At 35.4% G+C, this 72,089-nt stretch overlaps 1 long non-coding RNA gene across 2 annotated transcripts; it reads right to left on the bottom strand.

The window, feature by feature from the left end:
• Nucleotides 1-34,413: 34,413 nt before the first annotated feature.
• Nucleotides 34,414-53,899, bottom strand: LOC101724410 (uncharacterized). 2 transcript variants are annotated; one of them, XR_002395159.2, is made up of 4 exons: nucleotides 53,828-53,899; nucleotides 39,820-39,977; nucleotides 38,585-38,688; nucleotides 34,414-35,698 (listed from the first exon to the last, which is right to left on the bottom strand). It is a non-coding gene; the product is annotated as an uncharacterized LOC101724410 (long non-coding RNA). The 2 variants fall into 2 exon arrangements; XR_002395160.2 differs by having other exon boundaries at nucleotides 53,759-53,889.
• Between the last annotated feature and the right edge of the window lie 18,190 nt (nucleotides 53,900-72,089).

Below are 72,089 nucleotides of genomic sequence, written 5' to 3' on the forward strand. Positions count from 1 at the left end.
TCTAGTCACCAATCTGAGTCTGTGTTGGAAGGCCAAAAAGTCTGTACTGGAAGGCTGAGGAGTTTGTGTGGAAAGCTAAAGAAACTGGAGACCAAATCCAAAGGCAATGGCAGACCAGAAGTCCTCCACAAAGGGCAGACTTCCTTCTTCCCCTTTTTATTCTATCCAGGCTAGAAGCCTATTGGTTGGTCCCACTCATAAGTGGGGTGGTTCTCCTCCTCTCAGTTTGCTAGCTACATGTCAATTATCCCACAGACACACTCAGAATTTTACGAGTCTGCTAGGTGGTCCTTACATCCTTATTCAAATCAAGTTGACATATCACAATTTTAATGATAACAGGGCTCAAACATATATTTTTAGAATACAGTTCAACATATAAAATGTCACAGGTAATTTCTCCCTGTCTACCTTTTCTTTGGTGCAGCCATACCATTTTGGGGGCCTACCTCATCCTCTTATAATCTACAACATTGATGTCAACCTTTTGGCTTGCCTGGCTAAAAGAGGAATTGTCTTGGATCACATATTAAATATATAATAGAGTTAATGTATATTAATAGCAAAACTTCCTTTTTAAAACATTTTTATTATAACATTAAAAAAGAAGGCAACGTAAACATAAAAGCAGTGGGATATTAGACCTTGTTTTTATAAAACTACCGCACAAATGTCTGGTTCAAGGGAAGTAATTACAATTCTTAGTGAGTTTTCAAGATACTTACTAGACATTTTTGACCTAGTTTTACTCGGTGTGCTCCATCTTTGAAAATAATGTTCAATGTACATGATACGACAAAGCAATGATGTGAATTAGGATTGATTGTGAAGCGAGGGGAATTTTCCTCTGGGAAGGTAGATTTTATAAAAATGTAGTAAAGAGATGAGATGCGATCAAATTTTTCTTGGGGATGAATGTCAGATTATAACCCTGTACATTCCGCTTGAAAATTTACAGGTAATGTATTTATGTTGACTGAAAATGGGGTCAAAATATACCAAAAACTGGTGATTTTTTTTGGAAATCTTGAAACCTATTTTTGAATTTCTCTATCAAAATGGGAAGCAAGGCTGCATATTTTTTAGTGTTCATTGGACTGTATTTATCCAATGTATCAAATGCATAATATTGTTAAAACTTGAGCTTGCCAAGTCACATGGGTGGATGTGAGACAGTGAGAGCTTCCATACAACTACCTGAGTGTGGTGAACACGGGAGGCAGTTAGCACTGCACCGAGCCCCCTCCTACCAGCATTTTGTTATCCCCTACACATCTGCCTTGGAGCACTGCACAGTAGAATTATGAAAAATATTACTAAAAATCACATAATAACGTTAAAAGTTTTCAGTTTTGTGGAGCTGGAGCTGCATTACTAGCTGTTCAAGGCTGCATCCAGCCCATTGCTGTGGGTTGAACCTGTTCTAAGCAGACTCCCTCTTAAGATCTAGCCCTACAATCCCCAGTTCTCTGTCTGGACTTCCACAATGGGTGATTTCATCCAGGGGTAAATGAGTGTAAGTATGTGTTATTCTTGTTACTGCTGAAAACCTTTTAAAAAATATTTACGACCAATAAAGATTTAGTAAATTCCCATTTCTCTCTTCTCTAGTTCCTCCACTTCACCAGTATGTTCAGATTACTACATTTTTTTGCTATTCTTTTTACCTTGAGGTATACCTATGCCTCTATTACTTGATTTATTAGCCCTAATGAAGTCTTCTGATGCCTGGTTACAAAAGATGAGACAGCATACTTATACTACTTTTCCATTTCCTCTCTGCTCTTCCTAAATGTTGTTAATCATATCTGCATTGATAAGTTTCATAAATTTAACAATATATTTTATTATAATTCCCATACATTTATTTTAGATTTAATCGTACATATAATCACCTTCACAAATAACTACCAGGCATTTTGCAGTAGTTTCTTCATTTTTTGGCACCCATGGCTTGTCAGTACTTCTGCGATATTTTGTTAAATTATTATTATTTTCCATAATGACTTCTCTGTTCTCTTCCTGAGAGACACTAATTATATATTTGTGGTAACCTCCTTATCCATGTTTCCTGTCTTTTATTTCTGTAGTCACTTTTAAAATTTGTTCATTCACATTTCATCAACTTCTGAAATCCATGCCCCACGCTGTGGCTTCAGGAATGAGTATTCTCTTTTCTACTACTTCTGATATGACCTTCATTTCTGATTGGTTGTTTTATTTTTTTTCTTAATTCTGCCACCTCATGTTTAATTTACTTTTATACCTTGTTCTGCTTTTCCCTTGTTTTCTGCTTTGAGATCTAGTCCCATAGAAATGATTTGCTGTAATAGGGATTTAAAAATATTTATATAACAGAGTTTAATCATAATTTCCACAGCAAGTATTTCTGATGAAAATTATTTTATTCCTTTTCTTCCCTATTCTTTTTCATCTATTATACTGGCAGTATCTTTATATAGATTTTGTGCGATCATTTTACATAAGATTCAGCTTTGAACAAGATGCAGTTTTCCTCAACTGAGTGAAGTTTGTGTTGGGGATTGAGGGTAGTCATGGCCATACTCCAAGTTCTTGGAGCCCTTCTAATGATATAGAGCTATGTATGTGAGCAGGCTGCTTCTGCCTTTTCTTCTCTTAACCCGTCAAGATCAGGAGTTGTAGTGCAACTATAATTCCAAGCCTCTCTCCTTTGACCTGTCTCCCCAACAGACAGCTGCCTGTAAGCAAAAGACAAGCTTGGGTGATTCTTCTATAGATCCACCTCCTTGTTTTTCCTTGGTACCAGACTGGGTATTCAGAAACAACTAAAGACCCAGTTCCTATTTTTCCAATCAAAATAATGTCACTTTCTCTTCTCTAAGAAGGCTGATTTTTAAAAGAATTGTGATCATTGCCAACATTTCAAGATATGCACCCATGGGCCTCATTTCTTAGCAGGATCTGCACCTCTGTTTGACTTTCTCTGTACCTGGCAGCCATTCCATATGCACCATGACTCTGTTTACAGAGGTCTTTTAATTGAATCAAAGATGAAGGGCTTTTTCTTTTTTCCTTTCAAGTCTTGTCATCCTTACTGCTTGGGGTTATTACCAAGAGGTAAGGGGATGAGTACTATTTTTGTGCCACTATTATTTAAATCCCCAAATGAAAGTTGTTCTCTTATTTTTGTGTTTTAAATTTCCTTTAAACTTTATTTTTTAAAAGAAAAACCACAGAGATGAGAAAACTGAGAATCTATATTTAAAGAAGTTATTATCTATGGTTATGATATACCACATATAGGACAAAAATTCTCTTGCTCCACTACTCAGGCTCAAAAAGCTTGACACTATATCATACCTTGACATAGTATTAATGGTGGATTTGACCTTATTTCTAAGAAAATAAACATTAAATCTGGACTTTCCATGAACTAAGAACCTCACATTTAATTTCATGCTTGAAAATACAGTTTCTATGAGATATCAAAAGTTTGGAAATGCTTTTCCAGTGATACTTTTATACATATTCTATCTACTGTCAGACATAGATATTGATAAAGGATAATTAATATAAAAATTTGAATTGTTACTATATTTGCTTGAATCTGTTTTATTTAAAGATGATTTATTCCTCTATCATCTATACATCTGCATTTGTGACCACCAGACTTTTTAAAGCTATTAAACTAGAGCGAGATGTCACTTTCATAGCATATCTAGTTATCTTTTCTTCATTTAGGTGAATACTAGAAGGTAAATGTGGTGCCCACATTTAGATAGATTTAGATATAATACAATTTCTGACACCTATAAAGAAATCTAGACTTTTTCCCTTAAAATTAATAGAAACTTACCTTGGTTAATTTTCTCATTCCTGAGACAAAGTACCCAACACCCAAAGTTAAAGGAGGAAAGGTTTATTTAGGTCACAGTTTGTAGAGGTTTCCGTCCACAATCATCTGGCTCCAAGGCAGGGTGTCATGGTATTCAGGCATTACAGAGGAGAAACAGTTAATGGAGGGCAGAAGGTAGCAATTCAAGTAAGGGCTGATCACAGCTCTCTGTATCCTTCCTATCTTACCCAGGCAATTTAAGCCATAGCACTCACACCCTTAATCCTAGTGCCCTTGATCCTAGCTTTGCACAGCGAATCAATTCCAGCATCACACACTCTAGATGCAGCCACCTCTGAAAAAACCCCACCTATGACTACTTCATAAGACTTAGGGTGGTGGGGAATCTCAACACAAGCCACAACAGAAGTGAAAAAAAAAACAAAACTGTACATTCAGGTATGAATGTCTAGGGTTTCTTCACATATGTGTCACAAAATCAGCACAAATCAGTAGAAATTAACCTAGCTAAACCTTTCAGGCACTTGAAGAGTTTGGGCAAAAGCATTGTGGATAGATTGCTCAACATGTCCTAACTTCTCTTTCACAGTTATACCTATGCTGCCAGTTGTGGGTGGGAAAATATCTTTTAGCTTCTGAAAACTCCTTTGTTTAAGAGCAGAGAGAATAGTGCTTGGCCTACTACAATTGTTTTGTTGTTTGACACAGAGTTTTAATTATTCTCTGATACATCACAAGATATAATCGATCACACAGTAACCACATTGTTCTTTCCCTAGGGTCCTTCTGTGTCTACTCTAGTTTCTGCTTAGGCTGGGTGCTCCAGTTTTTCCATGAATCTTTGAGCTATTCTCCATGAGTTCTACTAATGTTTTCCTTAAAACATTCTGACAATGAATAAAAGGAATATGAGGGTGATTAGATATTTCTATTAAAAATAAAAATAGGGGTCGGGGGACATAGCTCAGTGGCGCCACACCTGCCTGGCAAGCACAAGGCCCAGAATTTGATTCCCAGCACTGAAAAATAAACCAAAAAACAAAAAGCCTCTTCTTGTTGAAAAATAAAAACAAAGAGTATATATCTTTGAGGAAGATCAGTTATGATATAAGGAGCAAATAATTGTCACCTAGGTACATTGTCCAGACTACGTACATTTCAGTCCATCTGAATAAAAGCAGTGGTGTTTGGAAAGTTTTTTGTTAAAAGTCTTTTTGGCCCATTCATTGATGTTATGTATAGCATTATATGTGATATTAGCTACATAGGTAACAAATTTAAATGAATGTACTTTGTTTTAAAAATAGAGCATAAATTGGGTACTTAAAGGTTAAGAATCACAAGAAAGTAACAGTCATTATATCTTTACTAAGAATTTATAATTTGGAAATAAGTTGTCCACTGCTATGGATGATAGGGATCCAAGCAAGTAATCATCTTTCAGGAATTTCAAGCACATTTCTGGAAGTTATGTAGAAATGAAGAGAAATATAGACCAGGCCAGAAAGAAATGATTTTCACAATTATTAAATGGTTAAATTCTAAGGCTAATACGTTGAGAAGAGCTTGTTCAAGTCAGGGCCACACAGGGGAATGGTTGGGGCTAATTAGGGATTAAAAGAAAAAATTGGGTAAATAGAGCTAAAGAGGAGGTATTTTAAGAGTAAGAGAAAAATTTAAAATTTTGGAGGTAGAGAACCTCTGAAAGTCATTGGTTAGAGGAGATGGTTTATATGAGTGAGTCAGAGGAAACAAATGTAGAAAGAAAAATTAGAACCAATCTCAAACTCTTTAGTGCAAAAGATGATCTCAAAGAGTTATTTATTCTATTGCCCCTAAATCAAGATACTACTGTTAAAAGCTGAATTTAGATGAAGACTTCTTTTCTTTGTGATTTTTTTATAGAATTGGTGATTTTGTTAATTGCCACTTCAGAAATTCTTTCACTTTCATTTGAACTTATACTTTCCTTAGTGTTGGAAAGAACTCTCTGGACTGCTTTATATTGGTCAAAATGGGCTAATTAATGCTGTGACAAAAAGATAACACCCAACATGTCAGAGGCTAAATACAACAAATGTATTTCTCATGAGTCCACTAGAGACTGCTCCACATGAAGACACAGAGATTCAGGCCAGCTGGGGCAACCTTATTGTTTGGCTGCACTGTCTGGAGCACTTTGGCTTTCAGATTGCTTTGGCAAGGGACGACCCAGCTGTGTAGTCACATCCTGACCCTTCACGCACTGGCACATCACTTCTCTGCATCCTACTTGTCAACCCACTTAGCCTTCCAACCTGCAGAGGATGTGAAATGGGAACAGGTGGATATTTGGTGAATTGCTTCATCTATGCTACAACCTTCAATGTGGGACATACAACAACTGAAGGCACATTCCAAATTTCCCCATATTTTGCTTCTTTAAATATCTCTTTTATTCACATCTTACATTTGGAGATTTTATTTTTAAGCTTTTCAATCATTGTATCCATGCTGATTCTAAGAGTTTGCTCTCATTTTCTTTTTTACCTTCTTGGCCTACTCCACTCTGTTAAAAATGTGTCCTTTCTTCAAAGTTCTCAGCTAGTCTCACCTTCTCTAAACATCTTCCTCAGTGTCTCCTTATCAAAATTAACTCCTCCTTTCCAAACCACTGGAGTACATTTTTTGAACATCTAATGCTTGTTCTGGCACACTCTGTATTTTCATCTTTATAAAGCAGGCAACAACTTTGCCCTCTACATACCGGCAATGTTTAGAGATAGTTTTGTTTGTCAAAATTTGGACAGTCAAGACTACTACTGGCATCCTGTGGGAAGAATCTGGGATACTGTTAAATATCCTTTGATGCACATGACAACTTCCACAATTAATAATTACCCAGCCCTTGGAAAAACTGATTATCCACACACAGAAGATGGAATCTAGACCCAAATCTCTCACCATGTCCTCAACTAAAATCAAAATGGATCAAAGATCCAAATGTTAAAACAGAAACACTTATTCTACTGGAAGATAAAATAGGTAAAACTCCTGAAGACATAGGTGTTGGTAAGAAATTTCTGAACAGAACTCCAATTTCACAAGAAATATACCAAGAATCAACAAATGGGATCATGCCAAAGTGTAAAGTCTCTGCACAGTGAAGAAAACGATCCGTAGGGTGAAGAGACAACCTGTAGAATGGAAAAAATTTTTGCCGGCTATTCCTTGGACACAGGACTAAAATCTAGAACTCAAAAAAATTAGACCCCCAAAATAAAAGACCCAATCAAAAAATTGGCAAACAAAATAAATAGGCACTTCTAAGAAGCAGTACAACTAACCAATCAATACATGAAAAAAATGTTCAACATCTCTGGCCATAAGACAAACGCAAATTAAAAAAACACTGGGATTCCATCTTACTCCAGAAAGAATGGCTATCATCAAGAAATCAAATAATAACAAATGCTGGCAAGGCTGCAGAATAAAAGGAACTTTTCTTCCTTGTTGGTTGGAATGTAAACTACCACAACCACTATGGAAATCAATATGGAGATTTCTAAAAAAACTCCAACCAGGAATTCTACTCAACCCAGCTACTGTCCTTCTAGTTATCTTCCCCAAAGAATTAAAGACATTTTATTACAGTGATACATGCATACTCATGTTTACAGAAGCACAATTCATGATAGCTCAATCTTGGATGCTGCCTATATGTCCATCAACAGATGAATGGATAAAGAAAATGAGGTACTGACACAATGGAGTACTACTCTTCCATAAAAAAGGATAAATTTGAGTTATTTGTAAGAAAATGGATGCATCTTTAGACAATAATGTTAAGTGAAATGACTCATACACATAAGCTTAAATATAGTGTGGTTTCTCTTATGAGAAACCTAAAATATAAATAAAAAACAAAGTAAAAGATAGGTCATAGGAAATAGTGAGACAGATCTTTTGCAAATGAGACAGAGACCAAGAGACGAAGGAAGAAAAGAAGAGGAGGGAATATGTTTGGTGTACATGGACCAATTCCCCATGAGGAATGTGGTCATTATGTACTGTGAACAGGTACTTACTACTAATAAAATAAAAATTGAAAAAAAATTATCCAGCCAAAAATGTCAGGAATGAAAAACCATTCTACAGAGTATGAATGCCAGGGTGAGAATCATTTTTAACATGTTTCCTTCCTTCAGAATGTCATAATACTCTGTATTCAACATTTGGTAATGAATAGGGGCCAGAAATCTCTAAGAGTTGTCAGGTAGTATTGAATGGAAGGAGAAATTAATACTTGAAGAAAATACTTGAAGAAATTAATACTTAAAAGATTCAGTACTTGAATCTTCTAATGTTAGCTCATGATTTTCTCTTTTTCAGGCTAATAAGAACATTATAACTCCCCACTTCCCTTGCAGTTAAGTATGACTATTCCTTCTGGCCCCTATTATGTTATAGGTAGAAATGACTGGAGACATTTCTGGACCCAAACATTAATTGCTGCTATGAAATACTACAGTTCATTCTTCTTCATGTGGCTGAAATTATTGTGGATCCAAAGTAAGTTCTGCCCAAATGTGGGAAAGATATATGTTTAATCTGAATGTTACATGCCAATTCTTCAGTGTCATGTACATATGAATATTTAAATCTCAAGTTAAATTCAGCTCACTACTAAAATGTTAACTTGGTATGATTTCTTGTATGACTTCAATTTTTTCACTGTAGCTTGTATACATATTTATATTAACCAACCATTCTCTGACATAAATCTGTATCTTGAATTCATTTTGCTAATAACTCAACAAAATTTCAATAATTTTTAAATCAACAGTTTTCAAAAGCTTTCTTAATCAGTCATTTTTCTGCTTTTGAATTTTGACTAAAGACCCTTTTGGATAGGATAAGATATTATTGACTTTACCTTTCCAAAACATATGTATTTGATATATATTTTTCAATCTGCAACATGAATTCTAATTTTATTGACTTCTTTTGGTGTGTAAAATATACTCTGTTATCATAACAACACTCATGGGATAGAGAACCAGCAAGAAGTCATAGAGAGAGCCCTGGATTGAAGGCATGAGAAAGTACAAGGGGCTTTGTACCTAAAGATAGAAAGACTGGGTCCCAATATAACCCCACTGGTTTATTGCTGTACGATCCATGAAGTTTTCATACGCCCTTTGTCAACCTTTGTGCAGGATGTAAAAGGAAGTTATTAATAGTGTGCTGATAGTCTCTTGCTGTTTTTGTTGCCACTGAATTGCATAACTATGAATTAGTAACGTGAATCATTGTTTTTCAGTTTCTTATATACCAGATCATGCAATAGTTGCTTTTTGTCTTTTTCCCCACAGATATTAATAGTCCAACTTTCTATACACCATTATTCTTAATTCAAATGTTTCACAAAATTCTACTCTCTTGAAAAGGAAATGGAAAGTATTCCTTCATTTTTCAAATTATTGTGGTATCTTTGAGATAATTTCTATATACACTTCTCATTTTCACCACTTTACATAACACAGCATATAACCCGATGTATGATCTCAATAAAAACTGAGATGAAGGACTATTTGTTATCATATGAAATCATTTATATAAAAAATAATTCAACTGTAGCATAGATTTATAGAACTAAATACTAGTAGTAATGATAGCGGCTTTTGTCTGGGCAGTGTTTCATGGACAGTATATTCATTATTTTATTTAATTTCACAGCAATGGTGCAAGGTAAATAAAAATAATGATAAGGTGAAAGTGAAGATAATATTATTTTTTAGATTGGGATAGATGATATCCTTATTCATTTTAAATTTCCCAAAGCATTTGTGTTCACTCTGTGGATTCAGTGTACAAACTATAATCTGAAAGAAATTGGTGGTATTTTTACAGTACGTGAACACAACCATCTGATTTATAGTTCAATCTGTTAATGCACTCTGTTATTAGGCCACCTGGCAGTTTTATGCATTGTGAATTTAAAGAGGAGCTCAATGTAACATAAGCTTTACAAGCTGGGGAAATATTATTGAAATGAAACATGAATGAGGGCTATTTAAACAATAAAATAACGTGTATAGACTATATTTTTTTAGTTTTAGCTAATACGTGCCTTAGGTATAAATTCTGAAATAAGTTGAGGTTCTTTACGAGACTATAAAAAAGAAATTCAAAATAAACTTATTATTGTACTACTGTTAATCATGTAGTATTCATGTGCTTATAGAGAAGCAAAACTACAACCACAAATTACCTCTGAGGAATTAAGATCACATATCAACTACATTTTCTTTTAGTACTCACAGAAGTGTACTTGGGGAAATACTGTCAGAATGAAAAACCAGAATTGGGAGATGAAAGAAAAAACTATAACTTATTGACCATCTCTTTTATGACTCTGTTTTATTGTCATTTAAGGAATTTGATCCACTATTGTTGAAGTACAATATAAGGCCTGTAGAAAGATAATCCTAGAAAATATGTCATTGAGATTAAGCAGTGGCATACCAGTGAACCTGTACTAGGCTTGAAAAAAGTACATCTAGTGAAATGTGATGGTATTCATATTATATTTTCCTAAATACTATACCTATGGAAATATTTATGAAAAGTATTATATTCATCATTGTAATCCATGAAATTTGGGCTCTCTATATTTAATGTCACTGATGTAGCCATCTTTAACTTTATGAGTGGAAGTTATAAAATAGTTGTTATATTTATACAGACACTACACTATAATAAAAAACATTTTTAGTATGTATTTGCTTTTAAAAACACACACACAGCTTAAGGGAAACTATATTTTTGTCTATATTAACATCTATTTTTTCTCATTTTTAAAATTAGGAAAATGTGAAAGATTAATAAAAATGTTACAAATTCTGTATTTGAGTAATGAGATATTTCTTAAAGGATTATGGAAAACAATGGCTTTTCAGATAGGTACTTCTCTAAAACTTATGAAGAAACATCAAAACTACTTCTCATAGTTTCAATGTTTTTCAAATATTAAACTGTCATGTGAAAAATGAAATATACTTGCTTATACATTGGAAAACAAAACAAATATTTGAAATATATCCTGTAGCTCATACATTATTATACTTTTAACCTTAACACTTACTTAATCATTGGATATTTGGATTCTATACCTTTATTCTGATGTTTCTATTTCATCTTTTAGTTTTAACATTTCAGTTCAGAAACTTTGATGATACAATAGCCAAACTTATGGACAAGAAAAACTATGAAAGTAAAGGATCAAATAACAAATTAAATTCTTCTTAGTTTTAATTACAGCTTGTCATTTGGATTAGTTTATTAAGTGTTGGTATTTGCATACTTCTTCTTTTGCCATTTACTGAGGTTACTGTGTATTATTTAGCCAGTCTAATGTGCCCTGAAGACTTCTGATTTGGAAACTTGAGGAGGTCACAGGATATGATAAAATTCATTTTACTGAAGTGTACTGGTTATGAAAATTGCTTGTTCCAGTGGACGATTTCACTACTTCATTTACAGCATAAGTGCTCATTGTGTTTCCACTGGCTGAGATCTGACCCCTATATTTCTCATTTTCCTTCTGAAATGTGGGTCAGCACTGTTGTCAGATTCCTTCTCTCCCGTAAAACATTTTATTTTTAAATATTTGACACTGGAATCTTCTAAAAGAACAGGTTAAAAAAAAAAAGACCTGCTGGATGGCATTTATGACTCGGAGAAGTATCATTGCCATTGACCTCACAACTCTTCTTAAATAGTCAAGAGAAGGGCAACAAAATTGTCAATTAGGCTTCTAGGGAACAGCATTCAGCCTAACTCAACTCGTGCTTGGCAGCATAATCATGCAGATCTTGCTTCTCTATGAGAAGCTGTTCAAGCCTATAATAACCAGGGTTCAACAAATGTGAGCTTTCTTTCTCAGTTGCAGATTTAGGAGCCGTTGATTTGTTATACATTTATTAAAAGGTTTTATAGTATTGAAATGAAGCACTTAAATGTTACATCGGATATTCATCCTAATTCTCTGATACACAATCTAGAGGTCAGACTTCTAGAAACACTTAAGAAGTTCTCTATTTATCTATCTCTAAAATAATATTTTCTATAATATTTTTATATCTGTGTCCCTTCCTCTGTCTTTTTTTTTTTTTTTTTTTTTGGTAATGCATTCCGCACTATTATTTTTGGAGAGAGTATTAGCCCAAGGAGAATTGGTCAATATTCAGCAATTATTTACTAAGAAAAGCTGATGCTCGTACTCAAAAGCCAAATTTCAGAATTTGGTGTTCAGTGTATTCTTCAGTAATAGTATGAGAGAAAAGAAATTAAATTATAAATTATAACTTGGAAGTTTTATTTTGTTAATTACTACAAAATTCTGAAGACTTAGAAAAGTGCCAGTTGCTCTTAGGATAAAAAAGAATGTAATAAAAAGAAAAAAATGAATGTAAAATTCAAAGTAGAAGGAATATAATCAATATACTCTGATAGAAAGTAATAGCCCCATAGATATGCTCTTATTTTCTGCCAAGTCACCATCTTAAAACCATAGTGCAGCACTTCAACTGCTAAGGTAATAACCATTAAAAATATTTTCTTTCATGGGGAAATTGTGTCTGGTCTTACCCAATAACAACCTGACCTATTTGCTTCATTTGTAAATGAACTTTTACCAGGCCTAGACTTGTTTCTCAAAGAGAGAGACAGAAAGAGAGATGGGACCAAGGCCAATGGTGCTTGCTTGGTCTATAAGAGAAGAATTATTTCTCTCTCATGGAAAAGAAGCCAGTTATAATAATCCCACCTAAAGACAAACAAAAGAGGCCCACTGTAGTAACTGCCAGGAAATGAATTAGGAAATCAAAAGAATAACAGCAGCTGGGTTAGGTCTCTTGTTGGTCACCTATCACAGGATGGAGTTCCCAGCCAAGACGGATCTCTTCCCTCTTTCACTATGATACTTGCATACAAAATCCCAGCCATACTTTTGTGTTAGAGTCTAAATTCTTTAGCCAATTAGTGTCATGATTTTATCACAGCATTTCTTGGAAACTGTATTGCAGTAGTTATTATCCATGATGGTTCTCACTCCCTGAGGTTAGTTTGCTAAGGTTGAACCAACCATGAAAAACACCTCAGAGAAAATTCATGCTAGAAACTAATGATTGTGTTGATGTTTTATCAAGTAGAGTGCTAGGGCCAGATTTAGCCACAAATATTCTTGTTGCCTGATGGTAACATTGAATAAATTCACAAGGATGGCATTAAGACAAGATGATAAAAGGCTTGACTATTGAAAAGACCTCATGACATTCTTCACAGAGATTGTGCAACAACTTTATTACCAGGTGCAGAAACAGAGAGCATGCTTTGGAATGGAAACATAAGCTTCAGTTTTTATACATACTGTGTGGATGTATCTATACATTATTGAACATTTGATTTCCTCTCTTTGAAAAGGTTTAACCTATATTACAACAGTCAGAGGCACAGTACAAATAGTTCCACTTTCTACATACATGTTATACTCACATACACATAGTTATGTCCAAATTAATTGGTTTTACCACATTTTATGTGAGCCAATAACTACAATGAAAGAAGATGAAAAAGTATACAGAGATAGATTTCCTGTTATCCTATTTTGAGCTATCTGCAAACATTTTTAATATTTATTTTACAAGAATTCTCCTATCATAATCTTGGCATTTTTGTTTTCATTTTTTCCTTTATTCCTTGGGGTATCTGACTCAGCACAGAATGTAGAGTCCTACCTGCCACAGATATATTGACTTAGAATAATTGTACACGCACATTCTCAGGTTTATTCCTTTATCGAAAGGTTTCCTTGGGGTGCAGGGATTCCCTGGCAAGTATCTAGCCATATGAGTAGAAATGTTGTCACAACAGTTCTGAGTCAGTATATTTTTAACTTATATAAGTCTTTTAGTTGAATCACTTGCCCTCGGGAAGAGAAAAGAAAATGAAAAGCAAAGAAAAGGATAATAATAGTGGGAATTCTTCCTCACACTTGGAACAAAATAATTCTGGACTATTTACAGGAAATTTTGCTGAAACTACCCCTCATTCTTTCATCCTTTAGTATGTAATATGTTAATAAATATGATCTCAGTCTTTCAGGTTCTTACAAAAATTTAGCACATTTTTTGCGTAGTACACCTAGTACTATGAGGAAATACATAAGTTTTTGTCTTTCAGAAGTTGACAGACTAAAGAAAAAACACTCAATCCAGTTACACTTTTACTGTCACTGTGCACTGATCATTATGCTGGGTGTTGTCATGTATATTAATTCATTTATCCCTCAGAATGACCCATGGAGCCACCATTACTATGTGCCAACTTTCCAAAGAGGAAACAGTACCACTCAAATTTGGATTTGCTCTTTCCAGGCAGTGGTACTCTTTATGGAAACGCACAATGTTACAGTGTCAAAAGTGCAAAAATCTTGAAACACTTTCCCTACAAATAAGAAAACTATTTTAATGAAGAAGAGAATTTCACTTTTGAGAAAGGCACCAAAGAAGAGACAAAATTCACCTCATCATTCACAGTGAGATCTGCCTACCTGCAAATGGAGAAATTCTTAAATATATAAGCAAACTTCATTCCTCAACTCTTCAGACTCCAGTATTCTTCTTTGTATGCAGCTGTCCTTCAACAAATGATTAATAACACTAAAGACGACAATGTCTTTAACTGAAGGCAAAATTTCCCAGCCATAGAGCAGCTGAAAGTTGAGATTATACTACAGAGTGCTCTTCTTCCCACTCTAGTTTATCTAGCACCACCTGAGCTTGGGAAGTTTAGCTCAGCCCTCTAACGCACAGGTGTTTTCTCTTTCTTTATGTCAAAAAACAACCAAAGGTAATTTTACTTTCTTCCAAACTATCTTCTACCATCACCATGTGTTGCCTTGATTAAGACAGTCAGAATCTTCAAATTAAGTTGGGACACTTACCTTAGGGAAAGCTGAAATGTCCTCAGCTATTCTAGAGACTTGGTTTTCCCAGATACATCTGGGCTCTACTGGATGGCACAAGACGAGTTATTTGCAGCGGTTACTAAAGATCCCAGAGGCCTGTGTTTAAAAGCTGACAGACTGGAGACATGTGAAATGGCAATGCCTCTCCAGAGGGCAGATCTTTTAGCTGGAAAATGAGGCTGAATAAGTGAGAGGCAGGACAGGCAAAACAGATGAGCTAGGGATATGATGTAGGCAGAACTAGAGAATTTCATTCCCCACCACATCTGTAGAGGATCTAAATAAGTTCCTTGAAAGTTTTTCCTCAAAAGAGAAGAGCAAAGTTGTACCATCAACAAGAGATGTCAGAGCATAGATGACTCGAGTCTCTTCCCACTATCCCAGATGAGTGAGAATGTTTAGCTACTGAGGGTCTGACCAGATTTGAGAGAACAGGTTTCCAAAAAGGATCCAGATACTGTTTTCTGTATTGATGAACCTGAAAAATGCCAAGAGCAGCTAGCAGTGAAGTGATGTCTGGTGAGAGCCCTGTGGAATGACATCAACACCCCCAACCCCAGGACTCATGGCTGATACATCAATCCCTGTCAACCCCCCATGGGCCACCTGTGGGAAGGGGTGATTCAGCCCCTACTATCCACTTACTACGGTGGGAGGGCAGAGATCGCTTAGCTTTTCTGTTTTTTCCTCAGGAGAGAGAATTGTTCAAACTCTGAAATAGGTTTCAATCAGGAGCCATCCTTGCTAAGATTCCCACAGGAGGACTGGCTCAGGGGGAAAATATTATTACCAACAATGCAAACTACAGATTTGTTTGAATGTAATTTTTAAGCCTTTCTCTTCAAATCTTGACCACTCAGATTATCTCTATTAAATGATTTTACCAACTATCATATAAAATAGAATTACTCTGTCCTAATTGCTTAGCCAATTTGGAGTTTGAATCATAGTCTCATTGTTATGTAAGAAACAAGTTTATTACAAAATTATCTAACTTTAATGAACAATTTATTCAATTAATATTCATAATTGAAACAAAAAGTAACTGGGAAAAATGAAAAAAAGCAACCAGTGAGAAGTACCTATGTAATAACATCAAATATAGATTGGTTTTCTTTGTTTTTTCCTATAATAGTCTATGCTCTCTCAGACTTCATACAAAAGAAAGAAAGTGAATATTGAATCAAGGGAATTTTTAAATTATGTAAAATTTCTGCCTATAATAGTCATGTGTGGGGAAAAGTATACTATTATAAAACTTTTCAAAAAGGTTATTATGATTTTTATTCTCAGAAAACGTGTGTTATAGAAAAGTTAAATCTGTCACTCTCAGAAGTCATTTCCACTAGTAAGGGGCTCTGCATTGTGATTAAAAAAAATAATAAAGATATATTATGCTAGGGCTATAGGTGACCCTGGACACTTTCCTGGGGTCTCGAATTGGGAGTTGGGAAAAGAAAGGGAAGGATGAGGGGAGGGACTAATTTACAAACAGCCATCCAGTTGGACAAACTGACAGCAAAGCAGAGCAGTCAGAAATGAAGGGTGGGTGCCAGTACTACTACTGATTTGTCCTTGCTTGATACTCATAACTCTGGGGACAGATGGCTGGGGTGGGAGGTGGGCCATTAGTCTGTAAAGGAGACTTCAGCGGAGTTCAAAGATACCACAGGAGCAAGGAGCTCAGTTTCAGGATAAACCAAGTAGAAAGTGGCTGGGTTATAAAGTGTAGGAATAAATTTCATGAGAGATCTCAGTAGGTTTGGTAGACCCTCTCCCAAATACTCTGAAAGCCCAAATGATCTTGACTCGGTATTTCCACATTTACAACAATGAGACAGTATAAGTGATCAACTCTCCCTTAATCAATGCTCTCATATTCCTTTATTAACATACAAAAATTTCCGTTTCTTGTATTAGGTATAGGAGCCACAGCCCACCACTCAAGATTGTTTCTGAAAATTCCCAGTGTAAGATACTTTGTGGCTCAAAGACTTAAGGAATCAAAAAATATTGTGCCACTGTGGCTGAGAGCAACCTTATGCAATCCTTTATAAATATTTGTACAAACAGTACAATATTTATAGAAATAAAGTAACAAAGAGACTCCTGCACAAATGATCTCTTGCTCCTCAGTAAGAGTTTAAGTTCTTCCATCCAAAAAGATTAAAGAAAAAGTTTATACATTATTTTACTTTATTTCATGAATTTGCATTTTTAGTTTTGTTCTTTTTGTTTTTCCTAGTTTGACCCTCTAAACATTAATATCTTTCTAGTTATAAGATTTACAAGTGTTGACTGCTGCCTCCTAACCCCCAGAAATGCAAAGTAACTTGGATACTTGAGAATAAACATAGTTTTGGGTAACTCCTGTTTAACCTTCTGGATATGCTGAAAGATAGTTTTCAAATTCTCTCCCCAAAGGCACTCCCCACCAACTCAAGCCCCTTCTCACAATAGTCAGCTTCCTTCTCACTAATGAAAGGAAACTGCTAAAAGACTCAGTTTAGATTCATTGGTTTCCTTTATCTGTCCTAAGGCAAACATTTAATTTTTTTCCTGAGGAAGAACTTACTCTTTTTCCTTTACTCTTCCTATTTATCATCAGTACTAGAAGAAACTCACAAATAGTGTATACCGACCATAAAACTCTGATTATTGAGCAAATGATTTGCTAGGTGAAATAAAACTTGCTTAAGGATAACTCAGGATTTTAAAAGGATTATGCCATGTACAGAGCCACATCTTACTTGGAGGTTAGGATCCCAAATAACCACTTGTTGTCTAAATTAACTTTGAAATATCTTTAAATCTCCATCTAATAAAATAGCATTTGGTTTTATGGTATGTCCAATATATTTAGCCCCTGGAACGCTACTGGTCACCCAGTGAGACAGCTGACTAACACTGGGGTTCCAGATGGAAATGAAAGCTGAGAGAGGTGAAGTTGCTCAAAGTCAATGTCCCTACAATGTGGGTTCTGACCTTGCTATAGAAAACAAGTTGATGCTGCTCACCCTCCTTGCATTGCAATTTTCTTTCCAGACTACAGAAAGCTCCACTGGAAAGTATGGGAAGTCTAGAAAACTTTCTTTGAATGAATAAATCTCTAGGCTTCGAAGTTGCACTAAAATAAATCAAGCCCAGTGTACAATGACTCAGTAGTACTTCAATGCCATTTTAATCAAATATTTCCTATGGCAAAGAAAACTCAAAATAATATAACTACAATTGTCACAAGATTAATTTACATTATCCATAATTGAGGTAAAAATAAATATTTTGTTAGATATTTCAAGTGTTTATGTTAAAGATGAAGTTTCTAAAATTACTCTCCAGGAAAAAGTGAAAGTCCTATTGTACTCTATAAAGCTATAAATATCTTGTCATCTCTTTCTCTAAATTGTAATTTCAATTTGTTTAACATCTAATTTAGTTCTATAAATATCTAATACCATTTTGATATTTGCTCAAATGTGCCAAGTACTGACCTCTTTATCAAATTAGGTCTGTGATCAAATTAGGGGAAAATAGTACACTTAAATTCTGAATATCTTTATTATTTGTCTAGCAAGGCTAAGTAGTTAATTTTTAATATTCTAAATCTGTCTAGAAATCTATGGCTCTTGTCAAAACTCGACAATCAAAATTCTTCAAAACATTGACATCAAAAATATATTTAAAACAGTTTCTGCTAAGATTAAATTAGCCAAAAAATTCTACAATTTCAAATTATAATTACATTACTTGCTTATATAATATTAATGGAAATTAAATAAGAATGCTTATATTTGTAATTTACTTTCAGAAGGCCATTTAAAGATAATACCATAAAAATGCTTCTAGAATACAAGTAATCTCTAAAAGTTATAAATATAGGACAAACTCATTGTAAAATTCTCAGACAACATAAAAAGAAAAAACCATCCATTAAAAGGAACTATTAATATTTGAATTCATATTCTTTAATGGTTTTTAAACCCTAGACACACACACACACACACACACCTCTACCACCATCACTGCAAACATATATAAAAACCTGAGATCAATTGATGAATTTGTAACCGTTTTTTTTTTCCAGTCAGACATTTATAACACATAAAACCTCTGTCACTTTGAAATCCAGATCTCAAACTAATTTTCATCCAAGCAGCCTTATGATGTTTTCTGAGTAACACAATTTACCATTAAGGTCATAAGAGCTCACATGTTTATAAGTTATTTCTTCATATCCATTACCTTTACTTTTTAAAAATGGAAATGAAATGAGAGACTTTTCCCCAAGAGTCTTATCCTGATTTATTTTGATGTATGTATCGTGGTCATACACTGTAGGCTTCTCTACTCTAATACCTAACTGATTATATGTACCTGTCTGCTCTGCAAATCTGAGCTTCTCATGGCTCATTCACATTTATATTCCCAGGAACAAATCCAATGCCTGGTAGAATAAACTCATGAACATAGGAATCAGTTAATTAATTGAAGATGTCCCTTCATGCTACTAAATAATCTATATCATTAAAATGGAAGCTTTGTATTGATAGTAAGCCAAATAAAATTTCAGTTATTCTGTCCTTAGGATTGCTATTCCACTGATTTTGGAGAATTCTTACATTTTACAATATTCTACAACAGAGTTTCATGTAAAATTTTAAGTATGAATACTTAGAAAAAACCAAGTCCAAAAAATAATTCAGCAATTTATAGTTAAAAACAGACATGCTTCCCTTCAGCAAGCTTCCCTATTCAAATTATTTAGTAAATAAATATTTAACAAGCAATAAAGCTAATGTTTATATTTACCTGGCAGTCAATTTATGTTCTACAAAAGCTAAATTCCAGTCCCCAATAATACTTTATATTCTTTGACATTAGTCTACAGCAAATGGCACAATTGTGCTTTAAAAAAGAGAGGAGGAAAGAAAAAACCCGTATTAAAAACCATTCACTATGCCAAATATGTCATTACATTTTTCCCTGTTCAGCTGCCAGATGTATTGCATTATATTATCAAATTGATAGATCTAGTGTTATTTCTACATTTACCATTTTACAACAACAAATAGAAATATAAGGAGGCTTTGGTAACAAATCTTACTTAATATGTATGTGAAGTAGACAGTTTGTCTAAATGAAAAATATAACTGATGACAGATTTCATTTCAGTCTGCTGGTGCTTATTAAGATGTCTACAAACAAAAAGCCATATCTCAGTACATCTCTTTCAGCAAACAAAGGAAAGTTTTAATTGCTCTAATCAGCATTTGCATTGTCTTCGTGGTGACATAGAAAAACAATACAGATCTAATCAGGAAATGTCTTCCAGAGAAGAATTCTCCAGTTTAGACTTTAAGTGAACCTAATAACATATCTCCTATAATTTTGAATAAAGTTTAACAATGTAATACTCTGCTGAGTTCTATTTAAAATTATTCCTAAGCCATTAATAGAAAGTCTGGTACTGTTTCTTTGTGATGGTCTTTTTAGGAATATCATTTTCAGATATAAAAAATGGTTTCCATAAAATAAGAGAGCAGACTGAGCAATCAACCTGTGTCAGCATTATAATTTATTTTCATCAACAATATTTTAAATATGAAGAAGTCTTTGCTTTCCAAGTATTCTTTTCAATTCAGTTTTTCAAATAATCATCCCATCCCTGCTATATGAATGATTCTATTATAATTAAAAATATACTTAAATCATAACACAATTCTATGGCATTTAAATAAATCTGCAGCCTGAGGTACTTGACAGGGAGCATTTTCAAAACTCTTGTTACTAAAATGTGAGATGTAAAAAAAGACCGTTTACTGAATATAAATGTTACCACAACCTTCAAGAAGGCGAAAGATCCTCCAATTCATGTCCTAGTGTCTAATATATATCACTTGCATTCTGTACCTATTGCAATGACTCCATTCAGGAAATAAATGTTCTCATTAGTGGATGGATATTGTAAAATGTGATAGGGGTTGGAAAGTGGGCTTCAAAATTGGAAACAACAAGATTTAAAGCCTTTCTTGGTCGACCTCATTTGAATTGTGCAAGCTTGGAAGAGTCATTTTTTTCCTGTTTCTGAACTGAGTTCATTTATATATACAACGGGAATTCATTCAACTTTGTCCAACAAACAAAATCACAGAGCCTCTTGCATGGACCAGGCACTGTGTTAGCTTTGGTGACACCTGTGCCGTCTTCACAAAGCTTGTCATCGAGTGTGTAGATGTCTATTTGTTCAATAACCAGACGTGGAAATGTGGCATTCCAAGGGCCACACAAGGAAGTCTCCTGTTTTGGGGGGTACTACCTATGCCTTCAGAAAGTGCAGTGCATGTTGAAAGTGGAATTAGATCAGAGATTTAAGTTTGTATTCCAACAAGAAAGACCTGGAGGAATAGTGTGCAGAGATGTTTGCATGGATTGAAATAAATTTAGCTTTACATATCTGTTTCTCTTTCTTTGCATTAATAAATGATGTACAAGTCATTACTATGGTCTTCTCCAGAAAAATATGCCACTTTGAGCAAATTACTTGATCTTTATGTGCCTCAGTTTGCTTAGTTTTAAATAAGGACTTACTTCATAACCTTATCTGGATTAATTAAATCAATATTTGTAAGGTTCTTCAAACCACACCTGGTTACAATAAGGGTTGTTGTTACCAATTGGCAGTTATTATATTCTCATAAAACAAAATTCTGCGTAAAACAAAAGACCTTAAGCATCTGTGCCACATTTTTTTAATGAAGGAGATAAGGAAAGGTATGTTTTGCTGGGCTTTAGAAAAGGGACACTCTTCTGTAAGACTTTTCCTTCCTCCTCCCTGTCCTGGGTTGGGAATGCCGCGCTCTCCTGTGGGAATTCTAGGGTGATTCTGGCCACAAAGGAGAGTTGCTGTGTCACATTTGTCCTTCTGTCTTGGAGTCATACTCTGACTTCCTGCCTAGAAACTCCACAAATATTGAACACAAAGATAATCAAGAAAAGACCTTTGCTTTCAAGGAGCTTATGCCCTACTTGGTGAAGGAAACAAAACAAAACAACTCAAAAGAGCACACATCCCAACATAATAGCATTTGTAACATAATCTACATGATTATCAGCTCCATAAATATAAAAACCAAGGCTTATTTATCTTTACGTCCCACAGAGCCTGATAATAATGCTCAATAAATGTTGCTGGATTCAATTGAATACATTAGCAAATACAAACAAATAAAAGTTTGAGCAAGTAATTGCCAAAAGCATGTTGTGTGCAGGACTGATAACAGTGGACCACTGATAGAATATGAGGGGCCCACAACTTTCTTTTCTGAGCTCCTGATGATTCTGCTAACCTGGAGCCACTAAGGTACAAAGAAACCAGATGACATCTGTCAGGCACCGTTAGGCAATCCAGAAAGTCCACGTAATGTTTAATACAGTTAGTAGTGAAATGCTTATTCCTTCTGAAGGAGTACCCTAATTTGAAAGATTTGTTTTCTGTGAATGATGTTTTTAAGTAATTTGGTGTATAATTTGAAAGTAATGCTAACTATTTATACCTTAACTTACTCCAACAAAATTAAACATTTATCTAAATATAAATATCCATGTGTCATTCTTCGTGACATCTATCATTGGTGGTAAGGGACAGAGTTTTCACATGGCATCTATAACTTAAAGCAGAGAAGTTCTTTAGCCATCAAAGGGAAGTAAAAATCTAGTGTTGGTGTTTTTGACTTGGGCTAGGTTAGACAGGAAATTTTTTGGTTCCTGTTCTTCTGTACTATGTCCTTTTTCTCTAAAAAAAGGATAAATATGACCGCTTGTCAGTTTGCCTTAGCTGCCAAAGCAGAAGTTTACACTCTATTTCCCCTAAGATTAAAATAGTAATAACAACAACAATAATAATAATACATTGAGAATATAGGTGTAATGCAAAAAACAAACGAACAATACACCTGGGTAAAATCCAGGCAAGTATCTTCTCTATTATCTTCAGTGATGCTCAAAGTGTGGTCCCTAGACCAGCTGCCTTGGAAATGCAGAATCTAAGGCCTCCTTTCAGACCTAGTGAGTCAAGAGTCTGCACTTCAACAGGAACCCAGGCAATGTGTATGAAAATTACTGTTTGAGAAGCACTGTCCTAGAACACACTTTGGAAATTCAATTGGACAAAAGGGCCCTGTGAACACAGGTAGATTTGAGAGTAGTGGGGTCACTCGTCAGGCACAGATCAAATGGCCATGCCCAGCCAGAAGAGTGCCAAGGGGAGGGGGCTTGATTATAAAAACTTCATTCTACCAAATGGAATTTCTAAATGGTTACTGGATTAATCTGTTTTCTTGGTGGAAACTAGAGCGAAGAATAAAGTTCATTATTAATGGAGTTGGTATAGAACATCATAGATAAGCAAGAGGAGGCTGAAAGAGCTGCCCTGTGGGTGGGCACCATGGAAGCCAAACAGGAACAAGCATGTACATTAAGATTAAAAGGTAAGCTTTTGTCTTTGTAGAAATTTGCCAACAAGGGAGTCAAAGAAGTCTGGAGGAGTCATGTGTTGGAGGATATTATCGTCTATGAGGAAAGTTTCATTGAGTTTGTTTTGTAATGTTTTCAAGATATTTTTATTATGGTAACTGGAATTCCATGGGCACTAAACTGTGGAGAAACTTCATTAAAGTATTTGTATTGTATCTGCCATTTAGTAAAACTGCATTCTGTCCTGTGGTGGTCGTCTGTTGCACACGTTTCACCTGTTATCAGTCACAAAGTATCAGTACTGAATTATTCTGCCATGTGTGAATCTAGGAACTTTACACCTGCCAGTTCAGACTGATTTTCAATATTGTGTGAAAGTGCCAAGGAATAAGCTGTCAGTCTGTGTTTGTGACAAGAGTCTTGTTCATGTTGCTCAATGGTTTTTAGAGTGTTATTTCTGAAGAATTATTTTAATACGGTCCAGTACATCTCAATATCCCAAGTGCTAATTATCTTGTAGGCTAAGCACTAAATAAAATAAAAGTAGAGGAACTAAATGGAAAGGGTTTCTTTATTTGGTAATTATGTATGAATACATTGGGCAAAAATGATCTTACTTTGGTTTCAAACTAATTGTAAATAAATGCAATTTTTCTACATATGTAAATGTGAGGCATTGTAACCTAACTGTATCATAAATATAATAGTGGAGCACCTCTTTCTGTTATAATAACTCATATAAAATCATACTTGCAATAATCTATGGCAGAAGCAGTCAAACTTCTTTCTGAAAGTCAAGAAGGCTGTCTTCAAATGTAGGTTTTGAGAGTTGTGGGAAATCACTCCATCTTTCTTTGGATAAATTCTTTCTTCTTTTGAAGAAGAGTCCACAATACCAGGGCTTGGAGGTAATAACCAATCTCTTTGATTGATGATTTCTGCTGGTGTATCTGAGCCAGAAGCCTGCTTTCCTGTGAGCTCCGATGAGGCCTGGGGCTGATCACAAGGTTCAGTCTTCATTTCAATCCGGAATAAGGCCAGAGGCATTAGACTACTATTCCAGGCCCAGTAACAGGGACTGAGTTCATGAGTACTCACTGTGCTCAGTAGCTTCTGCAAATTGCTCCTAACAAAGCTACATAGCAGGCACTGCCCTGAGCACCCTACTCATCATTGCTATAACAAAGTGAGGACTCTCATTTACCAGTGAGGACACTTAGGTACCGAGACTTGAGAAGCTTGCCAAGCTCACACAACCAGAAATGGCAAAAGTGGGACATAACTCCAGGCAAGCTGGCTTGGGAATTGCCCCCTTAACTGCTCAGCTGTGTGAGATACTCCACAACAGAATGTTAGAGCTTTGGTGCTTCCTCCATACTGAACATTGCATTGTTCGAGTATTTGTCCTCTTTCGAATTCATGTTGATCTTCAGTTGGAAATAATATAGTATTGGCAGATGGGGCCTTTAGGAGGTGGTTAGACTGTAAAGGCTCTGCTCTCCTGGGTGGACTCATCCCATTGCAAAAAGGACTTTGGAAAGTAAGTCAACTCTCTCTGCTGCTCTGCCCTTCTGCTGCATGAATAGTATTCCTCTGCTGTGTGGTAGGATGCAGTGTTCAGAGCACCATTTTGAAAGCCCAGACTGGGCACATACCAGAGCAACAAACCTGCTATACCTCTGATGTTAGATTTTCCACCCTCCAGAGTGATGGAAATGTCTGTTCTTTACAAATAAATGTCTGTTCTTTACAAATTACCCTATCTCAAGTATTGTTACAGCAGTACAAAGAAACTTTTTATGTATGAGAGAAAAGAAGCTAGTTTGTTCAGGGATGCAAAGATGGTAGAGGAGAGAATTATGAAAGAGTAGAATGTGATTCTGAATTCCATTCTTAACCAATGTGCTATAGAACTCCAGATCCAGTATGAAGCAATGAAGGTGCTTTGTGAAAACTGCACATACTGGTTATGAAGAGTGAAAGGGAAAAAAGGCAATGATAATTAAGTTTATTTAATTTATTTATCAGAGGTGCAGCATGCTCCCTTTCTTAAAGTATTATGTCTAACTTCTCTATCATTAAGCCTAAACCCTTCTAATTTGTGCTTATCGCTTGCCCCTTAGCTTTATTTTTCCTCACTCTAATGTGAGAAGATTCAATCTGATTCAGAATGCTTAGGATACACTGTCTACCACCTAAAGTCTTTCTCTCTCCTCTGCCCACCTCCTTAGCTACTGTCCTCTTCACATGAATACTGTCAGCTCAGTGGGCATTTCCATGTGGGCCTCACATGACCTTCCCCTTCAGACTGAGGGTATCTCTTCCTCTTCTCTGGGCTCTATTGTGTGCTTTCCACCTCCATCTCTATGAATTGTGTACCTGCCCTACCCAACTATAGCACATCCTCCCTGAGGGCAAGGATTTTGTTTTACTTCCATTTGTATCCCCAAGGTTAACAGTTCACTAAAGATACAGAGGGCTCCCAGTAAGTGACTACTACATGAATGTATTAACGTGAGCCCAAAGAAAACCTTATGGGGAGATTTTTAGAGTCTCCACCAAAACTCACAATCTGTTTTTTATGTTTCAGAAAACATCAGAAGTGAGTTAGGAATAGGAAGACAAATCAAAAAAAAGTAGAGAGAAGGAAGATGCATCAAGGATCTTTTGTGTGACTCTAATGTTGAATTAAATAAGAAAAAAGTGTTTCTGCACTATGACCTAAGTTAACACAAAATTTATTCATCTCAGACCTCCCATGTAAGAGCTTTCATTTTGATTTGGTTTTTGGTTTTAATAATAATCAAACTATGAAATAAATTTATTTTTACAGACTAGTTGCAAAGATGGTACAAAGAATTCTCATATATTCCTCATCCAGTTTCTCCTAATATCAGCATCTTACATGACTACGGTATAATTCAACACTCTGGGAGGTTGAAGCAGGAGGCTTGCAAGTTCCAGCCAAGTCTAGGCAACTTTGCAACTTACCAAGACCTGGTCTCAAAATAAAAAATAAAGGTGTTCAGAAAGTAGTTCAGTGTGAAGGCCCTGGGTTCAACCCCCAACACAGTATCTAAAAAACTTAAGTTGCCAACACTGATGCATTACTATTAACTAAACTTCATAGTTCATCAGGAATTCACTAGTTCTTTCTTAGACTCCTTTTCTCTGTTTCATGATCTTTTCCAAAGTACTTCCTTATATTTAGTCTCTTACCTCTCTATTGTGGCATGTTTTCAGAACTTTCTTGTCTTTGGTAACCTTGAAGTAGTGTTGTAACCTTCTAGCTCAATTAAAGTTTGACAAGATTCCAGCAAAAGAATACAGTATTCTGACAATTTCTTTTAAATGTGGACTATGGAGCTGACTCAATATATCTTCCCTGTGGCTCTGTGAGATTCTGTGTAGATGTTTTGGGTACTTGGAATCTACTTAAGGGTAGTTACATTCAGAGAGATTCTACCCAAGGTATACGGCATAGGTGGAATTAGCCACATTCCTGGTTGTAGTTATTGGATAGGTTCCTGAATGTTACAGAATAAACCTCATTGCAAGAACTAACTATTCTCCAATTGATGCAGTAATTTAAACAATAAGCCTTTTTTTTACAACATAATTAGGAGTTGGAACAATTAATATTACTATGCTCTTTATACTTTTTCCTTTCATATTATTTTTTCAATGTTGTGTCTCAATGCCAATGCAAAGTGGTAGCACAATAAACTTCAAATGTGCTTTGAGTTGCAGTATACCCATGAAAGAAAATGTACAACTACGGATTGCATTTTATACTGTAATTTATTAGGTTATTTAAGTAGAAAAAAATTCAACATGTGAGCTGTGATACTGTCCTGTGGTAAACTATGATCATCATGATAATTTTTCTCTACCACGTCAACTCCTTAGGAACCCCAAGTATCTTAATACAGTGAATTTTCTTAAGAAAAATTGAGACCAGTTTGGTATCAAAAAGTTGACTTAGATGGGACAAAGTTTCTTTCTGGAATCCGGAAGAATTCCAGACCAAAGATGGTTCAGAAAACACTGATCCCACCTGTACAGTTACAATTATAGCCAAAGAAGGGGAAGTGACAGTGACACACAGAAACGATTTAATTGGTGGCAGTCACCCTTTATCTTATGAGAATGTAGTCTGATCAATTGGAAACTTGTGATTGGCTGTGGCTCAGCTGCTATTATTGGCATGGTTGCTTAGTTACTGGATATATTCTTAGCTTAGGTTACAATTTGTTTACAAATCAAGTTATACTATACTTCACTATATACAGAGACTGCTCTGAGCCAAACTTGTTACCCTAGTACAGAGGCTGGTTTAAGCCAAATTAAATCTGAGTCAATAACCTCAAACTCTTTCCAAATTGTTCTTTCACTTATGCTGCAGATAAATCTTCCTAGTCTTTATTGATGAAGCGCACAGTGCTATGATCAGACTCTCCTGACACTCAAGTCCACTGGCCCATTTCTTCCTTTGGTCTGTTTTCCTGGAGAGCTCCTTATTTACATGGGCCCTGGCAGGCTTCCCTATACTAGTTTTCCATATGTGCCAGATTTGCTTGAATCTTAAGGTGAGCACTGTTTATGCTCCAGTTTTCTGTAACACCATCTAAAGAGGCCAACTTTCCATAACATTGATAATGCAACAGTCATAATGAAAATGCATTTTCTTATTATATAAGGGATGCTTATGAAATTCCAGTACACTTTTCACAACCAGATTAAACATTTTATTGCCTTTATTTTTCATCAAGTATGCAAATTCTTTTTAGCAGATTTCATTCTTGATTTAAAACCATTTTTCATGAAAATCTAAATCATTTACAGCCATATGGTCTCATGACAATGCAGAGTTAAGAAAAAAACTCAATGAATTTTATTCTGAAATGCCTCTTTGATATCCTTTCAAGTGAAGAAAACACTTTCTAGCCATAGAAAGAGGTGCTTTAAGAAAAAACTCTTAAATGTCAACAAACACATAATGTGGGTACTTGCCAAAGATAAAAGATCTAGGTTAATATCATCTCCTTCCTTTTACAGAAAAAGAAGATATGATTTGCTTTCTAGCAGGAGGAGTCAAAACAATGCACTCCCATATGTTATTTTCTATATGGAAGGAAAAAATGACATGTTAGGGGAAAAGCAAGATGATTTGAGAAATGACAGCACTAACAGGCGATCTGTTGGTATTACACACTGGCAGATTCCACATGGTTTCTCTCCAGCATTCAAGGAGTTCAGGGAAAACTGTAGGAACTGCCAACAATAAAAATAGCGATCATTCAGTGAGAATCTACTCTGTAGTGCACTAGATGCTGTAATAGTAATGATACATTCATTAACTCATTTAAGTCTTACAACAGTATTCAATGAAATGTTAATATTTTTATGGACTACAAGCAAACCAAGTGTCAGAAGGAAAAGCAGTTCCCCAGGGATGTATAACGAGTAAAGGATAATGCTGGGATCTGGGCCTGGGTGGGCCTGATTTTGAAGCCCATAGGCTTCCTGCAATTCTATGCAATAAATAAGTAAATAATCTGAGCTGTTATGCATCCTTCATTCTATTATGGCTGTTCTGACCTGGAATATATAACTTATAAGAAAGCAAATACCAAGCAGTCAGATGCCATGCGGGATGGTCAGAAGGAACGCTTGAACGTGGAGTCACCAAGGCTTGAGTTTGAATCCCAGAATCACCATTGACTAGCTAGCTGTATGACTCTGACCAAATACTTCATCTACCTAAGCATTTAGTTTCTCATCTGAAAATGAAGATAATAAACCTAGTCTCAAAAGAAAGAATTAAAAGCTATGATGTATATGTCCCCTTCCCTGTTCTTTACTGAAACAACTGAGACAATACTAGCATTTATGGCAACTGGAGCCCACCTGCATGACCATTAGTATTCCTTCAAAATCCTTTCAGGTTTTCTGAGAGCCCATCTCTGTCTCATCTCATCATAGAAACTCCTTATTACCTCTTCTGCTTTCTCTCTGTAAGAAGGCTCCCTTCCTAGGCCCTGTCTTCCTCAGCTCATGGCCTCTCCGATCTCTCAAGCTACACAGTGCAGTGTGATAGAGTCAGAATCAAATGATTTTCTTCCCGGTTTGGAGGCATGCTTTATCATTAGAATCTCTGAAGCAGGCTTTTCTTTACTGCTTCAGATGTCTACCTTGTTCACTTACTAGTTAAAAACAGGCTCTTTGACTCATAAATCAGTTTCTTGATCTATGAGAGGACAGATGGGTCACCAGCTCATACCTTTTGCCAGGGGAGACTGTCAACCCACTTGGGTGAGATGAGAAAGGTACATGGCACAGTGTGTGTTGTGTGGCGATTATTCAGTAGCTGCTAGCTGCCTTCTCTAACCCTGGTGTTCTCTAACCCTGGTGTTCTTTACTGATTTAAAGCAATGCATTCTGGACCTCTAGAGTATGGAAGTTGAAGTCAGTGTTAGGAATATATGTATAGTTCACAGTAAGAAAATGATTAGTGCAAACATCTTTCTGTTAAATTTTATAATTTTAGGACCAAGGAACAGGGAGTAATAACTACTAAAAACTCCAAAAAGGAAGTTAGATAGGAAAATTCTACATGAATACACAAAGACAGTTTTTCCCTACCTTAGTTGGGAAAGATATCTGTTGGGAAGTTTGGATTTCAGAGCCTTATTTATTGAAGGTATTAGAAGTGTTATCCATCTTTGAAAAAGAGTTTAAAGACTAGATGAAACCTAACAAATATTCTGAAATGAAGTATGACCACCAAAGAATGGGAGGGCCTGGAGAGGGAAGCCAGGTAGAGAAGCCAGGCTAAGAAATCTAAAATGTGCTTTAAATTTATATAAAGACAGCTTGGAAGCAGAGTGGTCTTCCTGGAGAATGAACACAACTGTTGAAGAAATACAAGGGGAGAAACTCTTCGGGATAAGGACATCAAGCATTGTACTACAGAGAAGAGTGTTATACACTGAATCGAGAATAAGTTAGGTATGTGACAAGTAGAGACTCTCAGCACTCAGCAGAAGAAAATACACAACTTCCTCAAAATACCAACATAAGGCCACCACCCTGCTTTATTTATCTGATGTCTCTCATTACAGTTTCTAATTTGGCCTTTAAGAGTGTGTGGACTGGAATCAACCTACCTCTCCAGACAAGAAACAGTCATCTTTCCTAGAATGTGTACCTTTGCTCTTGAATGCTTTTGATTCTTGTGCTACCCTCTTCCACCAATACTTGGCTCCTGGTCTTTAGTCTTAACTTGCTGGGCAGCTGCAAGTAAGCTACTTTCAGTCTCTGAGCCACAATGTCTTCATCTTCGTTAAAGAGAACTGGGTGAGAGCAGTTCTAATTTCCTCTGCTGATCAAATATTATATAGGTCTACGAATATTCAAAATGTTATTAGCATAATACCAGACTCAAAAGGGAAGGTAATTGACATTTATTAAGAGGCTACTGTAATGCTGTGTTTTGACCTATCAAGAAACAAACCATACTTTGCTTAGAGTATTTCCTCGACTGCAGGTATTGTAAGAAGGAAAAGTAATCATCACAAGAGGTAAAAGCAAAATTATAAAAAGGTTACCCTTTTAAAAATTAAAATTGTTTAAAATATTGTTTACTAAGTATACATAAGTCAATAAGGAAATCACTTCTCTTGTAACTGTCAACTGTACTGTGAATTTCTTTGCTTGTAGTTTGACGAAGTGATCCTCCCTTTCTTAAATATTTCTATAGCCTCATGCATATACTCTGGATACTTTCTGAAGTTAACTCTCAACCTCTCAAATTCTTTAGTCTACCTCTTTCACTAAGAACGATGGATTCTAATTATTTCCAAATGATTTTCACATGTTTGTCTTAAGTTTATGCTTTTTCTTTCATTTCCAAAGAGTCCTCCATTTCTTCAGGAATGTCAGTTTTTGAAAATGTAGCTTGTGTGTGCCAGAAAGAGAGAAATCTGGGGAAAGGAAGAAGAGCTGAAAGGGAGTACAGAGTCAGCCCCAGAGAAAACCATCCTAGAAAGGGTCTGTCAGTCATCACAATTCTGCATTCACAGAGATCATGGAAATACAACGAAATTCCAGGAGGATGTCAAGATTCAAAAAATTTTTTATCTGGAATGTCAGAACCAGGGCCCAATTCAGAAGTGTACGCAAATGTTTTGTTCAATATCAGGAGCAAATAGGAGGTAGAAAACCAGGAGCTTTAAGTCAATCAGGAAAAGAGGTAGCAGAAATAGCGCAGATGGAGATGTAGTAACATTTTTCCTCCATACTTAAATGGAAATGATAATAATTCCAATAATATTATAATTAAAATTTTGGCATTAATTCTGACTTTTGATACATTGAGTGCAAATTGAGAAACCCTAACAACAATATGGGAATGTCAGTCACTTATGCAAACATGAACTCAAGAAGAAGGGTGTTGTGGTAATAAGACTCTTGGAAAGGTAACAAGAATCATAAAATCTGCTCGTCTTCTTGTAGTTATTACTCTAGGGTCTTTTTCCTGATTTAATAATCCTCATTTACTCAGAGAAGAGAAGAAGAAATAATAATAAGTAGGAACACACTATATTCCTATCTTTAAAAAAAGCATTCTTACCTGAGTTATGAATTTTAAATGCTACTTGTTTGACACCCACAGTAGGGCACTAGTTCTCAAGAAAGGGTGAATTCAACAACTGGTTTATTTTGGAAAATCGATTATAAGGAAATGTTACTCAAAATCACTTCTTTTACCTATTTGTGTGTGTGTCTCTGTGTGTGATTTAAACTAAAACTTATCTACATTTATGTACATATTCATTCACCAGAAGAGTTAAAGGTATCTTTTGAGAAAAATGATGCCTTGTCCCTACATAAACCTCCACACTACCTATGGTGAATTTCCCATTACCTGAGCAAGGACACCTGTGAACCTCTACATGTTCAAAGTATTATTGAATATGCTGCTATCTTTATTTAATCTGTGATTTAGAAGATTCAGACCTTTGTGAGAAAATTCACCTTTAATTCAAGTGCAGTAGACCATTTGCCAAAAGCTGAGTGAAAGTGCTGATATTTGAGGAAAACAGTGTTTATAAATTAGATAGGGAGATTGACAGCATAGGGAAGCTTTTGACAATTACCTTAAATGTTTCTGCAGATCCTACATGGACTGCTAAAAACTGGGTACTCAGGAAGACTCCATTCCTCCAATTCTGTCCTTTCGCATTCTCTCAAATTCCTCACCTGCCAACAGCCCTAACTGCCCAGATGGAGAACCGTATCTTCACTGCTATTACGGATGGAAGAAAATCCTATTCTTCAGGTTTACTGACAGCATTAGAAACCCAAAACATTGAGAATATCATGGTCTCCATTGACATTAGCTTAAAAATTAAATAATTATAATAAAGAAAAAGGAAACTGTCCAAAGTAGCAAAATTTACACATATTCAGAAGTTAAAACAGTCTCTTTCCAGTTTTTCTGCTTTATCCTTTTCCTCTTTCTGACATGCTTTCCCTGTTGAGTTAATCAGCACTGGCTAGAACAGAAAATATTTGAGGACCATTGATCTAAGGAATGTTAACTTTCCATTCCTTCAAAGTTCTTGAAATGCTATTACTGACCTAGGTGAGGGCATAGGAAAGTAATATACCTGGACTATATTATCTTATTTTCTGGAAAAATGCCTTCACTGAATTATGATTTAATTTTATGCCCTCAGCTTTTATAAAAGGTCATTTTTGAAGAATAGTCATTCATCCATTTGGAGAGCCATTCTGCATCTTTTGCAAAAGCTAGTGGAAGACTTTGAACATCATGTAACCCGAAGTCTCATACATGAGCATTCATGTGACAAATTTTTCCTATAATTTGGTGACAGGGAAATATTTTTTTCTTTCCATTTAAGTTTATACTCTATGCTTTTGAGAGGACATTTAAAACTATATGATCTAGTGTTTCAATTAGTATTTGGCTGTTGAAAAGTACAAGATTAGCTTTAGTTCTTTATTGTTATAATTAATCCATACTTCTAAAAACATAAATGTTTCTCCCATGTCAGAATAAAATATCATTCTGCTATTTCTAAATAATGATCTGTTTTTCTTCTAAAGGACACTGAATCTTACCCACGATGGATACCTTTTCACCTGCAAGAAAGGTAGAACTAATTTTGTGATCCATTTCTAGTAGGTATATAAGGTTTATTGGGATATATTCTGTTTACTAATCTCTGCTACATCCATCTTCTTTGACTTTGTTTTCCCTATTAAGTCTAAGATGATATATCTGATATATTGTTAAAATCTGTATAATTCTGCCTCTCTCCTCTCTCTCTCTCTCTCAGAATGACTACATTAATACATAAATAATTTTGACTAGCTATTCAAGGTTTTTATTACATTTATTCTTCCTATAATTACTCCTGAAACTTCCATTTTTATTTGTTTTCCCACTTAAATCATATGATTTCTTTTGGTAATTAGGCATGGTATAATTATATTTTAAAATAGCATGAAAAAATAAGCACACCAGTAGTAATGTTAAAAGTTGTAAAGGAGGAAGAAGGACGAAGAACGGTCTGATGAGTATGCAGAGAGAATGATAAAAGCATCTGGCTCAAGCTAGAGAGAAATTGTGAAATAATATGGAAGACACACAAACCATGACTAATTTTTATTGATGAGACATTCCGCATTTCTCCCTTCCTTCTGATTTTCTTTCTGTCTTAGTTTTTCTTTCCTCAGATATAATTTCTTCACTGAAATCTCCACATTTACTACTCCATTTCTTTTTTAGTATTTTACTCAGTATTAAAAGTACTTTCAAATATGGATGGATATACACAGGTATAAATCAAGAAACTAGATAATGCAAGCAAACCCCCATGGAAGCTACATAGTTACACTTTTACTGCTGTTTGAAATATATATATATATACACATATATATGTGTATATATATATGTGTATCTATATGTGTGTATCTATATATATATATGTATATATATATATATATGTACAATATTGACTACACTTAGTCAAGCCAAGCCAAACTCATTTTATTACCTAGACACTGTTCTCAAAATCACATATGGGAAAGTGAATGTGGGTATAAAGCTCACAGTTCCTGAATAAAATGAGAACATTTTTCAGCAGAAACCCCAAAATGGATGTGTTAGTGAGAACCTACATATGTGTTAAGGGGAACTTAGGAAGAGGTGTGGAGGTGGGAAAGAAACAGCCAGGAAGATTTGTGACCACAACCAATAGATGATGTGATGGGACCAAATATTTCTTAGATTGTGTTAATAATTCATGGTTTCCTTCTGCATTTTGGAATGTGTACATGCACACACGTACATATAAACACACACACACACTTTTATATCAGAGGCATTGAATGTGGGAAGGAGCGATGCTTATATCTCCTAGAGGACATCTGGTAATGCCTGGAAACTCTTGGTTGTTCCAACTTGGGTTAAGGGTCCTATGACATCTGGTTAGCAGAAGCCAACAATGATACTAAAATCCTGTACTGCACAGCACAGCCCCCAGCACAGAGAATTAGCCGGTCCAAAATGTCAACAGTGCTGAGGTCGAGAAACCTGCTATGCATTAGTCCTGTATGACCATCTGCTTGTGCGCTCAGTCATTTACTGCTTTATTGTGGAGCACACTCTGTACATAACTCCCAGGGAAAGGAGGGCACATACTCGTATAAAATATAGTGTGACCCCTCAAAGGGCTCACAGTGAAATCTGGCTTGTAACACATGAACAGGAATCATTTGAAGTCAAATGGTAAGTCCAATTACACTGACATTTAAAAAGTGTTATATAAATATGGGGGAAAAAAAGAGAGCATTTATTCCTCATTTAGAGATCGTTGATCATAAAGTTGTATTTGAATAAGATTTTGAAGGTTGTGGAGATATGACCATAATATATGAGTATGCAACAGACATTTCATTTCAAACACATAAATATGGTTAAAATATCAAGTTCCTTTCATTTAAAGCACAAAGAGAATATAATGATACATTTGTACAAAATTTTCCTTGTTATTTATTCTCAATGTTTATTAGAAAATATGCTTGGAAATGTACTTTATTATCCATTATACTGCCTTGGAATTTGCTACTCTCATTGGCCAAAGGGATTTTTGACTGATGATCTTGAGCTGCATTCAGAAGCATGTGAAATCCAACAGACCAAAATGTGATTTTGCACTTTTCTGTTAAACCAGATCAGCCGGGAAATGCATCCCACTTCAATCAGCTGTGGAAGTTCCACTGAGAGAACAAAGTCTACACATCGGTGGCCTAGTTTACCCACAGCTTTCCTGCACATTTGATCTCTGTGAATACAAACAACATATTTTGATTTTTATTGGGCAAAATGATTAACCTCAGGTTTATTTGCAATAGCATGATGTTTAAAGCAACATGATTAAGAAATTTTAGGATCCTTACTAGATAAAAATAGCATCTGTGTGCTTTGAAACCAGTCTGATCTAAATGGAATAATGAGCCATAGGTCACTCATACTGAGACTCATCCAAACCAGTGCAGTAAATTAAAAATTGGAGAGGGAGTAAATCAGGAAATCCTTATTTTGTTGGGGGCCTTTTAATCATTCTGGAATGTAAGCCATCTTCCTAAAAGTATCTATTTAAATAATTTTAAGATACTGAAAATAAAATAAAAGACATTTTTTTTCAATGAAGCTGAAGTGCTGAAGATCTCCTCCTTTAATCATAGCATTTATGTATTTTATAAATATAGACAGACATTATGAGCTATAATTCAAATGTACATTTGTAAAAAGAAAAGGTTAAACTGTACATATTTAATAATGTCTTAGAAGATTGCATGTGTTCCTTGTTTTATGAACCACATTGTTCAATATCTTACAAGCTGCACTTTAATCCCAATAAAAATTTTTTTAAGTGAAAATGACATTAGGACTCTAAGTGAAAGAGCAGATCTAGCTCTTCCACGCTGCCATGTCAGCTGTTTCCAACTGGCAGATAGAGATCTGCATTCGAGTGTTGCAACTCGGGTCAGAGCCAATGTGTACGGTGCTACCTCAGAAAAGTAATAACTCTTACAACTGCCTGGCTAGAAAAATATCTGATTACAGAAAAGCCTAAATGAATCTGAAGATGGTTTGTCCACACACAGATGTAAAACTGTTATTACTCTGGGCTTCCAGCAAGGTTGGAGGAAGAATGGAAAATTAATGGTGGCCACACCAACAGGCAGAAGGCACTGGTGAAGAGACTGAGTTTCAAGCTGTCTAACTTTTGGGTTGTGTGTTTTTTATATGTTAAATATGGTTCAGAAGATTAAAGTCTTCATTTTCGGCAAAGAAAGGAAATAATGTTTCCTGTCCCATTTGCCAAGCTAAGTGAACAACTGTTCCTGCACAATTAGAATTGTTAATTGATTTGAAAACATAGGGCTTTGAAGGTGGAAAACTGCTGACATTATTTCAATGGGGAAATGCACTCCTGAGAGAGAGTTCTGCAGAACAATTTTTCTCCTTGTTTTGTTGAATATACATCTATAAAAACACTGTGAATCATGCAGTAAAAACTGCTGTGCTGATATCATAAATCTCTGATAATAAAAATTTCATTGTTGAAACAATAAAATAGACTTTTATTATAACACAGAGTATCCACCTAAACATTGTCCTTTTAGCTTCTTCGAGTTAAATGTATGCACAGTTTTACAGTCTATAAACAGATCTGGAATAAAAGTTAATAAATGTCAAAATTTGCATTTCAAAAAATTCTTGCTGCATTTTAGGGAAGATCAATCTATGAACCTTTCAACATTATGTCAAATGAAATGCTAATTGTACCTTTAGGAATTTCAGAGACAGTGACAAGAAACTAAATGCTCTGTTCCTTTGCATCAGCAAGTCGAGGATAATTGTATATCTACTCTTGTGAACTTCTAAGAAAAAAAAGGAAAAAAACCCAGAAAAAAAGGGTTTTCTATTCTTTAACTCAGGAGGGTAAACTCCTTCAGCCACCCTCCATCAATCTACCTTCAAATAAAGTGTGTTAACATGTTGACAGTGGACAAATCACACAGTGCTGCATTTATTCATTTTATAATAGGTTTGTCAAATGAGCTTCAGTTAAATAGATTTAAGAGTAAGAAAAATTTTCAGCCAGAAATAACCGACTTACTCCATTCAAATTGATGTAAGGTTTAAAGGTGTCCTTCTTAAAAGCCTAATCTTTATTAAAAAGCACAATTTTTGAAGGCTAAGTCACAAAAATAAATACCAGGAGCCTCAAAAGTGCTTTTATTTTCCCTAGCCTTAAGATAAAGCACTAATACATCCCTTCCCTTTTCTGTAATAAATCTTGGTCCTGTATCTCTAAGAGATACAAATTATCCTCTATACTGTCTTACAAGTGTGAGTATAGATTGAACCAATGAGCAATGTTATCTAGAAAATAGCACTTAGGGTAAGGTTTGTACCATTTTTTTTTAACATTACCCTATTTGTGGCACTGTCTTCATTTCAGAGTCAGACTGCTTGAAATATTTGGTGCACCTACATAGCAGTGAAAAACGAAGGTCCCTGAAACTCAGAAGCAGCTGATGTTGTTAACCTGCAGCGTTTGGTCACCTATCACCACTTTAAAAGTAAAATAGGCATTTTCACCATCTTCAAATACCATTATAGATAGTGTCAAGTCAAAAGCAAAGATTGCTCCCCTCCACACTTCTGGATCTCCACATTGTCTATTGATATGTATTAGGAATATGAAGCAAAACCACTTCAAGCGTTTAGAAGACTTCATTTACAAAGTATATTACACCGGACCATTTGCAGGCTCAGACTGGACAGCCGATTTGTAATCTTGCCTCTAGTATGGAAGAAAAACACCCCAGCATTCTTGCAGAACAGCCACAGTTTGATTTAATAAATTCTGTTTTAGAAAATTCAGGTGGAAATAATACATATTTCTTGCTCTGCTGGATGACACTATTTTATATGAATTCCAAATTGCCAGAAAATGTTATATTTTAAGTCTTGATTTACTCCACAGATTTTTTTTGTACTTAATTGATGAATTTTTTTATTTTAAATCTTCGAGTGTTAATAAAAATTGGAATTATCTGCAAGTCAATAAAATAAAAATATACTCTATAAAATATATAAGTAAAATATCAGAGGTATGAGTAAATATTATCATAAAACAACAGTTTTAACTTACTTTGAGTGTCAATAATGTTTATGTGAAACAACCCTGTGTCACCAATTGTGGACAGTCTTTTGCACACGTGACTTGCATGACTGAATATAAGTTCTATTTTATTTCTGGGAATAAAACAATATACAGTTAGGGGTAATGAGACAAAAATTAATAAATAGCATGTGTCTGCTTTCAAAAAAGTTTAATATGTAAGAGTGGTTCCCAGACATATATATTATGAGCAATTTATTCAGTGTAAGAAAACAGTAACATCCTATTTTACAGTATGTAATATTTTACAGAAATTTCCCAACTCTCTCTAATATGTACAATTCCCAAAATAAATGCCGAACTAGCAGCTCTTCTGAGAATCCTTGAAGCAAATTTTTCAAGACCAGCTTTGTTATTAATCATCCTGATTTTGTTCATGTTGTTTTATATTGGGGAAAAACAGTTGAATAGGAGACATGTATACTACTAAACAAAATGCTCATCTTTTTCTTAAGAGTCAAAACGGAAGGCTAATAAAGACCATTTAAAATAAAAGGGCCATTACTCTTCAGTTTTATATGAGCTTACATGCTTTCATTGTGCAGAGTGTGTTATTAATTTAACATGCCAGATTCATAGGTTTCTGCAATATCAGGTTTGATGTATTCATTATCGGCACTCAGTACATTAATTCACGCTGAAGTCCGGTAAATCAAAATTATACCATCTGGCTTCCTGTTCTTAATGATGAATTTGATGTAGGGGTGATTAAGATTGTTAGGCTTTTGAATTTTAATGTAAAAATTAGGGGATTAAAAAGGCATTTAGAAATGACCAATAGTTAGAATAAACTTACTGACAGGATCTAATTTGTGTACTTGCTAGTAAAGCTCCATTTTAATTAGCAGCCACAGTCTTTCAGCACAAGCTCAAAGAGACAGAAGTTTAGTGATTAAGAAGATGAAGCTGTTAAATTGATAAATTGACCTTGAAATACTTGTAACTGTGGGGGACGGCCTAGTAACTCAAATTATTAGTGTTTTGCACTGCCACATGTGGAACTGAGTCCGAGAGTGACCCTAGGAACAGAATTTCCCTCTCTCTCTCTCTCTCTCTCTCTCTCTCTCTCTCTCTCTCTCTCTCTCTCTCTCTCTCTCTCTCTCTCTCTCTCTCCCCTCTCTCTCTCTCTGTCTTTTGGCTCACTGTTCTTATCCTGAGGGTAGGAATTGAGCATCAGAGATAAATATAAGAACCTGCAGACCTACCAGTTGGCACTGTAATCGTGGGAAAGTGAAGATTCCATCACTGTTTCAGAACTCCTTGACAGGTGACATTGAATATTATATCTTAACTTGGAAGGACTGGGTTGATCCTCTCAGTTTCTTGCTGCACTGAGTGAGGCTCTCTACATGCCGTAAAGTGTCTAGGAGGGAGACATTTGAGCAGTGAACGAACTCAGGAAACCCAGAGCACAGCTACCAATCCTGTCCCTTTTTTACCACATATCTCAGACTGGAATTCCTGAAAAGGAAGTTTCTAAATATCCGCAATATAGAGCATGTATATAACACATAGTCATAGCACTCAAACTCGACATGAGACTTTTTAATTGAAAGACCAATCTGACATGGATGTTCCTTTGACAGTTAAAATTACCTCTGGTTTTAACAAAAGCACTTGAAATGTTACACCGAACTCATTACACCTTTTCTGCATAAAGAAGTTGAATAGTTAAAATAAGTTAAGACAGAATAGAATCTTAATGTACAATATTATTAGAATAATATAAAGAAACATTCTCATTTTTTTTCTAAGACATAAAACTAGAAGTACAAGAACCCATATAATAGAAAAGTAAGGTTCAAAATAGAATTATTTCCTGAGAAGAAGGAAATAAAAAAAACTACTACCTTGTTTAGTCTCATAAAATGAGGTGCTTAGTTCCTGTGAAATTAATAAATGCAGTCACTAATGCACTAAAATAAAATACAGTCAGAATGACTTCCATCAGAAAACAAGTACATCTGTATATATCAACAACTTGAAGGATTCTGATTCCTGGCAAGTCAAGGAATATTTTAAATCTTATATTTTAGAGGAAATCGAATCTTGACTAACCACTGCAATTTATGTCATTTTAAATAAGATATATTTGAATAAGTATATTTTTCATGCCCTAAAAAGACTGATGTCTTCTTTTATAAGCTCATCCTGTGACACACTTGAGTAGGTAGGTATATTGATTTTTTTTTCTTTTTCTGATGGCAATGAAGTGTAAATGGAAAATATCAGACTTGGCAATCACTTAAACCATGTGAAAATTTCAGAGTGAAGGCTATTAGAGTCACTTTGTGATCTCCCCAGATGACCAGAGGGGGGAGGAAGAAAAAAAACATTTCTACATTTCTTCAGATCCTTTGTGTGACAGCTAAGGAGAATAACATTCTTTCTAATATGCTAGTTTTCGTCTCTAGTTGAGAATAACCTCAGTGCTTTCTTATGTCACTGGCTGAGAGAAGATGAAAGACCCAGCCTTGTGTAAATGGCTTTGTCTAACCATCAGTCTTTAGCTCTGCATGGCAGCTGTACTATTGACATTAGCTTGTGCACTGGGTGAAATTGAAGTGAGTTAAATGTGACCTTGGCTTAGTTGTTGAAGTAGAAATGAACTCTACTGGGAGTGAAAAAAAATAAGACCAGTTTCTCTAACTTCATTTTTTTTAATGAGTTTAACAGCACTCTTAGGATTTGATACATTTTATAAAAATGCTTTATTTCCTTTTCTATTTTATACAGAGTAATCGGCATTTAGTAAGGTTAGCTTGCCCTTTTGTTATGAAATCCTTGTTCCAGGTATTTAAATACTATACTCTTAAAAAAAAAAAGAGCACATTATAACTCATAAATATGGACTTCAAACTTTGATGCATATATATCTTTTGAGTTCAATAATAAATACTGGACCATGGAAACATTTTTAAATGCTTGGTGTTTCTGATGACATCACACTGTCCATTCGATGACATGTGTGTTCCTAAACAACCTGCTGGCAAGTTAAGTACAGTGATATGTGAGACCTCCAGGTAGTCAGGATGGGCTGGAACACTTCTAATACTGCACCTCCTTGCTTTTCAAAACAATGCAAGATAGTGCTGGTATCAAAATAATACAGGACTGCCAGGGATTTAGCTCAGTGGTGCTGCCATCTGCCTCACAAGCGCAAGGTCCCAAGTTCTATCCCTGGTACCAAAAACCAAAGCAAAACAAAACAAGATAATACAGGTGTGATTGTACTTTTTTAACGGCAACAATTCAGAAAATCTTTGGAGTTTTCTTCTTATTTGAACATATCTAACTCACATGTACATGTATATATATATATAAATATAATAATCATATATGTCTATGTGTATTATGTAGTCACGTATACACAGATTAGTGTGATTTTCATGTTAGTTTATAATAATGATATATGAGTAACTACTCACATTTTAAGCTATCAACAAATTTTTCAAAAGAGCCCATGATGGGAGCTTTCATTAGTGTGTCTAATAGAACTTGAGCAAACTTAATCCAATCTATTTATCTTTTGCAATGCATATTTCATCAATATATTTCTCTAATGCCCTATTGTGATATCATTGATGAGTGTTAATGGAGCCTGCATTTTGGCTTCTCTCTTTAGTCACCCACACAATACTTCAATATTCCAAACTTTCTCTGCTTCTCCCTGATATTTTTAGGTGAAAATTATTTCCTAATGATACTCACAGGTATTCACATTCTAGTTCTTAGAACCTATAAATGTGTTTTTTTATTTGGTTAAAGGACTTGAGAAAGATGATTAAGATAGAAATCTTGAGTTGGTGTAATTATCTTATATTATCAGATGGTTCCAAAGTAAACACAAAGGTTCTTATCAGAGAAAGATGAAGATCAGAGTAAGAGAAGAAGATTTAACAATAGAAGCATAAATTAAAGTGTAATGGAACCATAACCCAAGGATTGCAGGCAACCTTCAGAGGCTAGAAAAGGAAAGGCAGGAATCTAATTCTCCCTTAGAATCTTCAGAAGAAACAGAGACCTGCTAACCTAATTTTGAAATTCTGACTTCCAGAATTGTAAGATATTAAATTTGTGTTGTCTTAAAGCATTAAGTTTGGGTAATTTACTATAATAACAAAAGGAAGCTAATGCATAGTTCAGTTGTCCATAGTAATATACACTCTGACATAGCTACTGTTTGATTCAGTATTTTTTTATCAGTTATTTTTTTGTGTGTGTGCTCAAGTGAGCACAACATAATTCCTAGTTATATTTTGGAAAGATTGGTCAGTAAACTTCAAAATTCAAAAAAGGACTTGCCACAATCTTTAAAAATATATGATAAATTGGGAGGCCTGGAGGCAACTCTGCATCCATGTAACCATAAGAAAAAGATATCATGACCATCTACTGAAGTTTACAAGTTTAAACAGAGAAGCGAGGGTGGTCTTTACTTGGGTAAAGCTTGTGGGACAGTGGCTCTGAGGACATCTGGCTAGATGCCATTTCTTCAGAGCACAGGAATAGTTTATGAGGAGGTCTTTTATATAAGCCACAAGGAAAATGAAGCCCGGAGGTTTATGTTTGACTCAACCTGATCACTAGAGGCTACCCAATGGTCACTGATGAACGAGAATTTGAAGGCTAGAATGAGAGAGCTTCTATGCTTATGCCTATATGTATCCATGCTTTCACTTATAGAGTGTATATCATGAACTTTCATGGAAAGGGTGTACATCAAAGAACTTTCCTTTTGGGGCTATGTCCTGCCTTTGATCAGGAGATCTGACTTAGGCTAAATGGGCTATTCTTTTATTTCTCCCTCTCTACTGAGCTGTTAGCTCAGGGAGGTGTCTTGACACAAAAGACTAAGCCTGGACTTTGGTCTTTAAGGTGGATATGCCACTGTGGAACTCCAGTGCTATCCCTTTGAGAATGAACATGCTAGAATAAATAAGTTGTTCCACTTCTCAGAACCTCACTTTTCTACTAAACAGGACTCAAAATGTCTACATTATAGAGTTCTTTGGTGGTGTGAGGGGTGTGTGTGAGGTAGTTTAAAAGGTGTTTTAAAGAGATGAGGTAAGCAAAGTGTCTAACCATGTAAGGCTACCAGTAAATGTGAGTTTCATTTCTCCTAGGTCTCACTTAAAAGAGAGGGGCTATGATCTTTTTGAATTGTCATGGAGGCCTGAAGTTAGCACTTCTTGCATGTACACCTTATTTTGCCTTTCTCTTTGGCCTTCCACGGTCTATTCAGCTTGCTTCCTTCCTCATCATTACCATCTCCATGTATCTAGCATGGAAAGATATTTATATTTATCCCCTAATTCTTCTCTTGGGTCATCTAAACAGAGCCACATTTCAATATTCCCAATTTCCCTTCTCTAATTGCATTTACAGTGAAGAAGAGATAAGTCACCTAATATTTGCTTAATCCCAAGCACAGTGCCATGTATTTCTCCACACACTTAAATACCATATGTACATATTATGATAAGCCATTTAAATATATATATAATACATACCTATATACAAAATCTGGAGCTTTACATACACTTGAATGATAAATATAAGTTATTCTTATTTATGATAAGATAACACACTATTTTTGATATTTTCATATAATGTTACTCTCCAGGTAGAAAAGTAACAAATATATAAAATGGTGAGATCATTTTGGAAAATTAATTAGAATAAGTTGCTTCGCAAATGATTTTAGGAAAGAATATGTTACCAGAATGCTAAAATAGTGAAGACATGAATTTAAAGAGGAACTGACATATAACTCTTGTTGCTTCAGTATTACCTGACCTAATTTGATGCTCATTTATTATGCAACTGGTAGCAATAAAAAGTTTTCAATTGCTGTTCTATATACATATACCATGTGAGGGATCACGCAATGATTTTTCAACTGGTCAGGATGAACTCTACCTCCACTTGTTAGGCATTTATGTGAGGGGTAGTGGGGGTGGGCATCAGAATAATTCAGGGGCTTTTCAAATTGCATCACATTTCATTCAGGTTTTGACAAATTCCCTCAAGGGAAGAAATATCTGTCCTTTCTTAGTGGAGAAGTACACCAGGAATATCCAAAGTCATTTTTCAAGTTGTACCCCGTCCCATCAAAATGGTTAAATGCTCCTCTTGAAAAGGTGCTGACCTTCTGGCATTGGGAATCACCAGGTATGGTGTGAGTGGCTGCTTGTGATGAAGTATGCTAGTATCTTGGTGGTATACTAGCATGGAAAGCTGGCTGAGAACCACTTTCTTCATTAAGCATATCTATACTGTACAAAATTGTCCATAAATTATTATGAGTGTTGGAAAAGAAAGTATATTTCCTGAAGATACATATAGTAAAATGTAATATGATTTCATTACAGATGTATCTGTTACAAATACAGAAATGCATTTTTGAGAACTATATAGAGATTCAAAACAACAACAAATCTCTAAACACAATGGATCAAAAACAGAGATTAAAATTTGATAACATTCAGGAACCACAGTGGACACTTTCAGGCACACCATATATTATGATGGTTTTACTAATTTTACTCTACCTTGATGAGCTAGTACTACCCTATCATACCTCTATTTTTCAGATAGAAAGACTGTCTAATTTGCCTAATTCATACAGTTGTAAGATGGCAGGGTAGATATAGGTTCTAAAAAGGACTTCATTATGCCATCCTTTAGAAACTAACTGGGGATGTATAAAGTACTGGGGAAACAAGGTCCAGAAATCTTCACCATCAAACAGAGAAAAGTTTCCAAATAGAATGAAAAACATTCACAGACATCTGCAGAAATCTGGCAAGAGCTGAGACAAGCAGTAAATGGGCAGAGTGGGTAAGAGAACAAATAGAAAGAGCGTGATACGAGATGTGGGAGTGAGCTGAAGGCAGCTTAATGGAAATAATCTAGGACCGGAGTGAACTCCTGGGTTTAAAACCTAACTGGACAGTAACCTTGAACAACTCCCACTCTCTCAGACTCCTTTCCTTCCTTTTCTTAAATGTAAAACAAGGATTGTGAAGCACTTATATCAGAGAACTGAGGGCTCAACATGTGTCTGGCACAGAAGAAACACACAGTAAAATAACTTTCCTTCTTATTGTCAAGTCAGCAGGGAACAGGCCTTTCTGCTTCTCCAGGGAAGACATACCCCATCTTAGTTGAGGAGTACACAAGGCACAGGTCCACCTCCAGTCCCTTGAACAAGATCTAAGAATGAAGCATACAGTTACCAACTTGGAAGTGCAGCTTTAAGAGAGTAGCTGGCAACAGGTTTGCCTTGATGAACCAGATCCAGGTTCCTTCCCATGAAGGTGAGTGTCCCAGGACCTGGGGGGACCCTTCCCTGTTGAGAAGGTCAGATGGTTTCACATGTGGTGGAAGTGCGAGGCTGAGTGCAAGACCCTAAGATTTGAAAAGGAGACAGTGAGGTTATTGAAAGTCTATAACTCTAGAACAGGTCTCTCACACGATTTTGGAGGATAACTGGAAATCAATTGTACTCATCTATGTAACTTTGACCAACTCTCAATCCTTCTTAGCATAAGAGAACTAGTGCCATGTTTTTTGCTGTGGGTCATATTATCCATGTAAATAAAAATATTTATGGAATGAGAACAATTCCCTGATAAACCCAGGTGAATCATCCTGCTGTCTGGGTGGCCATGGCTATAGTACAGCGAAGGTATGGACATAGCACTGTCTGCACAGAGTAGAGCCTTTCTCTCGAAAGAAGGGATTCATCTATTTACCTGAGGAACCTTTCAAAGATTCTGTTATGATGATAACCAGTGTCTGCACTGTGTACTTGTTTTCACTTGTTATAATGCATTTTCTTTTTCTTTATTTCCAAGCTCAATTGCACTGCATAATTTTATTTTTTTCTCTGTCTTCTCCCACTGGAATATTAGCATCACAGCTGCTCTGTTCACTTATGGATGTGTGTAGCACCTGGGAGAGTAACTAGCACAGAGTCGCACTCACTAAATATGGGCACCCACCTGACCAACCAGATGGTTGAATCATGAGTGATATTTAACCAGGGATTTTGTTCTAACTTCAGGGTTTTACTCTAATTCTACCACCCTTTCTCCCTTTGACCTTGTTTATTACAATTTTTTCAAATTTTAAATTAATCTCAGATTTACAGGGTTGTAAAAGTAGTACAAAGAAATATTGTATATCCTTTACGCATATCACCTAAAAGTTAATATTTTACCATTTGCCTTATTCTCTGTCCTTCCTCAATACATAAAAAATAAGTATCAGCGCTACTATAGAGCAAATTGCAGACACAATGACTTTTTAACTGTAAATATTTTAGTATATATCTCCCCAAATCAAGAATCTCATCATAGTACAATTAACAAATCTGTGAAGTTCTTATTAAAATAAGATGATTTCTAATATGTCAACCTTATTCAGATTACACAAACTGTCCCACTAATGAACTATGTAGCATTTATTTATTTATTTCTCAGGCCCAGGATCCAATCCAAGATATATATTACATAAACTAATTCTTTATTATTCTCATTATTCTCTTTTGATTTAGAACAATCTACCAGAAAATTTTTATTGTTCAAGTCTTTAACATTTTTAAGTACAGTCATTATTTAATCCCCCCAATTTGAGTTTCTCTGATGTATATGCCTGATTAGACTAAATTGGTACATTTTAGATAAAAAATATTAAAATCAATATTGTCTCCTGTTCACTGCATCATATTAGAAAGTACAGTATTTGTGGGCTTTTGTCCCTGTACTAGTTATGCCATACTTAGTAGCTGGTTAAGATGAAAGCAGGCTTTCATCACTAAAGTGCTCTTGTTCTTTGGAATTAGTAAGTGCTTTGAGGGGAGGTACTATGAGACTCTAGATATTCTGTTTCTTATATACCTTCACTCTCATGGTGGGGGCAGTGTTTCATTCAATATGTGTGTATTCTCTATGAATAATTTTAACAGAGAGCTAGTTTCTAGATCTCTTGACTCAGCAACCTAAGAACAAATTGTCCCTTGATTCACCATCTATACAAATCTATTCAACTTGCCATCTCACCTTGGCCACCCTCTTTAAGTTATGGGTGACCTGTATAAGGGTGGGTATGTTTCAGAAAATTATTCATGATACCAGATATGTAGGTCCATAGGAAGCAAGTAGTTTTGTGTGGAAAAAACATTGCTCCTCCCCACCCCAGGTAAAATATTAAATAAAATTCTGAATTTGAATAATATTTTTGGAAACAAAGTGAAGGAAAATAAATGAATGAGCCAAAAATGTTTTAAAATGCAACTTTAAAAATTAAAAGAATCATAAACATATAAAAAAATGTTCAACATCACTGGTCATTAGAGAAATGCAGATGAAAACAACACTGAGATTCCACCTCACCCCAGAAAGAATGGCTGCTATCAAGGAATCAACCAATACCAAATGCTGGTGGAGTGTGGGGAGAAAGGAACCCTTCTCCATTGTGGTGGGAGTGCAGACTGGTGCAACCACTGTGGAAATCAGTACGGAGATATCTTAAAGAACTAGGTCTAGAGGTCCCATTTGACCCAGCTATTCCCCTGCTGGGTATCTTCCCCAAAGAATTAAAAGAATCATACCACAGCAATATATGTGCACCCATGTTTATAGCAGCACAGTTTATAATAGCTAAAGCTTGGAAACAGCCCAAGTGCCCATCAACTGGAAACTGAATAAAGAAGATGTGTTTTTTTTATTAAATGGAGTACTACTCAGCCATAAAGAATGTCAAACTAGAGACATTTACAGCTAAATGGATGCATGTTGAGGTCATACTCTTAAGTGAAATAAATAAGATACACATGTGTAAATACGGAATAGTTTCTCTAGTGTGAGAGACTCAAAGTGTAAATAAGGATTACAATGATTAAAATGAATAACTGATAATTTGAAATAGAAAGAAAAAGTCCAAAGGCATAGGGGAAGTGGGAGGGGAAGGGGAAAGGAAAGAAGGGAAAGGAAAAATTATCAGAAAAGGAAAAAATGGAAACAAAGTCTTTGTAAATAGGGAAGGGAGCACAGGGGATGGGGAAAAAATAAGAACCAAGATACATCATGTACAGGTACAAGCACACAATGATAAATGTAAATGTACTGTATACCTAAAATGTACCAATAAAAGAATTTAAGCCAAAAAAGAGAGAATTAAAAGAATCATACCACAGTGATATATGCACACCCATGCTTGTAGTGGCACAGTTTGTAATAGCTAAAACTTGGAAACAGCCCAATTGCCCATCAACTGGAGACTGGATAAAGAAGATGTTGTTTTTTTATAAAATCGAGTACTACTCAGCCATAAAGAATGAGAAACTGGAGACATTTGTAGCTAAGTGGATGCACATTGAGGCTATACTCTTAAGTGAAATAAATAAGACATACGTGTGTAAATACCAAATAGTTTCTCTGGTGTGAAAAACTAAAAGTGTAAATAAGAATGTATAATTGATATTGTGAAAAAGAAAATGTCTAAAGGAGTAGGGAAAGTGGGAGGGGTAGGGAAAAGGAAAGAAGGGAAAAGAAAAAAATATGAGAAAAGGAAAAAAAATGGAAACAAAGTCTTTGTAAATAGGGAAGGGTGGAGGGAGTGAAGGGAAGGCAGAGGAATGGGAAACAAATACAAACCAAGATGCATCATGTAAAGGTATAAGATCCCAATGATGAATGTAACTCTATTGTATACCTAATATGTACCAATAAACTAAATGGAAAACGTCTCTTTACATTTTCATTTTTCTTACTATTTTCCTGACATGACAGCCAATGAAGTAAACTATAAGTTTTAAGCTTTTCTGCACACTCACAATAAAACAGTTATATGGGTTGTATGGTAAAAAATAATTCATCAATCAAATACCATAAGATGTGGGAAAAAAACACTGTTGAGAACAGAAACCTGGAGATTTCATACTAGTAATGGCATAGAGCAATCTAGTCACACTTTTTCACTTCAATTTAGAAATGAAAATAAAATTTATATTTAGTTTGCCTCCTGTTAGCCAGACACTGAACTAAATAAGACAAAAATTAAAGTCTGTGGGTCACCAATTTGAATTCTCTTTCCCTAGATTTTCATATAGCTGCCACATTCTCATTATCTTAGTTCTGTAATTTACCAAAGATGGACAAAATATTTCTCTGTCCCTAGGTTTCTCCAAAATTAAAGCAAAGGTGTTAATAGTATCCAGATCATAAGATTGAAATGAGAATTAATACAATCATGTATATATCATTCTTTGAAGAGCGCTAGAACAGAGCAAATGCTACCAACAGATTAGCAAGTGTAATTATTTGGTTATTCTATCAAGGATTGACAAGATCATCTCCTATTTTGTCTCACTAAGAGAACTCATTTGATTCAACACATAGTCTGACCTGAAGCTAGGATTTATTTCACTGAGCTAAATCAGCAAGGGAAGAAGTACTTTGGTTAAAGTCTGGAGGAAACCAGACACAAGCTTCTAAGAATCTTCGTCCGGAAGAATGACATAGGATACACTTAATTCCTCCACCAATTAGGTGTGACAACACATGTAAAGTGTTGGCTACCAAGGAGGCTAATTAGAGACCCAGTGCCCAAGATTTCTAAGGGGGGGGGGGGACTCAATCCGATAGACACCTTCTGCCTAGCATGTTCCAAAAGTTCAAGAAGAAAAGCAGGTATGGAACATGAACTACATTATTTTTACAAATCACTTAGGTACAATAAGCTGCTTATAACAGTTCAGGTACTGAAACTCTCCTGAAGTCCAAGCCAGCCAAGAGCCAATCTTGTAAACAAGCCTTTGAAAGGATAGAAGCCCTGCTAGGTTATTCTTTCCTGCCTCACTAAAACTTGCTATTATACTGCTTTCTACAAGGATTCTTGCTGAACACTTAAGTTGTCACTTTCCAATGGAAAAGTAATGTGCCTTTAAAAGATAAATCAAATTGGCTGCTATACGGCAAAGTAAGTTGCATATAACCAGATGTCACTTCTAAACAATGCCTTTAAGCAAATATTGTCCATGTACAATAGAACTAAGACAGTGCAATGATTACCTTCTATGACAACATAAGCCTCTTTTTAGGAATAAATAAGTTAGACTTAATGAAAAGCCTGGATTTAATTCCTCAGTCTCTTGCTTTAACATATAAAAGTTTTCAGTCACACCTCCCACACCCAGTTTAAAAACAGGCTCAACTAGAATTCTGAAGAGGTCAAATGTGTTCAGAGCAGAGAGGTGAATAAGATGAGACCTCCAGTATCAATAATGTTCAGGCAAGTTTTATAGCATCCTTGAATATGCACAGCTAGAAGACTCAAGAATTCATATTTGATAATGTATATGAGACTTACAAATAAGTATGCATTGAGATCTCCAAGCCCTCAACTACTGCTTATGTGTTAAAATATGAAGGGAGTGTATTAATGCCTCATGCTACAAGAGCCATGTGGTCAGATCACTTCATTTCACACCCATGCCAAATTTGGGCTAGGCAGTGAGATCCTGACCTTGAGGAGTTTACAATCTCTGAGGGAAAAATAGACATGTGCTGTGAAAAAAATCCAGTAAGTAACGCACAACAAAAACACGATTAGCAAAGTTCAACAGACACGTTTCAACTTGAAGTATTGTGCTTTGTGAGACTGAGTATATCATTTAGACTTCCCTATTTGTGAAACAGTATAAAATTGTGCCTAAATTGTTATATTTCAATTAAATGTTTTTTAGTGACTCTTTGTAGAATTTATGAAGGTGGTAAAGATAGAGGAGGTGGCTATGATCTCTCATATCATTTTTTAAAAATAATTCAAAGATCCTAGGACATCTGAAATACTAAGAATATTTTCAAGCACCAAATTAAATTTTGCTCTGGGAAATAAAGATAATAAGGGTGATTCCTTTAACCTTAGAATTACTCTAAGGATAGTATGATCAACATGTGTCTGTTGTGGGTATCAAAGGCAAGGTTAGTAAAGATGGTGATTTCCTTTTCCATTGAAATATATCATTAAAAGAAAAATGATTCCAGTATTAACTCTTCTTCCTTGCTTCATTCAAAACTAGTAGAACGGTCAGTTAGTTTCGGATTTGTAACAGCCTGTAATAGTGCTACAAAAATTAAGTAAGAGTCCCTAAATAATTGGCTTCAAATTTTATTGGAAAAGACATTTAACAATTACTAAGTCATTAATATAGAATATTAAAGAGAAGTTCCACATTATCTTACATAGAATTTGAAGACTGAGCAAAGAATCTAGCTGGACAGAGACTTTGCCCTGTAGGTTGAGAAATCTTAAGATGCCTAGAAAGCCCAGGGTAAGGTTGGGTGAATTGATGCTTGGCTATTAATTGGTATGAAGAAAGTGTAGAGTGTGGTGAGGAAAGTTATTGCTTTTCTTCTGAAACAAAAATGAAGAGCTTCTTCTTATGCAAAAATAATTTTACTTGCTATAAAATGAAGCTTAATAGAGTATATCTCATGAATTTACCAACATTCACATAAATTAGATTTGAATAAAATTATGCTTTTAAAAAATCCATGTGGTAGCACATAGTAAAGGACTGAATTACTGGGTATTTTGACTTGAATTATCTTCTAAATCCGATAACAAAGCTATCAAGGAGATGAAAATTAGAACATCTTAAATCAATTGGATTATTGCCAAGAAAAAGAATATAAATGATGACTTTGCACTTCAGACAATATTATCTATAAGGTCCATTTCATCTCTAAGTTTCTATGAAATACTAATTTTAAGAATCTCAAATGCTTAAAATATTACACTAGTCTATTATGAGGGAAAACCACTTTAGGGAGGATATAAGAGCTTATTGGAGAATCCAAAATCCAAGGGAGGAGGTTTTAAACTGTAAAAAAAAAATCACATATTTCTCTATTATTTTCTATTTATTTTTCAAGAAAGATTTTGCATTTGCTTTCCCCTTATGTGCTCACATCTCTTGTTAATGGGTTATTTTGTAATTGAAGATTTTTAAAATAGACAATCAAAGAGCATTCCCTTGTAATGGCTATTGTTCAAAAATAAAGTCAAAATACATATACCTTTTTTATGTCATCTCTTTTTATCTCATTTCCTAATCCATCACCTGAGGAATACTATGGAAGCTACTCCTCAGCTGGAAGTTCCACCAACATTTTTCATGAATCTTTGCATGTTTCATGATGTTCAATCTTAAGGATGTCCCCAAAACCAATTTGAAAAAATGAAATTAACTGAAGCATATTTCAGAATGACTCAGGATCTTGGTTGTTTCTGAATATTTCTACTATTGAAAAGAATTTAGAACAAAAGATTAAGAAATTTGAAATCCAGTATCAACAACAACAATAAAAGAAATTATTCCTTGTTCACTAAATTAATAAACTTCTCACATCTGCTTCCCAGGATATATCCTAGTCATCCATACCCAGCTAAGCCTCATCAGGTATTTATGACCACATAGATAATGCATTCATGGAAGACATTATCTTCGACATCATGAGAAATTACCCAATAATACATTTAAGCTGTCTTTCCAGATTGGTTATGGAATTTTATATGTTCTCCATCTTCATTCCTCCAATATTCACCTCAGTAATGTATATCCCAGAAGATAAGACTGAAATTAATAATTTCTCTCATTTAACACAGGAAATTTTTGTTGTTGGAGTTGTTGGTCCCTGAGTCATAAGGCAAGAAAAAAAATATAAAGTTCTAAAAACAACACATGTATCTCTGTTTTTCTTTTGTAACACTGTAATCAAAGTTGATTTAATAACCTCAACTTTTATCACTCTAATACTTCATTGACTTCAGGATAAAGTTAGAAGCTTTAGCATCTCATTCACACATTCAGCCTATCTTTCTGGTGATACCTCTTTTTCCTTTTCTCACGTGTCTATCTATAACTGTTCAAATTACACATCACACAAATCACGATTTAAAATTTTACAGAAAAGAAGAAATACAATGTTCTAGGTTGGAATAAGTTTAGAATGGATCGTTCAAAGTATGTAACTTGATTAAACATCATCTAAAATACAGGGCAAAGGAATAGTATATACACAGAGGTAAGAAGACAAACGGACAAGTACAGATGTTTTCTCTGAAAATTACCTCAGGAAATATGAAATGGGCCCTGGGCAGAAAGAGAAAATGCTTCCTGTTGTGGTCTTCCCAACTTACTTTGTTCCCTGGCCACCAAGAATTAAGCAGCTTTCCTCCATCCTACCTTCAGCCATGGTATTTCTGTCTTGGAGCCAGCAAACCATGAGCTAAAACCTTTGAACCGTGGACTCAAATCCCTCTCCCCGCCCCCACACACACAAACACACTTTAAATTGCAGATATTTCTTATTTTGTGCCAGCACTGGGAAAGCTCACCAAAACCCTTCCTTTGTTTTCCGGGGCCTGGATTTCAAGGAAGGGAGCTATCTGGAGACTCTGATGGAGACTGAAGAGTTCCACTCACATTATACATAAAGAAGTTTAAGAAGTTTTGCAGAAATTCTGGATTAAGTCTGGATTAGATTATAGTTGGTTTCGAAAGATAACCATTTCTGATAATAATTTTAAATTAATTTGAATATATATTCTTTCATAGCAAATCCTCTTTAATGTTTTGGTAAAAATCAAATTCTTGTCTTTGAGGAAAATAAAGCAGGAGCTCATGTTTATAGTTGGAACAATGTTATAAACTTGAAGAAGTCAATAACAAGAGGTGATCTATGCACATGCTGAATACTGCCACTAGTGAGTGCCACAAAGGATTTGTAGGAAAATGCAAGCTTTACTTAAGTTTCCCAGGAATTATTAAGGGCAAGATGACTGAAAGAACAAATATACTTGTGAGATCTTGAGCTGACTAGTATTTGATAAATAAAATAAAATTATTTGTAGTCACAACATGTAAAGATATCTGAGATATAAGCCATCTATGTTAGAATTTTAAAATTGAAAAATGCTGTGATACTTACAACTTCCTATAGTGAATATTTTCAAAGATAGAAATTGCAGAATTGTTTCTATTTTATATTTTATCATATATATTATTTTCAATATCTTCAAAGTATTAACTATGTATACACCAATCTCTTTATTCTTACCAATGATCTTAGATATATTTTAATGCATTCATTTTCCTCTTAATCCATTCTTATTTACTTCCTTTCATTATCAAAGGAAAAAGTACACCCCTTTCACAAAGTAAATGATTTATCTATATGATATTCTACATGCTTTTTCACTTCATTGGAGAGTTTATGCAATTATTCTCCCTCTGTCTTTTACTTTTCAAATATTTATTACCACTGAGTCATAATACTTACTATATAAACATATTTTCTCCCAAAAGGAATAAAATAAGTAACTAGATTGACCTGATATTTCTGAAACATTGCCCCCCATAACAGTGAAATACACATCCATCTTAAATATTCATGAAACATCCTCCAGAAGAGACCATGTATTGGGTGACAAAACAACTCTCAATGAATATTAAAGGAGTGAAATCATACAAGATCTATTCTCCAACCACAATGTAATGCAAATAAAAAGCAGTAATAGAAGGATAACAAGTATGTGGGTATTAACTAATATATTATCTAATAATAATGGATTAAAAGAGAAAATACAAAGAAAATTTTAAAATACTTTGTTTTGATAGGACTGAAAATGAAAACAGAACATTCCCAAGATTAAAAGCTTTTCAATTGAAAACATTTCAACTGAAAGGTCAGGAATAACACAAGGATGTCCACTCTTGCCACTTTTATTCAACACTGTTGTGAGAGTACAGACAAAGCAATTAGGTAAGAAAAAAAAACATACACAAAAGAGATCTGCTGACACCCTACCAAGGTCACAAGTCACCAGGAACACGCCCATTCAGCCTGCCACAGACAGCCACCTGGGTCCACCTACAAAGACGCAGAGGACACCAGACCACCAGACCACGGTACTGGGTCCTGCTGCTCCTGGCCCAAAGGTAGGGCCTTCTGAGCCGCCATCCCACTGCTCCTGGTCCAAAGGAAAGGGCTTCCTGGCCACCATCCCTCCCACTGCTCCCAGCCCAGAGGAAGGGGCTTCGGGGCCACCATCCCTCCCGCCACTCCCAACTCAGAGGTAGGGGATTCTGAGCCGCTGTCCTACTGCTCCTGGCCCAGAGGAAGGGGCTTCCTGGCCACCATCCCTCCTGCTACCACCAGCCCAGAGGAAAGGGATTTTGGGCTGCCTTTTGTCCCACTGCTCCAGGCCCAGAAGAAGGGGCTTCTGGGCCATCATCCCTACAGCTGCTCCCACCCCTGTCCCACCTCTTCCAGCTCAGAGGAGGTGATCCTTGCAGGAGCCAACAGCACCCCCCTGCCTCCCCAGTGGAAATGAGAAAAAACAGAAATAAGTCTCAAAACCAGAATTCCAGATCACCTACAGCAACCCCAAAGGGAAATGAGATGGAGCACTCTGATACTCAACCACCTGGAACCAATGAACTGATAACAAAAGGGGATCTGGAAAAAACGACATCAAAAATAATTTCTCAGATAACAGGAGAAATTGTTCTCCTACTGCAAGACATGATTAATAAATCTAGAGAGGAGCTGAGGAACATGATGGAATCCCAACATAGGAAAAAAGTGGAATCCATAAAAGAGATGCAAATAGATTTCCAGGAGATAAAAAACCTCCATTGAAAGTCTACACTGGGCCGGGGATTTAGCTCAGTGGTTTTGCCACCTGCTACTCAAGCGCAAAGACTGACTTCAATCCCCAGTACCAAAAAAAGAAAGTCTACACAGAAGAATGAACCAATGTGAGGACAGAATTTCAGATATAGAAGATAAGATTGCAATTAATGACCAGGAAAAGAAAAATTGCTTCAAAATTATAAGGGAACAGGAGAAATCAATGAAGCAGCTACTAGACAATGACAAGAAGAATAACATAAGACTGATCAGAGTCAATGAAAAAACAAGAGAGAGTGCAGATGACATAAAAAAAACTCTTTGCAGAAGTAATGGCAGAAAACTTCCCAAGGTGGGGAAAAGAATTTGACATACAGATAAGAGATAAGTGAGGCATATAGGACTACTAATAGCCTTGATCAAAAAAAGTCTACACATAGGCATATAATTGTTAAGATTACAGAAACTCAACAGAAGAACAAAGTTCTACAAGCAGTTAGAGAAAAGAAACAAATCACATACAAAGGAAAGTCCATCAGAATCACACCAGACTTCTCAATGCAAACCCTCAAGGGAAGAAGAGCTTGGAGTGATGTATTTCAAGCCCTAAGGGAAAAGAGCCTCCAAACCAGATTGATGTACCCTGCAAAACTATCTTTCAAAATTGATGGAGAAATAAGGTACTTTCATGACAACTTCATGAATACCAAACCAGCACTCCAAAGAATTTTACACAATATCCTAGGAACAGACATTGAGGATCACAAGCCCAGGAAGCATAGCAGAATGAAACCATTTGGCATGATAAGAAATTAAATGTAAAGGGGGAGATCCCAACAGAAAGAAAAAGTCATGGCAATGACAAGTCAATACATTTCAGTTATAACCATCAACATTAATGGTCTCAATTCACCAATCAAAAGAAACAGACTGGCAGAATGGGTCAAGAAGCAAAATTCAACAATATGCTGCATACAAGAAACACACATCATTCAAAAGGAAACTCATAAACTGAAAGTTAAAGGGTGGAAAACAATACTCCATGTAACGGAAACCCCCAAAAAAGCAGGAGTAGCTATCCTCTTGGTAGATCAAGTAGATTTCAAACCAACACTGATTGAAAGAGATGAAGAAGGACACTACATCCTTGTGAAGGGAAGAATCCAAGAGGAAGAGATGACAATCATAAATATCTATGCACCAAACACTAGTGCACCCAACTATATAAAACAAATACTAACGGACATGAAAAGTCATATATGCACTAATACAATTGTAGTGGGGGACCTCAACACCCCACTGTCACAAATAGATAGATCAAATAGACAAAAAATAAGTAATGAAATACTAGAACTCAATCGAACTCTTGAACAAATGAACTTAACAGATGTTTACAGAGTCTTCCACCCCTCAAAATCAGAATACACATTCTTCTCAGTTGCACAGGGGTCATTCTAAAAAATAGACCACATACTTACACATAGAACATGTTTCAGTAAGTGCAAAGGAATTGAAGTTATGCCCTATATATTATCAGACCATAGTGGGATGAAATTGGAGATTCATAGCAAAAGAAACTCAAAAAACTTCATAAAGACGTGGAAACTGAACACCACACTTCTGAATAACCAATGGGTCACAGAGGAAATTAAAGAAGAAATCAGACAGTTCCTTTAATTAAATGACAATGACACTACAACATACTGGAATCTATGGGACACAATGAAAGCAGTCTTATGTGGGAAATTCATAGCAGTGAATATGCATATTAGGAAAACAGAATGAGCCCAATTAAACAAGCTGATGCTGAACCTCAAGCTTCTAGAAAAAGAAGAGCAGGTCAAACCCAAAGCTCATACAAGGGAGGAAATTATAAAGATCAGAGGAGAAATCAATGCAATGGAGACTAAGAGAATGATACAAAAAAAATCAATGAAGCCAAGAGTTGGTTCTTCAAAAGAATCAACAAAATTGACAAAGCCTTAGCCAACCTTATCAGAAAAAGGAAGAAAAGGCCCAAATCCATGCAATTAGGAATGAAAAGAGTAAAATTACAACAGATCCAGCAGAAATCCAGAGGATCATCAATACCTACTTCCAGAACCTATACACCAATAAGATGGAAAACACAGAAGAAATGGACAGATTCCTATAAACATATGAATTACCAAAGTTGAACAAAGAAGACCTAAAAATTCTGAACAACCCAATATCAACCAATGAAACTGAAAATGTAATTAAAAACTTACCAACTAAGAAAAGCCCGGGCCCTGATGGCTTCACTGCTGAATTCTATAAGACATTTAGAGAGGAACTACTGCCACTACTGTTTAAACTCTTCAGTGAAATTGAAAGGGAAGCAATACTCCCAAATTCTTTCCTGGAAGCAAGCATCAACTTGATCCCCAAAGCAGAGAAAGACCCAACCAAAAAAGACAACTATAGGCCAATCTCACTAATGAACATAGATGCAAAAATCCTTAATAAGATACTGGCAAATAGAATGCAGAAGATCATAAAAAGGTCATATACCCTGATCAAGTGGGATTCATCCCAGGGATGCAGGATGGTTCAACATATGCAAATCAATTAATGCAATACACTATATCAATAGAGCCAAGGACAAAAACCATATGATAATCTCCATAGACACAGAAAAAGCATTTGACAAAATCCAACATGCATTTATGATAAAAACCCTACAAAAACAGGAATAGATGGTCTCTACCTCAAACTGATAAAAGCCGTCTATGAAAAACCAACAGCCAATATCATACTAAATGGTCAAAATGTTGAAATCCTTCATATTAAAATCAGGAACAAGACAAGGATGTCCACTATCACCACTCTTGTTCAATATAGTTCTGGAAACATTAGCCACGGCAATTAGACAAGAGAAAGAAATAAAAGGAGTAAAGAAAGGAAATGAAGAATTCAAATTGTCATTATTTTCAGATGACATGATACTGTATATAAAAGACCCCAAGAACTCCACCAAAAGTCTTCTAGACTTAATTACCAAATTCAGTCAAGTAGCTGGTTACAAAGTCAACACACAAAAATGAATAGCTTTCCTCTACATGAATGACAGACTCACTGAGAGAGAAATAGGGCAAATAATTCCTTTCACAATAGCATCCAAAAAACTGAAAAACCTAGGAATCATTCTAACGAAAGAAATCAAAGACCTCTTCTCTGAAAACTATAGCACTCTGAAAAGAGAGATTGAAGAGGATATCAGAAAATGGACAGACATACCCTGCTCCTGGGTAGGAAGGATTAATATAGTGAAAATGGCCATACTTCCAAAACTGCTATGTAGATTCAATGCAATCCCAATTGAGATTCCAGCATCATACTTCATGGACCTTGAGAAAACAATCCAAAAATTCCTTTGGAACAAGAAGAGACCCAGAATAACAAAAGCAATTCTAGGTAACAGAGACATGGCAGGAGGCATCACAATCCCCAATCTGCAACTCTACTACAAAGCTACTGTGATAAAAACAACATGGTACTGGCAAAGAAACAGACCTGAGGACCAGTGGAACAGATTAGAAGATGCAGAAACAATGCCAGACACACTCATCCATCTCATCTTCAATAAGATAGCCAAACACCCTCACTGGAGGAAAGATATCCTCTTTAATAAATGGTGCTGGAAAAATTGGCTTTCAACTTGCCAAAGATTAAAACTAGACCTATATCTCTCACCATGCACTAAACTAAAATCAAAATGGATTAAAGATCTAAATATTAAAATAGAAACTCTGAACCAGTTGGAACAGAGGTTAGGTAGGACTCTTGAAGACATCGGTGTAGGAAAACACTTTATGAACAAAACCTCAGTTGCCCGTGAACTAGCACAAACAATCAACAAGTGGGATCTCTTCTTATTAAAAAGCTTCTGCACAGCAAGAGAAACCACCAGCAGTGTGGAGAGACAACCCACAATGTGGGAAAAAATCTTCACCTGCTCTTCCTCAGACAAAAGTCTACTATCTCGAATCTATAAAGAACTTAAAAAGATCAGACCTCCCAAATTTAAAGACCCGATCTGAAAATGGGCATCTGAAATGAACAGACATTTCTCAGACAAAGACGTAGAAATAGCAAATAAATACATGAAAAAATGTTCAACATCGCTGGTCAGTGGGGAGATGTAAATGAAAACAACAGTGAGATTCCACCTCACTCCAGAAAGAATGGCTGCTATCATGAAATCAACCAATAACAAATGCTGGCAGGGTTGTGGGGAAAGAGGAACCCTGCTCCACTGCTGGTGGAAGTGTAGACTGGTGCAAGCACTGTGGAAATCAGTATGGAGTTACCTCAAAGAACTAGGACTGGAAATCCCATTTGATCCCACTAGTCCACCGCTGGGGAATCTTCCCCAAAGAATTAAAAGAATCACACCACAGTGATATATGTATGACCATGTTCATAGCAACACAGTTTGTGATAGCTAAAACTTGGAAGCAGCCCAAATACCCATCAACTGGAGACTGGATAAAGAAAATGTGTTTTTTTAATAAAATGGAGTACTACTCAGCCATAAAAAATGAGAAATTAGAGACATTTATAGCTAAGTGGATGCACATTGAGGCGGTACTCTTAAGTGAAATAAATAGGACACACATGTATAAATACTGAATAGTTTCTCTGGTGTGAGAAACTGAAAGTGTAAATGGGGACTAAAATGTATAATAGGTAATGTGAAATAGGAAGAAAAGGGGCAAAGGGGAAGGAGGTGGGAAGGGGTAGGGGAAAGGAAAGAAGGGAATGGGATTAATATGAGAAAATGGAAAAATGGAAACAAAGTCTTTGTAAATAGGGAGGACTGGAGAGGTTGAAAGGAGGGCTGGGCATGGGTGAAAAATAAGAACCAAGAGAGATTATGTAAAAGTGCAAATTTCCAATGATGTATGTCATTATATTGTATACCTAGAATGTACCAATGATCAAATGAGACATGGAGACACTCAGTGATTCACTTGGTGAGGACACTGTAGTGGCATAGCTTACTATCTCATGTTCAAAGACTTTAGGAGGAGAAGGAAAACAAGACAGTCATAAAAAGATCTGGGCAAGGGAAATAAAATACATTAAAAGTAAGGGCAAAGGTATCGAGAAGGGAACAAACTTAGAGGTTTGAAAGGACAGAGAAAATCCATTATAATAAGAGTGTAGGACTGAGATGTGAGTCAGGAGCCAGATCAGGTATGGTCTAAGGTGATGAGAAAAAATCTCATTTTATCTTAAATCTGTTAGGCATTTACAGGATGGTGATTAATAGGTGAGAGACATGCTATGATTTACTCTTTAGAAATTTAATGCTGGCATATCTGTTAAAAATTGAAGAGTGAAAAATGAAAGACTTTTAGGAGGGTGGTTCTGGGGATTGAACAGAGGGTATTTGCAATGAGTTACGTCCCCGCTCTTCTTATTTATTTTGAGATAGGTCTCATTAAGTGGCCCAGGCTGGGCTCAAACTTGTAATCCTCCAGCTTCAGCTTATCACAGGGGTGAGATTATAGGCATGTGCCACCACATCCAGCTTGGAAGACATTTTTTTAAATGTGTATTTTTTAAATTTATTTTTTACTGGTACAGAAAAACATAAAAAATTTTTATATTAATGAGGTACATGATATATATAGCATAATGTTTAAATCATATTGAACCTATTTATCTCTATGTTTTTCATTTCTTTATGGTCAAAACCTTCAAATATTTTCATCTAGTTTTTTGGAATTTACAGTATATTATTGTCATCTTATAATTTTGGTGACTTGAATTGGAATTGAAGCAGTGGGTTTGGTGAACAGTAGGCAGATTCAGAATATATTTTGTAATTAAAATGAAAAGGACTTGCTGATAAGTTAAAAGTAGAGTCATAAAGAAATAAAACCATCTAGGCTGTCTACAAATGCGCTGAGATACTGAGAAGATGGTGGCATCATATGTGGATAGAGGAATGGCAAAGGCAATGGTAATTAGAGGAAGGGGAGACAGTTCCATTTAGGTCACTAAACTAAAATATTCAGTGTAGATCACATTAATTTCTGATGTCTACTAGATAGCAAAGTGGAAATGGTATGTAGGCAATAAAATAGTCTCTGAGAAGTCAAGATTGGAGGTACAGATTTGAGAATCATCAGCATAGATACTATAAAGTCATGAGCTTGTAGATGGCATAGAAAACCACGAGACTCGATTAGGCCACATGGATAAGGAGTGTAGATGATGAGCACACAGGAATATCAGGGAGACAAAGAGGAACCCGCATGGGATATTGGGAAGGAACAGTTAAGAAGGTAGGAGAGAAATCATAAAAGAACATTATTTTGGGAGCGATCTGCAGGGGGAGAGGCGCCTCCAACCGAGCCCATGCAGACCAATACGCCCAGCCACTGATGTGGCACTGAAGTGAGCCCCTGTGCCTCGGCCGGCCCAGGACTGGGAGGAGGAGGGGGAGGGGGAGGGGGAGGGATACAGGGTGAACTGGAGAAGCTAAAGCAATCCACTGTTGATATCAACAGGCAGGAGACTCAACTTGAGGTATAATCAGATTGTCTTGGCTGTCCTTCTCACAGAGCTATAAGAGCACCCATGTGGGAGCTGGGACTGAGAGAAGAAAACCTGATAGCCAGGAGGGCCCAAAGAACATGACAGACCTATGGCAACATCTCTCAACATGCAGCAGCCACAGGCAGTTATTTCAGTTATAATTTATATTCATTTAAAAATTCAAAAGTTACACCAGCTACACCAAGTGTTTGTTTAGCTACCTTGACTATGGCTTCTACATTGGACAACAGGTATGAGCCTGTCCATCTTACAGGAAGTTCAGTCAGACAGAGTGGAGAGCCCTTGGTCCCTTTCCTCCCTAGCACTGTTGGTAGTGCTTTCTTTGAATATATTAGTAGCTGCTGCAAGACTTTTGGATGGATTGGATGGGTTTAGAAAACATGGTTTCTGGTAAGCTTTTAAACAGGTCAGGTAGCTCATCAATGGTCAGTAAATCAGAATATTTCAGTGGTTTCTTTCCTTATGATTCTAGAATGTTCCTAGAACACTCTAGACAGGACCATTGTTCTGGGATGGTACTTCCCTAACTTCTTAGTCCGTAGCCATTCATTTTATTTTGTTTTTGCCATATCCTCCTATTTACGGCCTGTGCTATTTATGACATATTGTCCTTTAAACTGGTTCACACTTTTACTTGAGTTTGTCTGAAAAGGAAATTTCATGACTATAAGTGGAAAACTATCAAAGAAAACATTTTTAAAAGCAAGCTTTTTTAAAATTAAGGAATAGGAAAGTGTCCAGCTCACAAGGGCAAAATTTGGTGACTGTCAGAGTAAGGTTATGTTTTATTGTTTTGTTTATTAAATTCTAGTAGGTCCCACCTTCTCTGGCAGGCTCAAGGCCAGCCCCTCTTTCTTAAAAAGGAGATTAGCAAACATAAAGAGGTGCTGAAGACAGAGAAGTATCAAATGGAGTCTTTCTTTCTGATGGAGTCAGAAAGATTAAGAAGCCTTTGAGGAGGAATATCTGCTTCTGTGTCATTGAAAATACACTGTGTCTCATCTTTGACAAAGGAGCCAACCATCCTCACTGGAGGAAAGATAGCCTCTTTAATAAATGGTATTGGAAAAACTGGATTTCAACCTGCCAAAGATTAAAACTAGACCTCTATCTTTCACCATGCGCTAAACTAAAATCAAAGTGGATTAAAGATCTAAATATTAAAATAGAAACACTAAACCTGCTGGAAGATAAGTTGGGTAGAACTCTTGAAGAAATTGGCATAGGAAAAGACTTTATAAACAAAGCCTCAGTAGCACGGGAACTAGCAGAAAGAATCAACAACTGGGATCTCATCTTATTAAAAAGCTTCTGCACTACAAGAGAAACCACCAACAGAATTAAGAGACAACCTACAATGTGGCAAAAAAATTTTTAGCAGCTGTCCCTCAGACAAAGGACTACTATCTAGAATATATAAAGAATTGAAAAAAATCAGACCCCTCAAATTTAAAGACCTAATCAAAAACTGGGCATCTGAAATGAACAGACATTTCCCAGACAAAGAAGTAAAAGCAGCAAATAAACATGTGAAAAAATGTTCAACATCACTGGTCATTCAAGAGATGCAGATGAAAACAACACTGAGATTCCACCTCACCCCAGAAAGAATAGCTGCTATCAAGAAATCAACCAATAACAAATGCTGGCAGGGTTGTGGGGAGAAAGGAACACTGCTCCACTGCTGGTGGGAGTGTAGACTCGTCCAATCACTGTGGAAATCAGTATGGAGATACCTCAAAGAACTAGGACTGGAAGTCCCATTTGATCCCGTTATTCCACTGCTGGGGATTTTCCCCAATGAATTAAAAGAATCATACCACAGCTATATATGTGCACCCATGTTTATAGCGGCACAGTTTGTAATAGCTAAAGCTTGGAAACAGCCCAATTCCCATCAACTGGAGACTGGATAAAGAAGATGGGGTTTTTCTAAAATGGAGTACTACTCAGCCATAAGAACAAGAAACTAGAGACATTTATAGCTAAATGGATGCAGACTGAGGCCATACTCCTAAATGAAATAGGACTCTCACACGTGTAAATATCGAATAGTTTCTCTGGTGTGAGAAACTGAAAGTCTAAATAACGATCAAAATGTATAATTGATATTGTGAAATAGGAAGAAAAAGTCTAAAGGCATAGGGAAAGTAGGAGGGGTAGGGGAAAGTAAAAAATATGAGAAAAGGAAAAAATGGAAACAAAGTCTTTAGTGGAGGGAGTGAAGGGAGGGCAGGGACAGGGGGAAAAATGAGAACCAAGATACATCATGTACAGGTACAAGATCCCAATGATGAATCTAACTGTACTGAATACCTAAAATGTACCAATAAACTTAATGAATTTTAAAAAAGAACATTATTTTGAAAGCCAAGTGAAAAAAGACTACTTTGAAGAGGAGATAGTGATCTGGTAGATTAAATACTGCTAATTGGTCTAATAATGTTATTAGTCAGATTTCTCAGAAAAATATAACAAAATATTCAGATAGATGAGTGGATGAGTGGATAGATAGAAATATGCATAGGAAGATAATTTAAAAATGGACTCATGTGGTTATGGAAGTTTGGAAGTTCCATGATCTGCTATCTGCAAATTGGAGATCCAGGAAAACTAATGATGTAGTTCTAGTCTGAATCTGAGGGCCAATGATGTCAGTCTTAGTCCAAGGACAGGAAAAGATCATTTTCTCAGGGTAAGCAATAAAATAGAATGGAAGAATCCTGCCTTGCTCTTTTTGCTGTATTCAAGTCCTCCATGAGCTGGATGATGCCTACAGACAAAGGGGGAGGGGAAACTGCTTTGCTCCATTGTTTTACAGATTCAAATGCTAATCTCTTTCAGAAATACTCTCACAGATAACCCAGAAATGGTATTTACCAGACATCTGAGCATCCTGTTGCCCAATCAAGTTGACACAATAAGATTAATCATTATAGACTAAAACATTTAGGGATCAAAGTGCCCCGTTATTTCATGTGAATTTAAGAGCAGTTTAGAATGTGAAGAACTGTGAAGAAGAATGAACAGTCATTGAGCAACATGAATAGTAGTCAGATAACAGAGAGAACAGAGTTCAAAATGTTTCTGAGAAAAGAATATCTCATGCTGCTGGAATGTTGAGTTAGGTAAAAACTGAATGTTGATTATACACTTGTAAAAGTTTATGTCCTTGATAGAGATGGTTCTAATATAGTAGTGGGAAGGAAAGCTCCAGCAGACAGAACTAAGGACATGATAAAAAAAAATGCATATTTTTTTTTAAAAAACCCAAATGTTTCTAGATAAATGAAAATCAATTTTTCTTAATTTCATCAAAATAAACATGAAATTCAGGATAATGGACATATCCTGGAAAGTTAAAAAAAACCTTCTGAATTTCTTGTTTATTATTTTTATAAAGGTTTTTACATTTTATCACATACATTGCATATCTGCTCATATAGATATGACATTACTTTTCATATTTTGAAACTATTGTAAAAAGTATTATACATAGACTTCGTTTCAATTTTTTTTCTTTTCTCGTAGTTTTTCCTTTCTCTTCTTTCCTTTCCCCTTCCCCTCCCACCACCCCTACTCCTTTGGACCTTTTCTTCCTATTTCAAATGATCAACTATTCATTTTAATCATTTAAATCCTTATTTACACTTTTAGTTTCTCACACTAGAGAAACTATTTGGAAGGGATGAAGGGCACACAGGTAATGGGGAAAAAATAAGAACCAAGATACATCATGTACAGGTACAAGCACCCAATGATAAATGTAAACGTATTGTATACCGAAAATGTACCAATAAAAGACTTTAAGGGAAAAAAAAGTATTATACATATCCATATACAATTATTGAAATTCAATATTATGTTTAATGATAAAAATTATTGTTCTAGGTCCCTGCTGTGCAGTATTCCATTCTGTTAAATTTTGCTGTATACATATCCATTTTTATGGTTGTTTAAATTTTGGTTGTTTAGCCAGGCATGGTGGCACATCCCTGTAATCCCAACACTTAGGAGGCTGAGGTAGGATGCTTGCTGTGAGTTCAAGGTCAACTTGGCCTACCTAGTGAATTCAGGGCCAGCCTGAACTACATATATATATATAGTTATATATATATATATAGTTATATATATATATTGTTTTATATATATATTGTTTTATATATATACAGTTATATATATAGTTATATATATTGTTATATTATTGTTTCCAGACTTTGACTGTTGTAATCATTTCTGAAAAGTCCCTTCTACACAGATGAGAGTGTATCACCCAGCAGTGTGGAAAATTTTCCTTTCCTTCAAGAACTAGCCAAGAGTTAATATTACCAATCTTTATGCCTTCAAAGCCCTACTTAAAATCTATATAATCACTGTTGGTACCAGTTGTATGTTATGATGTTTATTAATTTTTCTTTATGATTATTTCAAATTCTTTCTAGTATAATTTAAAATCTCTTGGTTTTTGTCTCCAAGTGAAATAGAGAAATACAGTGTGCAAATTACTGCAGTTTAATTTTTTTGACATAAATTCTTATTGGCACATTCTAGAGCTTGAGAAAAATAATAACAATAAAACAAAGATTTTAATGATGTTTATATTGACCCTGCAGTTATTGGAATGTAAGTGTACCAAAGATAGGTGACTTTAGTGTCTGTGTAAATGTATGGCCTAAGGGCAACTCTAGCAAGAGAATTTGGGGCAGAATGTGGGAAATTCTGCAATTAATTTATTTAAATATGCTTAATCTAGAATTTTCTAAATTATTTGACAAACACATAGTTTTAAAGATTGATTAACATCTATAGGACACTAATTTTCCATGGAATGTTTAGAAAAACAAGTGAGGAATATTTTCTCAAGTATTAAAAATTCATATTTTGATGGCAAAAATTTACTTAGCATTTTTGTTTTGTAAATAGTGCTTCAAAAAGCCTTTTCTTTCTTCTTTTAAATGTAAAGACTTGTTTGACTGATTGGTAGTTTTGAGTGTCTGAATGGTAATAGTTCTTATAATGGATTAGAAAAGCATAGAAGAAATGAGTGTTTTTAATTTTCCTTGGGTAGTATAGTCTAATTGATAAAATGTTGGATGGTGCTTCTGTCTTCTTTATTTTCCATTTCTAATACAGAATCAATTAAGAGTAAGCAGTTGGAAATAATTCTTAACGTAATTCTGTGATCCCTTTTATAATATAGCTAATGTAATTCCTCCAAGTAAGTGGATATCAATTTCAATATGTTTCTTAAATGGAGGGTGCTATGTGAAGCTTTTCTTCCTGCTCTTTTAAAACTGACAATGACATACATAAGAAGCAAGTTATGATTTCATTAGAGTGCTATAAATACCTGGCCAGGTAAACCACTTCTACTCTTGTTATTATTTCTTTTCATTTAAAAATATGAGGGATGAATTTTATTCATTTTATTCTAGGTGATAATAGCAATCAATGAAATATTTGTCAATATCCAATTTTATACATAATATATAATCTACTACAAGCATATATGCAATGATTTTACCTTTTTCAATTTAATAGGATTGCAGGAAACACTAAGCCAAGAGAATAATGTGGTTACATAATAAGAATACATTAAAGACTAAGTGAGCCACTCCCAGTGCAGAGGAGTCGGCTTCAAGGCTGCCGTGGCACTGCTCCCCACACAGAGGAGGTGAGTCACATGGGCGCCAGTACACCCCCCACATCCACCCCCCCCAATCGAAATGAGAAGACAAGTAAACAAGCCTCAAAATCAGATTTCCAGATCACCTAGAGCAATCTCAAAGGGAAACGAGATGGAACACTCTGATACTCAACCACCTGGACTCCCTGAACTGGCAACAAAAGAGGATCTGGAAAAAATGAAATCAGAAATAATTTCTCAGATAACAAAGATTGTGCTCATAGTGCAAGACATGATTAATAAATCTAGAGAGGACACAGATAAAAAAAATAGAGAAGAGGACCAGGGATTTAGCTCAGTGGTTTCACCCCCTGCTGCCCAAGCGCAAGGACCTGAGTTTGATCCCCGATACCAAAAAAAAAAAAAAAAAAAATAGAGAAGCTGAGGAACATGATGGAATCCCAACATAGGAAACAAATGAAATCCATAAAACAGATCCAAACAGATTTCTAGATTATTGGTACTAAATAAATATTGTTTATTAGTATTGACTTTTCTTTTACCTATCTACTTTTTTAAGTGAACAGGTATTTAATCCACTAAAACAAATTAGTAAAAATAGTACAGTATAAACTCTTTACACAATAGCTGATGATTTATATGAGAGAAGTGTTTCCTAAAACCTGTTATCGTAAATGGAGAATAGACTTTTTAATACATCCATATTCAGAGAAAAAAATTAGGCTGAAAATTAACCAAAGGCTATGTTATCTAAATTATAATAAGAGATTGTCATCTTAACATATTGAAAATTAGAAAAGAATGAGCAAGAGACTTCAAATGTAGTAAGAAAGTAAAAGCAGCAAGAGATTGACTTGAATGTCATTATCTTATTGCCTTTTGGAACTAAAAATGTATTGTTTCTCATATAAAGCAAAGCTCTGAAAACTATTTGGCAGCAAGGTTATTATTTCACATATAATTACATCTCATGCGGAGGTACATTGCCAGACATGTGGTGGCTAAATTGTCCATTTTCAACTGGAAAAAAGAAATGCAGTTCTTTTTTCACTTACATCAGTCAAAAAGATAGCCGCCCACAGGAAGAGATAAAGACTTATTTGACACTAGATCTATAACTGATGATTTTAGTTATCAGTTGAAATTAGTGAGAATTTTGAAAAAGGCTTGAGATTTTTGAAGAGCAATTTAGTGCTGCAGTGAAATAGTAGATGAAATAGAAAAGTAAAACAAAAGATAAAAGAAAGAAAAGAGAAAATGCTATTTTTATCCCATGACTTGTTTGGATTCTGAGATTTCTAAAATAGAATTTCTCATAGACAGATAACCTCTAAAAACACACTTGTATTAATTTTTGAAAATAAATTGTTTGATTAGATTATCTTCTCTATAAACCAATTAGATAAATCCTGTGTCAATAAATATACTAAAACATTATCTAGGGTGCCAACTACTAAGAATATAATTTATAAACACCAGACAAGTAAATTCCAATCCTCTAAGCTACCTGTCCTGAATATTTATTAAATCATCAGAAAAATTTTACTATTATAATTTTAAATAAATATGTCCTGAAGGTATCTATAATACAGATGTAATACCAAATATTTACAAACTTCTAACATTGAGGAAAATGTTATCATCTCAATTCCTTTTAGAGAGAGCTCATACTTATATGAAAGAAATACTTGAATCAACCAAAGTATGGAGAGTAACACACCTAAAGAGTGTTCAAGTTATACAGATGTGCCTGTTATAGGAACATGTGTGTAAGGAAGGTTAGGTCCAGGGCTTCTTGTTCCTGGCTATTTGAGAAATATCTTCACATTCAGAATATGCCACATACAAGACTTGCCTGGCCATTTGTTAATGTTACCAGGTTTACTGACTGTACATCTTTGAAGAGGGTGAAATTGATCCATGAAAAACCTTTGCCTAAGAGGAAGGAGATGCGGGACTGATATCCAAATTACAACATATATTTGTGTTCATGAGGATGCTGTTTACCTTCACAGAGATGAGCACCATAGTTCTAAGGATAAGCAAATTCATCTAAAGAAACTTCATGGAAAGGAGAGATTAAAGAAAGAAGAAGGGGGATAAAAATAATAGTGCTAGCCCATCAAGTGAGAAAAAATCTTTCCCTCAGTTACTAAGAGAAAAAAATGTGTTTATTATTTTTTCACATATTAGAGAAAAGTAATCTTCTGCAATGAAGGATACTTTTACGAACACAATCTTCTCCATGTTTCCATGTTAAAGTTTAATCAGATTAAAATTGGACTAATTTCTTGAATATATTCTACTTCTGAAAAATTATTTCAACCTTGGTTTTCTAACCTGAGGTTTACATAATTCTTTAATGAGATGAATACATCAATGTATAAGTTTCTACATATAAGATATATATTTTTTTTTCTTTTCTTTCTTAAATTCTTTTATTGGTACATTTTAGGTATACAACACATTTACATTTCTCATTGGGAACTTGTATCTTTACATGATGCATCTTGGTACTTCCCCCCCCCATTCCTAGCCCTCCCTTCACCCTCTCCACCCTTCCCTATATACAAAGACTTTATTTCCATTTTTTCCATTTCTCAGCATTTTTCCTTTCCCTTCTTTCCTTTCTCCTGCCCCTCCCACTACCACTACCCTTTGAACCTTTTCTTCTTATTTTGCATTTTTGATTATTCATTCTAATCATTTATACATTTTAGGTATAAAATATAATGACATTCATCATTGGAAATTTGCACCTTTACATAATCTCTCTTGGTTCTTATTTTTCACCCTTGCCCAGACCTCCCTTCAACCCTCCATTCCTCCCTATTTACAAAGATTTTGTTCCTATTTTTCCATTTTCTCCAAAAATGGGCATCTGAAATGAACAGACATTTCTCAGACAAACAAGTAGAAATGGCAAATAAATACATGAAAAAATGTTCAACATCACTGGTCATTCGAGAGATGCAAATGAAAACAATGCTGAGATTCCACTTCACTCCAGAAAGAATGGCTGCTATCATGAAATCAACCAATAACAAATGCTAGTGGGGCTGTGGGGAAAGAGGAACCCTGCTCCACTGCTGGTGGGAGTGTAGACTGGTGCAAGCACTGTGGAAATCAGTATGGAGATACCTCAAAGAACTAGGACTGGAAGTCTCACTTGACCCCACTATTCTACTGCTGGGGATCTTCCCCAAAGAATTAAAAGAATCATACCACAGTGATATACATGCGCCCATATTCATAGCAGCACAGTTTGTAATAGCTAAAACTTGGAAACAGCCCAAATGCCAATCACCTGGAGACTGGATAAAGAAAATGTGGTTTTTTTATAAAATGGAGTACTACTCAGCCATAAAAAATGAGAAATTAGAGACATTTATAGCTAAGTGGATGCACATTGAGGCGATACTCTTAAGTGAAATAAATAGGACACATGTATAAATACTGAATAGTTTCTCTGGTGTGAGAAACTGAAAGTGTAAATATAAGATATATTTTTGAGCCTGAGAGATAAGAA

The sequence above is a fragment of the Heterocephalus glaber genome, unplaced genomic scaffold (assembly GCF_053883595.1).
Source record: "Heterocephalus glaber isolate CG9 unplaced genomic scaffold, H.glaber_assembly_v1.0 deba00001577, whole genome shotgun sequence".
NCBI lineage: Eukaryota > Metazoa > Chordata > Mammalia > Rodentia > Bathyergidae > Heterocephalus > Heterocephalus glaber.